Here is a 72089-nt window from a genome sequence, read left to right as displayed (position 1 = left end):
AGCCGTAAGGACCAAATAGTACCTTTTGTGTCATGATCACCATTTAATGGGGACTTCTTAATTCCCAGTGTTCACTGCAATTTTGTGAATTCCAAGATTCATGAAAAGTCTACCCGTCACCTCAAGTTCAGGTGCCTGGTGGCTGTTTCACCTTATGACCAGATGTCCAGTTAATTTTAAATCAGTTTGGAGATTGTTTGCCATTGCTTTCTTTGTCTGTCTCTATTTTTTTTATAGGATGCTACAATGGTCTATTTGGCTCAAATTTAGATTTCATGCTGCCTGTGATTTTCATTCTTGCCTCATGTTTTAAAAAATTGAGTTGCTTCTAATTTTCTCACTGTTTGGGACAGCGGAGCATCCTCTACAGAAGGAAAGGAGAAAGAAAACAAAATAATCTGGTTCAAATCTTCATCAGGGAGATGGTGGCCATTGCCTGAGAGGTGAGTCAGGAAAAGGGAATGGTTTGTACCTTTATCACTAAGTGTCCTGTTGCAGTGAGCAAAGATGTGTCCTCTCAGGTACAGCCCTTGGTGATGCCCCCAGCACTGCCCATCTTCAGTACACCAGTTCCTCCAGAGCCTTCGGCGGTGTTCTGCAGCCCAATGAAGGGATGGCATTTTATGGTAGGTTTTCTTAGAGCACAGTCCACTAACATCAGAGTCACTTGAGGACTAATTAGAAATGCAGATTTTGGGGTGCCCTGATCAACTGTTCCTCAGCTAAGCATGATGCACGTAGATTTTTTTTATGAGCCTTTTTGGTTTGTTTCATTTAGTAGTGTTTTTCTTTGTCCCTTTTCCTTTTTAAAAAGTAACATAAGGATTATTGTAAAGCTGGTTTAAACAATGAAAAGAGAAAATGGTTTCTAGTCCCCAGTCTGTCTCCTCAGGGACTCCTATACTTTTCTGTTTTTATTTTGTGTGTATCTTTCAGAGATATTCCTCACATACATATGTATATAAATTCTTTTAAAATCCACAATGGCAGCTTCCTAAATACACTGTTCTGTGTATTTAGAACAGTGTTTGCTTTTCTTTTTTCACTATGCTTTTCTTTTTTCACTATGCAATATATCTTGGCTATGGTTTCATATCAGCATATTAAGATCTTCCTCATTTTTAAAAACGACTGCACAGTACACTTTGTATGGGATGTAGCATGTTTTATGGGTTTTGAATAAAGCTGGTGTCTGCTCCTAATCAGGTACCTTTCTCTCCTCAGGCTTTAAGAATATGGTCTCATAAATCTGCAACAACCCTTGGGATCCCAAACCCCTCCACAGTGCTATGATCGTTTTTGCATTTCATCTCTACCATTTTGTCACAGAGCAATTTGGCCTCATGAAAGTATAGAATACTTGCTGGGCATAAGGCTTGGCTGGAGCTTAGGCAGAGTACGGGCATCTTGACACAAGGCCTTTACTAGTTTGATAAAAGTGATGAGCAGGTAGAAATAATGATGTAATTCCAAAAGACAAGTTGAGAATTCACTGAAGAGCTAATAGCCCCAGTTTTGAACATTGTTGTTTGTGGATATACAATGTACTCTGATTTTTCCTATTTCCAAATCTCCTTTAAGACCTAGTCTTCCTAGATTTCGTCAGATTAAGTAAAACCACTCTTGCTCTGAAATTCTGCAGCACTTACTACAATGGCTTTCAAATTTTTGCTGTGTTCCAGGGTAAGAAATGAATTTGGTGTATTAGTTCCACACATTTTTATATGTCTACTTTAAAGTTTTACTCTATGTTCTCCTAGAGGTAGACCTTGAGATGAGGGTTCATATGCAATTTGTTTATTTGGGAGATGATGCCAGGAAAGACCAGGGAAGAAGAGAAGTGAACCCAGAAAGGAAAGGGGGGCATTAAAGGGTGCATTATCAACAGTTGCTTAATTTCCCTGGGAAACACTGGGAAATAGTTCTGTGGGAACCAACCTTCAAGTTGGCCCCAGCAATCCTCGCCTACTGTATTCATACCCTTGTTTAATCCCCTCCCACACGAACCATGTATGTGGCCTGTTTGGCCAATAGAACATGCTGTCTGTGGTCAGCAGTCCTTGAGATGGCCCCGTTATCCCTATCTCCTGGTAGTCATACCCTTGTATAATCCCTTCCCCAAGAATATGGGCCACTTATAACCAATTATAAGCGAGTCACTTCTAGCCGATAGAATATGGTCAAGGTAATAAATGTCAATTGTGAGATTAGGTTACAGAAAGACCCTGGCTTTCTTCTTGTTTGTGCTCTCTTGATCTTTTCCTCACTGGATCCGAGGAAAAACCAGCCACCATTTTGTGAACTGCCCTATGGACAGACCCATGTGGTGGAGGAAGTGAGGCTGCCAACAGCCAGGGGAGTGAGCCTAGGAGTAGATCCTCCCTTAGTTGAGCCTTGAGATGCCTGCAGCCTCAGCCAACACCTTGAGAGAGAGCCTGCAGCCTCAAGAGAAATCTTGAATCAGAGGCACCTAGGTAAGCTGTTTCCAGATTTCCTGACCCCTAGAAATTATGAGTTAATCATTTTTTAAAGCTGCTAAGTCTTGGGGTAATTTGTTTTGTAGCAACAGATAATCAATGCAGTATCTGACTTTCGAGGCTAGGTCATAAAAGACGTTGCTCTTCCCACTTTGATCTCTCTTTCTCTTGGATTACCAGCCCTGGGGGAAGCCAGTCACAGATCATAAGGAGACTCAAAATGTCCTATGGAGAGGTCCATGTGGTCATAAGCTGAGGCCTCTTGCCAACAGCCAGCACCAACTTGCCAGATCTGTGAATAAGCCATCTTGGAAGCAGATCATTCAGTGCTGTCAAGTCTTTGGTTGGCTGCAGCCCCAGAAGACATCTTCACTACAATCTCATGAGCAATCTGGAGCCAGAACCACCAACTTAAGTTGCTCCTTAATTTCTGACCCAAGGAAAGTGTAAAATAGTGAAGTTATTGTTATATTAAGCTGCCATGTTTTGGGCGTAAATTGTTTTGCACCAGTAAATAATGAAAGTAGTGTAGAATAAGAGACTCAGAGTTATCCTAAGTAAAGGAGCTGGGGTATTTATACACCAATACCCATCTATCAATGGATGAGAGCTGTTTCTAGGGTCTATTAATTCTCCAGCAGTTCCCTGTGGGCACAGAGGGCTTCAGTGGCCAGAAGAAGCCTGCAGGCAAAGAGATCCAGATGTCGGCAGTTGGAAGTCAGGCCTGGGTGTACTGAAAAGTAAAGGTGAGGGGATATGGGATGGGTTGCTCATGGGACTTGGTAACTTGTAAACTCAATTGAAATTTCATCTACATTGCTTCCCTCCTCCCAGGCAAGCTTGGAGTACCTACTTCTTTAGGGCTTGGTCCCTCCAGGGTGGTTTTCTGGTAGAAGGAAGAGGAAAAGGACAAGCATCTCTTTATATAACTGTGCTCATCTCTGACGTTCCGTTTGTTGGGTGGTGGTGGTTCTTGGGCCAGCACTGACTGGTTGGTGATGCCCTCTGTGGCAGGAGTTCAAAGGCTAGATCTCCTTGCAGTATGCGTGTCTGGATTTTCTGAATGGCCCTGTGTCAATTCCCTGATGGATATTCACCTCTTCAGCTTCCACTCAACTTTCACTGCTTTCACTACTGCCTCCCTTTGATTGGTGGGCAGTCCAGTTGGGTGGAGTAGAGGCAAGATAAGTCAAGTGTAGCCACTTTAGGTGATCTTGCTTGACTTTCAGGGGATTCACATAAGCAGCTTTACCAAAATGCCAAGGTGCAGGTTGTTCTGGGCTTTTCTCTGCCATGTACCCCCTCTTCAGGAGTATGCCCTGCTAGGGTGCTCACAGGACACAGGGCATCCCCATCTTGCAATAATCTCAGATCTTTACCACTGATTCAGAGCCCTTTCGGTTGTCTTCTAAATGGGAACAGCACTCACACCTGTTGGGAGGAATCATTTCTCATCCAGCACTACTTTCCAGTTGGTGACTCAGCTGTGCATCCCAGCTTCTGTTTTTGGAGCAACCGAAAAAGTCTTGCCAAGCACCCTGTAATACAAATAAAATACTTTCACAGTGCTGGGCAGTGGGTACTCCACGAATGTTCATTTCCCCCCTCTTCTCAGTGATGACAATGGAGGATGCATAGGTGTGGTTGGCTTGAAGATATGAGGCTTAATACAATAGGCTCAGACAGAGGGAAAGAAAAGAGCTCATGCATTCTTGGCTCCTAGTGCAGAGCCTAGCATGGAATGGGTGCTGTAGGTATTCACCGAAAGAATGAAAAACATAGCTGTTGTAGCAGTCTTTTCAACAGAAAGCAAATACATAGAGGCACAGAGGTCCATAGCGCCATCCTCTGGGAAGACACAGGGTGGTGGCCTTACCCTGTTCATCAGTGGCCAGCTCCTTCAGGCCAGGGACCTTTCCTTCCCAGCCAGGCTTCTGTTATTGGGCACCAAGCCGTTGGCATCCCACTTGCTTTTTTTTTTTCCCTGTAAAATGTGGCCATAGCCAAGTCCCTCACCAATCACCCTCCCTTCCAGAGGGAGGCTGCTCAGTCTCCCTCCCCCTTCCCTTTCTTCCTTCTTTTCTTGTTCCATCCATATATTTCTGTATCTACTACAAAGGTCAGAAAAACAAATCAACGAAGAGAAGGACCCAATAATCCTAAGACCTGACTCAGGGATGGGAGGTGGCAAGGGAAGCCGCTCAATAAAATGAAAGAGAATTTAAAAATTCCCTGAACAAGGCACAGCATGGGGTCCCGATCAAAGGACCAGGCAGCTTTGGTCCTGTGTGCATGAGCTGGATGCTCTGAGGCTGGGGTAGAGATGGGCTTCCAGGCCTCGGTCTCCCTCCCTGTTTCCTTTCCATCACACACACAAAACACACACACACACATTCATTCTCTCTCTCTCTCTCTCTCTTCTTGGACCAGCATTTGTTAAGGAAACATCTGACTATGGATTTCAGGATTCTAGGAGGCAGAGGGAAGAAGACATTGACAGCTTACTTATTTCCCTGTAGTGGTCCCATTTGCCAACGCTGCGCCCAAGATCCCCATCCACCACGAGAGAGGTACCAGGCAAGGATATTGATAGTGACTGGAGAATGGAATGTTACAAATCCCACCTGGCATTTTCTGAACCTACCTTGGAAGAAGATATGAAAATAAAAGCTAGTGGATCTGTAAAGAGCTAAATCAGCTTCTAAAATCCCTTCCTTGTGAACAGCAGCTCTTCCATGAAGTCCTTCCTGACACCTATCACTCGCTAACCCCCACGGAGCACTCTTTCCTCAGAGCATCCACTATACTCCAGTACTCTTCTACCAGAGCACCGGGGTTGCATCATCATTCTTCATTATTTGTCTGTCCCACTCTATTCTAAGAGGGTCGAGGGTAAAGCAGATCAAGGGCAGGCTGCCTGAGCTCAAATTGAGCCACCATCCCTTACTGGCTGTGTCATCTTGCACAAGTAACTCAACCTTAGTTTCCCCATCTGTAAGCCTTTGTGGCTTTTCTCCTCCAGGTTCTATAGCCTCTGTTCTTCTCACGATTTTTCATGTAACATGGCTTCCAAAAACCCCAAAAAGGTTTTTTTTTGTTTTTTTTTTTGTTGTTGTTGTTTTTTTTTTTTTTAGCAAGAACAGCATCATCAGAATAAGACTAGAAGTTCCTCACTTTGGGAAAGCTCCCTTGGATGTATATGTTCTAGCATGTTCGCTATCAAGGGACATATAACTTTATGCTTATTGTGCAGAGCTATAAAAATATGTGGACTTCCATATATTCCTAGGTAGAGAAGGCAACATATGTGCATATCTATGTTTTTATGTGCGTGTGTGTGTGTGTGTGTGTGTGTGTGTATGTGTTGTGTGTGTGTGTGTATGGGTATATGTGATTCTTTCCCTGCTTGTTTCCAGGGTTTGGAGGTGGCTAGCTGATTGGAACAGAATAAAGATTATGGGAAGGATGCAGAAATAGGTACTCTAAGATTTCTGAGTTGAGCAGATTAAACATGTATGGGACATTACGCTTTTTTTTTTTTTTTTTGAGATGAAGTCTCACTCTGTCGCCCAGGTTGGAGTGCAGTGGCGCGATCTCGGCTCACTGCAAGCTCCGCCTCCCAGGTTCAAGCGACTCTCCTGTCTCAGCCTCTCGAGTAGCTGGGGTTAAAGGCGCCCCGCTAATTTTTGTATTTTTAGTAGACAGGTTTCACCATGATGGCCAAGCTGGTTTCAAACTCCTGACCTCAAGTGATCTGCCCACCTTGGCCTCCCAAAGTGCTAGGATTACAGGCATGAGTCACTGCACCCACCATTTGGCTGTTTTTTTGTTTGTTTGTTTGTTTGTTTTTAAGTTAAAATTCTAAAGGAAATCTTCTTGGTTACCATGTTTTATTGGGAGGAGGAAAAATGGTTTTACCTTCTGTCCCTAACTATTTCTTGCTTCCAATAGATCAGAGAAATGGCAGCTGGATCCAGGAAGATGAGAAATTTGAGCAGGCTTAGAAGTTGGTAGCCTACAACACATTTGTTTATGTCTTTTTTTTTTTTAAGCCTACCTTTTCTTTGTCTTTTTCTGATTTATATAGCTACAAAACCAAAGATAAATCTTGTATTTGTAAGCCACTTTCCACATTGTTCATCTAATAACCTTCTGTGTGGCATATACATTATTTTTTCCATAAACTGAAGCACCATAGAGGGTGAGAATGACTTGTCCATTATTTGGATATACAATTTATCTATCCATTTTTTATTGATAGACATTTCAGCTATTTACAGTTGGGGACTTTTATAAATAAAGTTACTACGAACATTCTTGTACAGGTCTTTTTGTGCATTTGTGTTTTTCATTTTTTGCCAGGTCATATAATAGGTGAATGCTTATTAGAAATTGCTCACCAGTTTTCCATAATGGTTTTTTACCAGTTTACATGCCCACAAGTGGCGTCCAAGGGTTACAGTTCACTACATCCTCATCAATGCTTGGTATTGCATCTTTGGTTTTAGCTATTCTTGTGGGTATGCAGATGTAATTCATTGTGGTTTTAATTTGTATTTCCCTGATGGCTGACAACTTTGAGCATTTTATTACATGTGACCTGGCCATTTGAATATCTTCCTCAGCACCAAAAGGAATGAACTATTGCTACTCGCAATAACATGGATTAATTTCAAGCACACTGTGTTGAGTTAAAGAATCCAGACACAAAAGAGAACCTACTGTATGATTCCATTTTTATGCAATGAAAGAAAAGACAAAGCTGATATATAGCGACAGAGGTCAGAATAGTGGCTGCCAAAGAAGATGGAGGTGTGGAGGTTGTGTTGATGGATGGGTCATTAGAGAAGTCTCTGGGGGTAATGGGAGTGCTGTTGATCTTCATCTGGGTAAAGATTACACAGGATTTGTTTCCTCTGGCTTTATGAGCTCAACCTGGGCCTGCGCCAGAACATCTCTGTGTGTGGTCACCGAAGGCCAGTGGCTGACACGCCCTGCTCCACCAGCCCAGGAGGAGGCCAGAGAAGGGGGCCTGGCAAGCCAGAGAGCCACATTCTGCCTTCTCCCATAGTATTAGCATTTGCTTCATCATATAACTAAGCAAAACTACTTCACCCAGTTGTTCATTTTGTACATTGTACAAAGTTACTTGGCAGAAGAAGTGAGTAGGCACTGGAATCTAGCTGTAGGCCCTGGCAGTTTCAGATCAGAGCAGGTGCCCTTTCCTAATCATCATCTGAGAGGGAAGCCTTTTAAAAATTTTGTAGAAAGTCATGCTTTAAGCCGGCATGGCATCGTGGCTAATGTTAGGTCATAAACAGCTGTTCATAAGCAAAGTTTGCGTTGGTACTTGTTGAAATGGCAGTTTCTAATCACTTTGGTGGGGAGACATCTCTTCCTAAAATAGAGGAACATTTGGGGAGTTTTTTTTTTTTTTTTTTCTTTTTTTCAAAATAGAGGCTCGTTGTGTTGCCCAGGCTGGAGTACAGTGGTGTAATCTCAGCTCACTGCAGCCTCCACTACCTGGGCTCAAGAAATTCTTGTACCTCAGTTGCCCAAGTGGCTGGGATTATAGGCATGAACCACCATGCCTGGCTAATTTTTTTTTTTTTTTTGTAGAGACAGGATTTCTTCCTGTTGACCAGACTGGTCTTGAATTCTAGGCCTTATGCAATCTGCCTGCCTTGGCCTCCCAAAGTGCTGGGATTATAGGCATGAGCCACAGTGCCCAGCCTTTGGGTGTAGCTTTATGCTTGTTCTTTCATTCTTCTCCCATCCATCCATCCATTCATCCATCCATCCAGCCAGCCAGCCAGCAAATGTTTTCTGTGTACCTAGGATGGTGCATGCTATGTACTGAGTGCTGTGCTAGCTGCCAGGGATGCAATGGCATTTTTCTTTTTATGCTCATGTCTCTGACTCCCCAGTACTTTGAAACATCTCTGGCCACGGTATGCAACATATTTTTGATTTCCTGGCTGAAGAGTACAGCTTTGCCCTTGGATGTCACATAAAAGCTGGAGAAATCTTCATGAGGCTGTGTTTTCTCAGCTTCACACCATCAGCTCCTCTTTGTCTGTGGTTAAGAAAAAGTCCTGCCTGGTTGGGCTCATCTGTGGTGCTGCCTGCTCTGGTTTTTGGCCACCAGAAGACTACTTGGAGGGACTCGTGTAAAATGTTACTGCTTCTTCTGATTTAGACTCAACTAGAGAGTATTCCTGCATTCTGAAATAGGGGAAAAATTAGATGGGGTGTCATAATAATCAAAGTGACAATTCCTTACAGTTGTAGAGCATTTTAACCATTCCCAAACCATTCTCACATTAAATATCTTTTTTTCACATTAAATATCTTAACATCCAGTGATAAGGGGGTAGACGTTATTAATGTACACAGAAACTCCATTGGATTAACTGGCTATATACTCTGCCCCACTGCCTGCTAATTAGAACCGGGTCCTAACTTCTGGCCTTTAAGGAACCCCAACAGATAAGAAGTGTCAGTCAGTTACCTTAGAATTAGCCAAGCAGTCCCAACATTCTCTTGGCATGAAGAGATTACTATTAATGCTTAGCATTTTAGTTCAACAGCACTTCTACCTAGCCGGCCTGGGAGTTTGAAGTCTAGAGAGATGGTGGGCAGCTGGTAGTCCACTCCCATTGGGAACAGAACAAGGAGACAAGGAATAAAAGTCTCAGGGAGACAAAGTCTCTCAATAAATACTTCTGGCTGGGTTGATAGCAGAACCAAGAATAGAATTTTAGATGATCAGATGGTACAAATTTCTCTTGTAGCAACTGACCTCATGTTGCATTGTGAGATTTTTGTTTCAAAATAAAGATTTAAGTCATTTCCTATTAACCTTTTTATAATTTCTCATCTAGCAATAGACTTTGCAGAAACAAGGTGATGTCATGTAAGTCAAAGAGGGCCGGGCTTGAAGAGAAATAACCCTGATTTCTGACTGGAGTGTATGTTGTTAATATCAAGTTGGCCTGGAGAAGTTGTTAGCCAAGAAAGCCTATGGTTGTATTTGGAAAGTGGGAACATTGGGAACTTACTGGAGGACTCCTGGTACTCAAACTTGGAGGGGCCTTGGAGACCTAGGTGGGCTAGAGCTGACTGAGACAGTGTAAAACTAGATGGTGCTTGGCTTTATAAGGCATGTTGATGTTTACTATAGCAGGAAAGGACCTTGAATGCGGTTACGATGGAGACTTGGAACTTGGGCATTGGCAAGTAGGTGTCCAAGATAAAGGCAGACATGGAGAAGAAATCTGAAAGGCCCTTAAGCCTTTTGGCAGACGGAATCAGACTCTATGCTGAAAGACCTAACACAGTGCTTGGTGTTTAGTAGGCACTCAACAGATATTGGTTCCCCTAAAGATATTGGGTGGTCAAAGTTGAATAAATCAAAATAACCACAGTGCAATTCTAGGAAAACATTTGTATAAGGAGTAGCGGGATCTTTGCAATAAAAGTCAATGGCTTCTTTGTTATAAAAAATTGTGGATGCTGTGGTTGAGGTTGTATGGGGAGGCCCAGAGATCCTCTGCACTGCTATTTGGTGTTTGCCTTTCCCCTCAGCGAATCTGTGAATCACCTTCTGGGAGTCCTCATTGTTCCGTGGAGCACAAATCTAAAAACCAGTAGATTAAAGGATCTCTAAGGACAGTTCTAACTCTAAGCATCAATAATTTTTATTATTAGCAAATTTGTCCCTAAGTCATCTGTTCTTTTGTCATCCACACAGTGTCCTAGGTTTACTTTGGCATCTGTTCTTTTGTCATCCACACAGTGTCCTAGGTTTACTTTGGCACCCATGACTTGGCTGTGTAGATACTGGGTTTGGATATCAGGGATTGTGGAGGTGGCCCTGTATGGCCTTTTGTAGCAGAAGGCTGTCTTTTTCATCAATTTCACTAAGAAGTTTTCCAAAGAAGTCCTAGACATGGATGTGAATCAATTTTCCCCCAAAAATCCTTTCAACAGAATTATGGTGGATGGCAAACATGGCCATGATCATTTCCTTCCCTGTATTTACATCCCTGTACAATGTGACTTTGCAGATCCTCTCATCAAGCTATGGAGTCTATTTCCTCCCCCTTTTAGTCAGAGACAACCTTGTAGCTCAAGCTGACCATTACAATGTGATAGAAGTGACACTGTGCCTGTTCTGAGCACAGGCCTTGGGACAGCTTGCAGCCTCCGCTCTCACTAATCTGCTCTCAATAATCAAAGTGATAATTCCTTACATTTGTATAGCATTTTAACTATTTCCAAACCATTTTCACATTAAATATCTTAACACCCAGTGATAAGGGGGTAGATGTTATTAATGTACACAGAAACCCCATTGGATTGACTGGCGAGATGCTCTGCACCACACCATTTTGGCACCCTGATCAGTCATCACATGACTGACCAGCCCAGTTTAGCAAGCTGGATGATGGAGATCATGTTGCCTAGAGATGAGCTGTCTTGGCTGAGGCTATGCTGTATCAGCTAGTTTCCAGCTGGCCTAGCAGTTGTTTGCAGAGGCACGAGTGAGTCAAGACCAGAAGAACCACTTGTCTGAGCACAGCTCAAATTGTCAACCCACAGGATTGTGAGCTAAATAAATCATTGTTATTTCAAGCCATTGGGTTTTGGATAATTTTTTATGCAGCAAAAGTTAATAGATGTAAGGAGTCAACTAAGGAAGTGACCAACAGACTCTCTAGAATCTTAGTGCAGTCATCATGAAGGCCTAGGATGATCCTTAGTGGCAGAGATCATGTTATGTGTTTCACGAACCATTTCCTTTTCTTCTTGGGCATACAAGAATACCACATTTCCCAGCCTTCTTGTATCTAGAGAAGGCCATATCACTAATTCTGTCCAGATGTAATGTGAACAGAAATGATGAGTGTCATTTCTGTGCTGGGATGGTAAGTCTTCAGTATGCTTTCTCAAATTCTCTCTTAATTCATCTGCCAGATGGGTGAAATCATGACTTCAAAGACCATGATGGCAGAGCCACCAGATAGAATTGAATTGCTTAGAAGGGAGTGCCTCATCTGTATCCACCTCTGATGTGAGCTATTTATATTATATTAATCTACTGACATTCAGAATTGTTTGTTACAACAGCTAGCATTTATTACTCTAATACCTAGTTAGAGACAAGGTATGGTTAACATCCTAGAGCTCCAAGGGAATTTATTTTCAAGATATTAAATATATTTATTTTTAATTTTATTATTTATTTCGAATACAAAAATAATACATTCACATGCTTCAAAATTCAAAAGATAAAGAAGGATTTAGGACACACGCAATAAAACTCCTTCTTATACCTATCCACTAGTTATCCAGATCTTTCTTTGAAAGTAATGTCAGATATTTCCTGTGTATCCTTCAGAAATATTTTTGCATATGCAAACAAGTGAATGTATGTATATGTGTGTGTGTAGGGTAGCATGATGTTTTACACATTGTTGTGTACCTTAAAATTTTAACACTAAATTTTGGAGATCTTTCCTTATAGTACATAAATAGCTTTCTTATTTTTTTCGGCTGTATACTAGTGCATTGGATGGATATATTATAATTAACTGAACCATTCTCAAGTTGATTACCATTTAGCTTGCTTCTACCCTTTTGCTAAGACAAACAACGGTGCAGTGACTCCATCTTTACACATATGTCATTTTGCACAAGTGTGAGTTGACCTTAAAGAAAAATTACTAGAATTGGAATCAAATGGCAATATACATTTACATTGTTGAGGGAGGTTTCCAAATTTTATTTATAGCGATTTTACAATTTAAACTTCTTACAGTAATATATGAAAGTGCCTGTTTTTCAACAGCCTCCACAACACAGTGTGATAATCACCATTTCAATGCTTGATGAGCTGACAACTTTTCTATTATATGTGCTTTGTGAATCTTTTCATATGGTTAAAAGTCATTGGTTTTTTCATGAACTGTCATTTGCTAATTTTTCTATGATATTGAGTGACTAGTCTTTTTTCATTACCTGGAGCCATAGGAATAGATAATTGTTCATGTTGAGAAGAAGACAGGATCTACCGTCACTACCCACAACTGAGTACAGTTCAGGGAATCCAGATAGTGAAGTAACCACTGCCAACCTATTGGGACATGAGGAGAAGGGAAACTCTAGCTTTGTTCAAGATCATATCCATAAGGCCTCCCAGGATGCCTGGCACACAAGAAGCCCTCAATAAATTTTACTCAAGTTTTAATTAGCAGATGAATGAATATCAAATGATGGAGTTTGGCAATTCTTTTTTTTTTTTGACACTGAATTCCTTCTAGAACTTGGTTTCTGCCCTTACGAATGGATCCTGAGACCAGGAAGTTCTCAGGTGTTGGTAATATAGGAACTAAGGATTCTTCTGCTACATCAGCTAGAAGAGAGTGCCAGAGGCTGCTTAAGGCAGGACATTGTGCTCCAGAGACTCTCCCCACAATCTCAAGGCTCCAGGCAGTGTCGAGTAGCCGAATGATGACATGTGTGTTGGCTGGGATGGGTTCTCCCAGTTGCCACTTGGTCGTTCATGTTACTATAGCAGAACAGAATGAAACGGGAGATATTGGTGAGCTTCATCCCCTGTGAACTCCAGAGCCTTCCTTCTTCTGTGGAGCCCAGTGCCTTCCCTCTCCTCCTCAACATCAAAACCACTTTTAGAAAATGTTTCTTTGTTAGTCACCTTCCTGGTTTGGGTTCCTACAACAATCCACCCTGGGAAAAGAATTTGTGTGCAAGTAGTTTCTTTGGGAAGTGAAGACAATTCCAGTGGACAAGAGATGACCGTCAGGCAAAGAGATGCCAGCACTGGTGGCTGGAAGAGAGACCAGTGGGCACTTCAGTGGTTTGGGTGAGGGAATATGAGTGGGGCACTGATAACTTCTGCTCCAGCCACTTATACTCTAGCCTTGTCTCCAGTCTGGCCCCATCCCTTTCTTCCACCTATTTTTCTCCTAGCACCCAGAGTGATCTAAAATGAAAATCAATCCCTTCACTTTTCTGCACTTAAAGCACAAATTCCTTAGCAAAGCCTCATAGCTTACAACTGCCCCTTGCCCTTCAGGTTTCGAACCAGAGACACCTGTGGTTCCGAAACAGCACTCACCCCAACCCCACCACCGCTGATGCGATCACTTCATTGCCCTGAGACTGACTGACTGCCCTGTCTGTGCTCTCCTGATGCTCCAGCTGATGCAAGCACCTCCAAGGCTAAGACTAGGTCCCTGGGCTTCTGCATCCACAGCCCCGGGCACCTGGCATGCAGCAGGCCCTTAAGGGCTGCCTGTTGAACAGATACGTGAATTTAAATGATGGAAAGAAAGTATCAGAAAGGGCATCAGGAGCAGTTAAGAGAACGGTTTTATGTTTGTTTGTTTTTTTGAGACGGAGTCTCACTCTGTCACCCAGGCTGGAGTGCAGTGGCATGATCTTGGCTCACTGCAACCTCCACCTCCCGGGTTCAAGCGATTCTCCTTCCTCAGCTTCCCGAGTAGCTGGGACTACAGGCTCCTGCCACCATGCCCGGCTAGTTTTTTGTATTTTTAGTAGAGATGGGGTTTCACCATGTTAGCCAGGATGGTCTCTATCTCCTGAGGTCGTGATCCACCTGTCTCGGCCTCCCAAAGCAGGCCTGGGATTATAGGCATATTTTGAGGGAAAGGGAACAAATAGGTATTTTGCTAAGCACTCACTAGGAACAAGGAGCTTTATAGACATTATCTTATTTAATACTCATAATGATCCTGTTACTATTCCCACCTAAAAAAAAACAAGAAAACTTAGGCAAAGAGAGGTTAAATGACTCTCCCCAAGTCACATGGATGGTGGATGGTGAGTGTCATAGCCAGTATGCAAATGCTGCTCTCATAAAGAAATGACCAGAAAGCCCACACACTTTTTAATCACACCACTGCTTGCAATTATACCCTCTGTGTACACTGCAAAGTCAGCTTTATGGATGTGAGTCTTTAAACCTCTCAGTTGAGAATGCCTACCCCTTCTTTCAGGCAGTGAGGCCACACTGGGCTGAGGGCAGTTGGGGCAAGGAGACTGTGCCCCACCCCTCTTTCTCTCATAGCCATCACTGGTAGAGTTGCTTGTGATGCTTGCTCCTCAGAGCCTCTCTTGGTTCTGAATGTCAGCATTTCTGTTATCGCACGTTATCAGTGCCAGGTCTCCCTGGGACAAAGTGCTTATTGGAATCCTCCAGAAGCCTACTTATCACACGTTCCACACCAGAGAGGCCCTGGCTCTCTTGGAAACAAGCCCCTTTCCATCAGTCTGAGATGGAATTAACCTCCCAAAGGACCCTGTGCAGCCTTTATGAACCAATCAAAATTGGTTCCACATTGAGTTTCCATGGGTTTTATTTTATTTTCCCTCCAAATCTCACTGCTGTTGCATTAGGCACCAGCCTCTGCAAGTTGCTTAGAAACTGCTTTGCGTCAGCTGGCTCATCCAGGTCCCCATGTGCAGGCAGAGTGATAAGCATTACTACTTATTTTTTTTTTAAATACAGACATATAATTAAGGAAAACATTCTGATGTCTGCAAAGTCCGGCTGGCAACAAACAGCCAGTGAGAAAGGGCTCAAGGTGGAACAGAGCTGAGGATTTCAATGTGAAAATGAATAAATAAGACCCCCATTCACTCCTCACTTTGTAAACATAGGGTCAGCACCAGTTTTAGGTGACTCACTGTTTTTTTCCAAAATTGGTTCTACTCTGGGTTTGCCCAATCCTTCAGAACAAAAGATGTTTCTCAAGGGGGAGACACTTCTAATTCCATGTGTTACTATTCTGAATGAGAACAAAAAAGAAAAGAGAAGATACTGCCTGGCAGTGGACATGTGTTGTGTTTGTTAGCTCAGCCGCCATGCCACCTCCTTCCGCAAATGGCACTTGGATTTTGCTTTGGGGTGCCACCTCCTCCCTGTTCCAAGTCATGGGATTTGTGGGGGTTACTCAACCCACAAGGCTCCAGGGAGTAGACACATGACACTGGCCTGGCCAGTGGAATTGCTAAGGGTTTGGACATGTGACCCGCACTGGCTCCAGGAGAGTCAGCCCTGGCACTTGGTTGGAACTCTGGGAAAGGTGGTATTTTCTTCCTGTTGTGTTTGCAACCCTGGTAGAGTAAATACCTGATTCTGCTGGTAGTCATCTTCGCTACCATGTAGGAGGGCCTGCTGAGGATGAAGCCAAAACAGAATAAAATTATGAGATAGAGACCATATTGGTGTATCCACTGAAGCCAGACTTTCCAGTTAAGTGAGTGCATAAATTTCCCTTCTATTTTACTTGAGTCTGTTTGACTTGTGCTTTTTGTCATTTGCAGCCAGATAGTCTTGGAAAGCAATTGTGCCAATCTCTCACTTTCACCAAAGATCTGCTTCCTACCTTTTAGATAGGGCCAGGACAGAAGGACTCTGCTTTATGGGTTCTCATGAAGGTCTTGATACTCATTGGTAAAGTACTTCTCCCCTATAGGGAGAGCTGGGGAAAGGGGTGTGGGTATGTGCTCAACAACATGGAGAAGGGGAATGATGTCTTGAAATTCTCTCTTTTTTTCCTTCAATTTTTATTTTAAGTTCCAGGGTAATGTGCAGGATGTGCAGGTTTGTTACATAGACGAATGTGTGCCATGATGGTTTGCTGCACAGATCATCCCATCACTTAGGTATTAAGCCCAGTGTCTATTAGTTATTCTTCCTCCCCCCAACCCCCCCAACCCCCTGGACAGGCCCCAGAGTGTGTTGTCCGCCCCTCATGTGTCCATGTGTTCTCATAGTTCCGCTCCCACTTATGAGAACATGTAGTGTTTTGTTTTCTGTTCCTGCATTAGTTTGCTGAAGATAATGGCTTCCAGCTCTATCCATGTCCCTGCAAAGGACGTGATCTCATTTTTTTTTATGGCTGTGTAACGTTCCATGGTGTATATGTACCACATTGAAATTCTCTTTGAAGTCAGCAGAAATGTGTGCACGGATACAGGGCACAGATGTGGTGGCTGAAAAGAAACATCAGTCACGGGCTCTTAACTCCAGGAACTCAGATGTTGAGAAACAGTGACAGGACACACGTGTAGTAAAGCTAAAGACAAGCCCACAATATAGGCCCTGACAGAAGACCTAGACAGTCAGAGTTGTAGGACTTCATGGAAGGTGGAGAGGAAGGCTTCCTAAAGCTGTTGGGTCAGGGAATTTGAGTGGTAGGTAGAGGGGAAGGTGGAGGGATGATATCGCTGGAACCAGTACAAATTTGCAAGACTAGAGACTGCCCAAGCCTTTAAACCCATGTATCCATCTCTGAGTGAGAGGTCCTCCTCTTGTCCTCTGTTCCCTTCATTCACTCTACATCCTCTTCTCTTCTCCTACCTTCTCTCCATCCCTGAAAGTTTTCATGGAGCTGGGGACTAGTGAGAGGTTGTGGTTGCAGGGATTCATTTCTGTCTGCTCTACCACCCCTGGGAATCCAGCACACGAGCTTTGAATTATATTGGGGCGGAAGTAGGTTAGACCGAAGGAAGAACCAAGCAGGACTCCTAAAAAAGCCCACATCAGTTGCCATGACAATATGCTGACTCTTTCCCCGAAGGAGTTTTAAAATAGGTCACACTTTCCTTTTTATGGGAGGTTGAGAGTCCTGCCAGGAACGATGATGGGGCCGGCAAAGGACTCAGCACTGAAAGGTCAAATTCTGTCAAATCACAGATTTCACTTACAGAAATCTGTGCGAAAAGACAACTCCCTCTTCTCCTTTGGGATGCTCCCATGTGCTACCTGTTTGCGCAGCCTGGGAAGCACATGTGGTGGTTCAAGTGATGGAGAGGCCTGTGTGGTTATGGTTTCTTGACAGACTCCTCTCCGTGGGTTTAAGCATCACCTGGGTGCACCCACCCTTCCTTCACAGCAAGTGCTGGTGCCACTTTGTGGCTTTCCTTTCAGTGCCAGAGTGAGATCCCCTTAAGCATCCCTGTCTTCTGTTACTAGCTCCTTTGGATCCAGATTTGACTCCCTTATTTGCCACTTACTGAACATGCGATGCAATCAGGCTGCTGCAACTTTTGGAGCCTTGGTTCCTAATCTGCAGTATCTGGGGGCATATCACCTACCTGGAAGCACTGGAGAGGAGAAGCCAAGATAGTGCAAAGAAATGGCCCATCCCTGTCTCTGGCACAGAACAGACATATAGTCATTAACTCTATCCCTTTCCTCTCTTTTGGAGGAAATTATTGAATTTAGGCCAGTCATACCTTTTTAGGAGCTGGTCCCAGCTCAGCTCAGGTGTCCCTTAGGCCAAGATGCCTTTCCTGAAGCCCCACCTTATGCAAATCTCACTTCATACTCTCTCCTGGCCTCCTTCATTCTCCTTTCAAATCTGTACTTAAATGTTTATGATCATTTGATTAACATCTGCTTCTGCGGTAAGAACGAGAGTGCAGGCACCGTGTCTGCCATGCTCTCTGCTGTATCCCCAGTGCCTGGAACACAGTAAGGGTTCAGTAAATGTTTGTTGAATGAACAAATGAGTGATCAGAAACCCTGCTTGGTAGTTGCATATGTCTTTGCTTAATAAGACACAGGGGAAATGAAGACATTGCTATCTAATAAATGTAATTTATCAGGGAGGAAAAAATTGTTGCCAACATGAGCCCATGTGATGTTTATAAATAATTAAATGGGCCCTTGATGGTGAAAAAGTGAGTAACTCCTAGAGTTACATTGTCTGGCTGAATTTTGCTTTCGTTTGCGCTAGTTTAATGCAGCAATCTTCAAAATTTGCATCTGTTTCTTCCACCTGCTGAATTCCATAGAATAGATCACATCTGTGTTGCTTTAGGTGCTTACAAGAGGTATTCAAGTCAGAATCTATGCCTAATTGTTCCCTCTCAGATAACTATTGATGTGTTTCTTCCTTCCTACATGGAAGCATGGTCACGAGTATAACTGTGCCTTGCACCTTCCTACTTGTGTTCCCTTGGGCTTGAACACAGTGATAGCTATATCACAGGCACACAGGCACGCATGCCTATGCATGTATGTGCACATGAGTATAAGCACATGTGAAGGCACTGGACAGACAGGGCTGGGAGGATGATTTGCCTTTGTCTTCTGGGACATGAAGAAGCTATTCCTGTGGGAATGAGTGCTGGAATTGGAGTCAAGAGAGTCAAGAAAAGAACACACACTTGGTCATTGACGAGCTGGCCCTCTTGCCATTAAATAGAAGAGAAACTAAACAAAAAGTCTGAGGGGATTTTTCTGTGGTGAGAGAATCAGAGATGGGTGATGGGAAAAAGCAGTGATGCTGATTTTTGTACTGGGCCACATGGAAGCTCAGGGTAAGTAAGATCTCCAGCTAACTCCCTAGACTCTGTGTTCATTATTCCAATTGGAGATGAACTTCCTCATCATCAAAGTCTCCTTCATATCGTCAGGGACTATATCAGGGTTTCTTGGACAGTCTTGCTGGGTGATTGATGTCTGCTAACCCTTCCAGAATTCCTTTAGTAACAGAGAAAGAGATGGTGGCAGAGATGGGTAACTGTCTCTTCTCCCCTTCCATGGTAAATGTTGAGATGGGAAGAGGTTGCCCAATCAGGGACTGAATTTCCCACCACCACTCTGCTACTCTTGCACTGACTTGGTGTGGTCATGTGACTTATTCTTATCAATAGAATATGACAGGAAGTGATATGTGCCACTTTTGTCCCTGAATGACCATGTGGAGGGGAGCCACCTACATACTTAAACACCCTTCTAGGTATGTGGGAAACAGACTTTTATCATGTCAGACCATTACATATTTGGGTCTGTTTGTCACAGCAGCTTGGTCCACACTGAATAATACAGATTATGTATTAGTCTGGTCTGGCAGCTGTAACGAAATATCATAGACCAGATGGCTTAAATAACAAATTTATTTCTCATAGTTCTGGAGGCTTGGAAGTTCAAGATCAAGGTATGGGCAAGGCAGATTTCATTTTGAAGCCTCTTCTTTTGGTTTGCAGGTGGATACTATTTTGCTGTATACTCACATGATCTCTGTATGTGTGTGTGTGAGGAGAGAGAGGGAGAGAGAAAGAGAGAGAGCATACTAAAATGTTCTGCATTTTAGATTCTTTAACAATAAATCTTAGACACCTGTATAAGTTCGTTCTCACTCTGCTAATAAAGACATACCTGAGACTGGGTAATTTATAAAGGAAAGAGGTTTAATGAACTCACAGTTCTATGTGGCTGAGGAGGCCTCACAATCATGGTGGAAGGCAAATGAAAAGCTAAGGCAAAGGAGAAGCAAAGGCATGTCTTACATGGTGGCAGGCAAAGAGAGCATGTGCAGGGGAACTGCCCTTTATAAAACCATCAGATCTCATGAGACTTCTTCATTTTCATGAGAACAGCATGGGAAATACCTGCCCCCACGATTCAATTACCTTCCACAGGGTCCCTCCATGACACATGGGAATTATGGATGCTACAATTCAAGATGAGATTTGGGTGGGGATGCAGTCAAACCATATCAACACCAGTCCATGTCAGTACATGGAGAGCTTCTTCTTTTTCACAGCTATGTAGTGTTTCATTAAATAGCTACCATAATTAATTTAAGCAGTCCCTCCTTGATGAATATTTGAATTGTCTCTACTCTTTTGTTGTCACAGACAGTGTAGTAAAGAATAATCTTTTCGTGAGAGTAGAAATATCAATAGGACACAATTCTAGAAGTGGGATTATTGGGTCAAAGGGCAAATGCATTTACAATTTTCATGAATATTTGCTTCTCCCTTTTGAATCTAGTTTCTGGGAGGGTCCAAGGCTCAGCACTTGGTATTTCATTCCTTTAGAGGCTCCTACTACCAGTGGAAGTACTCAGCAGAGCTCAGAGAGTTTGCACACTCTCTAAGTGTGTGCAGTATCTGAGTGGTGCAGTATCTTGCAACACTCCAGGGTAGATGCTGCGGTCCTTTCGGATTCTTTGAGTCTCTGCCCACCAGAGGTTGTGTGTCTGTGCTCTGTTCTCTTGTAACATGGTGCCCACTAGAGCTGTGAGATCTCAGCTGTAGTTTCCGTCTGTCATATGGGGAATAGAAGCTCTCTGGCTCCCACGGGTTGGTGGCAACACTGAAGTGAAGCAATGCATATGGCAGAGCTGCAGAAGCTGTGTGTGTCAAAGGCGGGGCTCTGCACTCAGAACATTTGGGTTTCATTCCCCACTCCATCTTTTCTTAACTCCGAGCATGGGCAGGTGTTTAATCTCTTGAGAAGATCTTAATTTCTTTAGCTGTAAAATGGGAAAGACAATAACAGAGTTCTTTTGAGAACTGTAGAAAATAATGTAAGTAAAACAGCACAAGGAATGACACAAAGAGCTCAAAATATATGTCAGTATTAAATGCTCTTTGATGAGTCAGCAAGCATGATATGCTTCTCTGATTGGCATTGTATCTGCCCATATAACTCTTTTCATGCTCTTCATGCTTCAAACTGTGGTTGAATGATGTATATAGGACACCAGCAAGTTCCCAGCTTCTGTCATATTTAGTCCACTGATCAACTTTCCTTGATGACAAACTGACCTAGCATAGTAATGGCATATCTCAAGTAGAGGCTTTTGGCCCAAGAGTCATCAGCTCAAACGTTAAATAAAGTCATAGCCTAAAAGGATGATAAACTCATGAAAAAATGCCCCCTACCTCTTTTAAGCTGTTTTTCAATTTGGCCAAACCAAGTGACATTTATACTGTGTCAGTGCAGCATAGAAAGAAATTGAGAGCAAAACAATTTGTAGCAGATCTGGGTGATTTAGACAGATAAGCCTCATAGATTGGTGTCCACAATGGATGATCTGGCTGTAGTTATGGTTCTGAGGGCCATGCCATTTTTGCAGGGCAGATACAACCTTGACTGAGGATCCTCTTTTAGCCTTAGAATTTACTGGTGTTCTTGATGTATATTAGGCGTTCAGAAAACGTTTATGGAATGAATAAATGAATGAGCCAATGAAGAGAGACTCCATTAGTGAATAAGACATAGAAAAAAGGAGTAAATTCATGTTTTGTAGAGGACCAGTTTTTGTTCTGCTGTGGGTTTTACTTCTCTCTGTGGGCCATCATTTCCTCTGACCCAATGTTGGTTTTACCCAATAACCATGATTTATTGGGTGCTTCCTGTGTGAAGGCCTCATGCTAGAAGCCTGGTGGGCATATAAGGGTCACCAATAATCTATGTGGTTTATTCCATTTTAAATTAGTAAATGTATTCTCCTGGCAGGGATTGAGATATCATAATGAGCTGTTTGACCCTGTAACAATTGTGCTCCAGAATGATAACTGACTTTAAAAAATGCAGCTTTGAATGTTCTCTGCCTATGAAGGTGCAGGTATGAAAATCATTACCAAATAGGAATTAGGGCAAAACACAAGGAGACTGACCCATAATCCAGGCCTAAATCTAAGGTCAAACATTCCCCTACTGCCAGACATCCCGCATTGCAAGTGAGGAGGGAGAGAGAAGAAGGCCAATGAACAAGCCATTTGGTGCTTCAAGGATTTCACAAGTTCCAGTGGCCTCTGCCTGTCCCTTAGCCCCAGCCCTACTTCCTGCTATTCTCTTGCCAATAGTTAAATGCAGCCCAGGTCCATCCTTTTAAAGGCAGAGACCCACTCACCTTTTGAGCAAAGACATGAGTGTATTCTCAGCTGCCAACTGACTTCTGACCTTGGCCATTTAGGAGGGCTTGATAAACTGTATCTGAGCACACATCTTATGACATAACCTTCTTATAAATGTGGCCTGATGTGAGCATCCTGCCTTTGTATTTACAACTATTATGTTTTCTGTTTAAATGATACCTGTAAGGATATGTTTCTTTTTATTTTTATTGTTTATTTGTTTATTCTTACTGTCCTATGCCAAAGACCATGCCAAATCAAATTTTCTGATTTGTAAAAACTGTGATTCAGGTTACGGATGACTGCTTAAAGACAACCCCACCCCACTGCCTTCAGCAGTGGGCAAGTTTCCCTAATATAGAACAACTGTAGGGCTGCAGAGAATGTCTCCCACCAACACGTATGTGCGTATGTCCCAGGTGCAAAGGGAAGCATGTAGTTACGTTTCATTGAGAATGGGCTGTGCTAGCCATTGTGCGATGTGCTCAATATGTATTAGCTTAATTCTAACTGAGCTTAGTTCTAACAAAATCTTTCAAAAAGGGGCCATTTTCTCATTTTATAAATAAATAAATCAAAGCTCAGAAACACTGACTCATAATAGACCATGCAGCTGGTAAGCTATGAGGAAGTGTTGATTCCTTCAAGGGGTGTGTATCATCCAAGGCAGAAACTGCAAACTGTGGGCCATATCTGGCTTTACTTGGCATACATAGTGTTTAAAAACCACCAAAGTTAATTTACTACATTTAAGAGCCAGGAAATTTTACATGAAAATCTAGGCTTTGAACTTCTCTTAAAGAATATCTGGCCACAGCAGACCTGCACACATGTAGGGTAAAAATTGGCTGAAAAGTGGCTGCTCTCTCAGGTGGAAGGAGCCCTTCCTAGATCACCGAGGCACCCATTTGGCTGGATTTATTCATTTTTATCCCTTGACTCGTCCCTTGGCCATTGGAACTTGATAGCTCTCATCTAGATTTCTCTATGAATTATGGTAAGGTATGTGGTATGGAGTAGGGGTAGTGCTGTAAAGGATGAAGAAGTAGGTAGGGCTGTAAAGGGTGAAGAGTGATGAAGCAGGAGACATTTTCTAGAATATTCTGGAGCCAAGTCAGCCATTTCAAGCTGGGTTAGCCATTCGGAGTTTGGATTGCTTGGGGTCAAATGAAAGGGCTACACTAGTTAATTTCTGATTTTCCATCTAGTTCTGAGTTTTTCTTTAGATCTTGTCTCTCCTGGAAAACTATATGCATTTCTTTTTTTTTTTTTTCAACTTCAGCATTCAATTTTATTATAGTCCCATTTCCCTCAACAAGATCAGCAGCCAGCGTGGGATGGTGCTCAGTGGGGCTCCACTTCCCACTAGAGTGTAAGCTGCTTCCACGCATGCTATGCTACTGCGTGTTCCGAGCCATCGCAGCCGAGTCTCTTCTCACCTGGCTTTGATGGTGGGGCGACTCCCGTGTCTGCAGCTGTGGTCCAAAGGGTGTCTGTGCTGGATACAGAAGTTGCCGTGACACTGGGCACATGTCATCTGCAGCATCTCTTTCTTCTTGCAGCCCTCTTTTGAGCAACGGTATGTAAAAATCTTCTCTTTCTTCTTCCCAGGGTGAGAGTGACAGTCTCTGTCAATGTGATCGCCAACTACCACGTCTGGTATCTGGCCCTTTTTTACTGGGATGGGGGTATTACAGAGTGGGCATACCGGGACGTAAACATCCTTCTGGAATGCAAACGGACACTTATGTGCAGCGTATGCAAAATGATCTTTACAGAAATCTTGCTTACATGCATCACATTTTACTGGAAGAAAATCTAGCTGCTTGCAAGTTTTTTCCGAACAATGCTTCCCCAAATCAGGAAACTCCATTATGAGAACAGTGCTCAAAACGCAGATGGCAGAGTTAAGTATCACCTGGCTCTCGTCGGGGACCCAGGCAGCTGCAGTGAATAGCAGAAGATGGAAGAGACGTAAACGCAGGTGTCCTCCTCCGTAGTTGGTTCCGGGTAGCTAAGCAGAAAGAACCTCGACACTGGCACCGAGACGCCGTCGGAGATACACCCACACCCACAGCGGAACGCAACATCTCGCCGCCCGCGGCCTACAGCCATTTATCTGCAGTCCCCGGAACTCAACTATATGCATTTCTTACTGTGAGTGGGTTTGTCATAATTGCTATCAGAAAGTGACTTCATTATCCAGGTTACTATTGAACAGCAATTTTGTGTTGGTCAGCACTGCTAAGTTTACAACTCCAGGGTTCCATTTCCACGGTATTCTACACGAAAGGTGCCTCCTGGGGTTTTGCAACATGGCAGCCATGTGGTGGTATGTCCCATGATCTAGATGGATACTGCAGTAAGATAATCTTTCCTTGGGGGCTTCATGTCTAGGACAATGATGTACACTTTTAAAGGACCTATGGACAACTAAAGAAATCTGTCAACCCTGTCCATAGAATGCTAGACTAGAATATATGAAAAAGTATTGAAAGCAGGGACCGGTGTTTCAAATTTGGGCAGGATGAGATTGAAAGCTGTCATGCTGCTCCTCACGCTCAAAAGGTGTCATGAAAAAGGCATATGTTTATGAGCTAACTCATGGTGGGGAAGCTGGCCAGTTGGGCCGGGGTCAGGAATAGGAATGAAGGGAAAGAGGAATAGCAATATTTTTAGGGAAAACAAATTTGCCTAAGAATTTTTCCTTCCATTTAAAAAAAATTCAGATGGAGTATTTCTTTGGGCATGAAGACAATTATTCAACAATAACAAAAAAGGATTGCTGCTTTGTTTTTATTGCCCTCAAATGATTTAAAAAATCTACATACTAGGAAAAATTGCATGTACAATTTATATGTATTTTCTGCTAATCACACATTCCTTTTCCGCTAGCTCAGGTAAAAATCAAGTTTTTTTTTTTTTTAATCCAAGTGTATTTCCAATTTCAAGTGCAAAAGAGAGCCAAGTCAAGGACTTTATGAAGAAACCAGAAGTAAGAATTTGCTCTCAGCTAATCCATTCAGTTTCTCAGAGCCTTGTTGGCTCATTGGATCACATTAGAAAATGGGCAGTCTACTTAGGATTTGCTGTGAAATTTCTAGGTGCTTAGACCCAGGGCCACTTGCACTTCTAGTAAACTGATGGACCTTAGAGTTCTGCCAGACATGTTTTTCCTGCAACACAACAGCAATAACTTTATACAACATACTCTCTAACTTCCTCCTTTCTCACAGACTCCTGATTCTGTCATCTTCTGCATGCTATAAAAGAATCAGCTCATCTTTTGATCAACATACATAAAGGTACAAATGTGGAGAAATATAATGAATCCTGAAGAAAACATGAGTTTTGTAGTTATCAGTTCCCCATCTCATTCCCTCAGAATTTATTAATATTTTTAAAGACAAAGGCTGCTACTGTGACATTTGTGAATCGCCTTGAGAGCTTTTTATCTGTCTCTGAGCACACAGCCTGCATACAAGGCATGCCAGAAAACAGATGTTCTGGAAGCAACTCTCAACCAATCATTGAAAGGAGGGCCTCGGATTTCTCACTCCTTAATAAGTCTGCAGTATGTTGTCCTACACCGGCTCCCAGAATTCCCCACTAATCACGCCCCAGCTGCCCCAGGCAGCACCTTGACGACACTATTGTCTGCCTGTCCTTCCCTGTCTCACTTCCCCACTCTAATGGTATTTCCCAGATTACTTCCCAAATCAACTACTTGCACTCAATCCTTGTCTTAGGATCTGCCTTTAGGAAAGTCCAAACTAAGATGTCTATCGAAAGGAGAAAAAGGAAGCTCCACAAGAAGCAGGAATTGATGATTCTGATAGCTATGGAAATGACGCATTAGACAAAATTAAAAGGGGCAAAGGCTGAATCTGGTGAGTCTGGGACTCTTTGTAAGTCCTTTCCCACGCCCCCCCAACAACCACTTTGCTGATAAAGAGGGCTTCTATGTTTATTAGATATTTATAAAGAAGGTTATAATAATATTTTTGACATGTGGGTATATGACATCTAACAGAGTTCCCAGCACATAGTAGGTACACAGAGTACTTGCTGAATTCAAGAGTATGGACCCCCAAGTCAGATTTGTTTTTTCTATTACACCTCCTCAGTCATTTAAACACATGAATTATTATTACATCCATTCTCCACTTCCACCCTTCATCTTGAACGGTCTGGCTGATTTTTTTTTCCCTCTCCAAATGTGGGTCTTTGTATTCACTTGTATTGACCCTTTTCTTGTTAGATTTACCTTAATTTCTAGTTACTGAGGTTCTTTTGGCTACTGTTACTGTCATCTCATTCTTGCATTCTGCTCACTTCACATTCCCCATATTTTCTCTCAGGACACCATCTCAGTCCTCGCCTAAGGCATTGGTATAGCTCTTAACTAGGCAGGAGCAATGTTAAGAACCAGGACAGAAAATCATGTGAACTGTGACACTACTTCCTTTTATCTTAGGGGTGTTAGATAGCCAAGGAACAGAAAACTGCCTAAACTATCTTAAGCACAGGAGGGCTGATTTTAAGCACTCTGGGAAACTTCTTGCACTTTGATTTTTCTCTGCCATCTGGGTCCTTGCTGTTTCTTTGCTTTGGCAATGGCTGCATTTGCCTCCCCCTGCAGACTTGTAAATCTGCTCATTCACTGAGGCTCACAATCAGCCATTGTGAGTGCCCTCATGGAGTTCCCTCACACTCCAGGACCACCTGGCCTTCCAGCTCAGCCCTCCACACTCACATACTTTTGGGATTGGCCCTGTTTGATATAAGTGTCCACATCTATTCAAACCATCTGTGGCTAAAGGCAATATCATATAGTATATTGAGCTGCCCCTTCAAGAACGTGAGTGGGACGATTTCTCCAGGTTGGCATATAGAAGAGAAGAAAACAATTGCGCATATCTAGAGTCCTCCAAGGCTAAAAGTACCTCTGTGGTTAAGAGAGCATTCGTAGGGTAGATTTTGGAGACAGCATCATTTCAAGGCCTCATGACTTCTGGGTAGGCCTGCTATGTAGTTCCTACAGAAGACACAGCCTTGTCCATCCAAATGTCTGTTGGAAGCTTACTTTCACTGGGAAGGCTTTTATTTATTCATTACTAGGAAAACCCAACAATTTCCTATGGTCCCATTCTGATTTTAATTAGAATATTAATCAGCTGTACTCAGCACAACTTTGGCTAAAAATCCACAATGCAATATACTAAAATTCCTAGGAACAGAGCCAATTTAATTTGTATTAGATATTTTGCCCCAGGATAGCATTGGGGACTTATTATTGCATGTCTTATGTAGCTATTATTATTATAAATGTGCATATTGTGCAAATTAAAATCACATTTCATTCAGGGCAAAACTTCTCTGTTTGAGTCCTAGTGACTGCTTCCCTGTTCTTAAAGGAATTAAGTGCTTGCAACACCTCTCATGGTAGATCTCGCAGGGAACTCCTCGGACACTGTGCCACTTATCACTTCAGGAAGGATGTAGTTTAACCACTGATGCAGTGGCTGTACTCAGGGCATAGAAGAGTAGCAGATAATGACCCTCACTGTATCTTTGTTCAAAAAGCTTTCAGCACCCAGAATAATACATGATAAATATTATGATGGGGAGGTGCAGAATGCTAAGATACATTTGATGGGGTCCCTAGCCTTGCCTAGATGTAGGAAAAAGCCTCCTGAAAGACAGGATATGTGAGCCAAGACCTGACGACTGAGCAGGAGTTAAACAAGGGAAGAGAGTGTTGTGTATGGGAGGAATGAATAAAAGTTCAGTATGGCTGCACTATAGAGGGTGGGGTGGGGATGGGCAAAATCAGGACTGGAGATCTGGGGTAGTGTCTGTAATGGAGAAGTTGAAGGCATGTTAAGGAATTTGAATTCTACCATGAGAAAGGAAACCAGTGAAGCTTTTAGTAGAGGAGTGAGATATGAGATTTGCATTTTAGTAGGATCCTGCTGGCTAAGATGTGGAGCATGAGTTGAAAGGAATTAACAATAGAAGCAGAGATGGTAGTTAGGAAATCATTTTCATGATGCAAGCAGGAGCAGATGATGGCCTGGACTATGAGAGTGGCCATAGAAATGGAGAGAAGTGGATGGATAGAGAGATGTTTAGGAGGTGGAACTAATAGGTGGTGATGATTGGTTAGCTGTGAGGTGGAGAGATAGAAGGGAGAATTCCACGTTTTTTTGAAACATTTTGGTGGATGATGGTGCCTTTTACTGAGATGAGAAATGTTGGAAGAGAGAAGCATTGTGGCGGGAGGAAAGGTGGTAAGTTCAAAATTGGACATGCTGAGTTTGAAGGTCTGGAACACAGGCAGATGATGCTGTCTTGGAGGTGGTTTCATATATGGGTTTGCCCTTCAGAAAGACACCTGGCTGAGAATAAAGAATGAGGAGTCTCAACACAAGGAAGGTCTTTGAAGTCATGAATTTCACTGGAGTATCCCAGAACATGTCATATGAAAAGAGAAGTCCCAAGACAGAGCTCTGAGCAAGAAACATCCTAAGGGTGGAGGAAAAGCAGCATGCGAAGGAGACTGAGAAGGAGTGACAAGAGTGGCCCTGGAGGGAAAGCAGGAAGTACTGGTGCCACCTAAGCTCAGGAAAATGTGTAATGGAACTGCAGGCATAGTCAACAGTCTCAAATGCTACTGAGGACGCAAACAAGATGGTTCCCAGAGGAGCTGAACTCAATTCCCTATGTCTATCTATCACCCCAGTGTCCACAGTAGCCAACAGTTTTAGCCCTGATTTGCTGTTGCATATTTACATTCTGCTTATCTTTTTTTTTTAAGCTTAAGTATATCTTCATAATTTAAAGAATTTTATGCAGCATCAATAGGTGTTCAGTGTAGTGGGTAGGTTTCCTCTTGAACTCTTTCTGTCATTTTGATTAGAAATCTTCATCCAGGCCCGGCACGGTGGCTCAAGCCTGTAATCCCAGCACTTTGGGAGGCCGAGGCGGGCGGATCACGAGGTCAGGAGATCGAGACCACCCTGGCTAACGCGGTGAAACCCCGTCTCTACTGAAAATACAAAAAACTAGCCGGGCGTGTTGGTGGGCGCCTGTAGTCCCAGCTACTCGGGAGGCTGAGGCAGGAGAATGGCGTGAACTCGGGAGGCAGAGCTTGCAGTGAGCCGAGATCGTGCCACTGCACTCCAGCCTGGGGGACAGGACAGAGCAAGACTCAGTCTCAAAAAAAAAAAAAGAAATCTTCATCCAGAAATATATAATCATTGCTTTTCTGAACTCACTGTTATCATCACCACATGAGTGTGTATTTATTTATATCTTCCTTTAAAATCGTGGTTTTAAAATGTGGTTTCTGGACTAAAATCATCAGTGTCATCTGATGTGGTTGGCAGAATTCTAAGATGGCCCCAAGACTCCTGACGCCCTGGTGTACATCCCCTGTTTAATCCCTTCTCTAATCTATTCTCTTTGAATGTGAGTGGGACTTGTGAATATGATGGCATATTACTCCCATGATTGTATTATAAGAAGAAGGAATTTTGCAAATGTACTTGAGGTTCCTAGTCAGTTCACTCTGAGTTGATCAGAAGAGAGATTATCTAGGCTGGGCCCTTCTTGAAAGAATAGATTTAAAGCATACAAGAAATTTCTTCTGCAGGTCTGAAGATAAAGAAAATTGCCTTACTGTGAGAGGCCTTTGGAGGGCTATACAGTAAAGACATGAAGGTGACTTCTAGTCCCTGGCTAACAGACAACAAGAAAACAGGGCCCTAAATCCTAGACCCTCAAGAAATTGAATTGTGTCAACAGCCACCACAAGAGCTTGGAAGAGGACCCTAACTTCCAGAATGGAATGTAGCTCAGAGCCATCTTGACTTCAGCCCAGTGAGAACTTGAACAAAGAACCTAGCTTGGACTAATGACTCATATAACTGTGAGATGACAAAGGTGCTAAATTTGTGGTAATCTGTTACTCAGCAATAGCAAACTAATATACCTGGGAAGTTGTTAGAAATGCAAATTCTGGGCCCCTTCCCAGACCTACTGAACTCTGGGGGAGGGGGAGTGGCTAGAAACTGGGTTTTAACAAGCCTTCCAGATGATTCTGATTCTTATTAAAGCTCAGTAGTCGCAGTTTCACACGGTCTTCTAAGTGCTAGATTTGGTTTTCAGGCTACAAATCTTAACTGGATGTCATGGCAATGATTAATAATATAATACAATAATCATTTGTGGATTACCTTACATATGAAGCACTTTCAAAGACATTATCGTATAGACTCCTGCATCCTTTAACTCTTACAAGATTGTCACAGTTCCATTTTACCAAAAGAAAGCTGAGGCAGAGCTGGCATTGAATTCAAATTTTGGATTTGTTGAAGTGGTGTTAGAATTAAATCTTGCATTGGACAACACAGCCCTTATTAGTCATCTGTTGGATTCTGAAACATTTTATAATGTATCAGTCAAAAAATGAATTTGTGGAGTACAAAAAACTTGTGCTAGATTCATGTGACCCTTGGAGATCACCCAGTATTTTCTTCCTTGGGTTTATCAGACAGCAGAAGTAAGCTTCCCTCCAAGATAAACCAGGAACTGCATTCACTTTCCACTCATGGACACTCATTAATTATTCCCCTCCATTCTTATGATGGGGTGCCTGCCTGGTGGTAAAACCACGGTCATGGCTCCTGGGCCAGAGATGGTGGCTGGGAGCAAGACGGCAGTGATGAAAACCTGAGGAGCTCACTTGCTTAGAGAACGGAGTCCAGGCTGCTTTTGCTTTCAGTAATCCATCTTTAGAATGCATGCAATTTGTGTTCTCACTCATAAGTGGGAGTTGAACAATGAGAACGCATGGACACAGGGAGGGTAACATCACACACCGGGGCCTGTTGTGGGGTGGGGAGCAAAGGGGAGGGAGAGCATTAGGACAAATGCCTAATGCATGTGGGACTTAAAACCTAGATGAGCTTCCTTCCTCCCTCCCTCCCTCCTTCCTCCCTCCCCCCCCCCCCCCCTCCCCTCCCCTCCCCTTCCCTTCTTTTTCCTCCCTCTGTGGCCCAGGCTGGTATCTAGTCGGCTCGCTGCAGACTCCCTGCCTCTGGCTCCCGTGATTCTCCTGCCCCGGCCTGCGAGCTGCCTGGGATTGCCGGCGCGCGCCACCACCGCTGCCTGCTTTTTCTCCTTTGGCTGGAGGCGCGGTTTCGCCACGTTGGCCAGGCTGCTCTCCAGTTCCAGACCCCGAGTGCTCTGCCTGCCTCGGCCTCCCGAGGTGCTGGGACTGCAGACGGAGTCTCGCTCACTCGGTGCTCGATGTTGCCCGGGCTGGAGTGCGGTGGCGTGGTCTTGGCTCGCTGCAGCCTCCGTCTCCCAGCCGCCTGCCTTGGCCTCCCAGGGTGCTGGGATTGCAGCCTCTGCCCGGCCGCCGCCCCATCTGGGAGGTGGGGAGCGCCTCTGCCTGGCCACGCCGTCTGGGATGTGAGGAGCTCCTATGCCCAGCCGCCACCCCGTCTAGGAAGTGAGGAGCGTCTCTGCCTGGCCGCTCATCGTCTGGGATGTGAGGAGCGCCTCTGCCCGGCTGCCCCGTCTGGGATGTGAGGAGCTCCTCTGACCAGCCGCCACCCCGTCTAGGAAGTGAGGAGCGTCTCTGCCTGGCCACCCATCGTCTGGGATGTGAGGAGCGCCTCTGCCCGGCCGCCCCGTCTGGGAGGTCTACCACAGAGGCCAGACGCAATGTGGGGGCTGGACGTGGTGGCTCACGCCTGTAGTCCCAGCACTCTAGGAGGCCGAGGCGGGTTGATCACTTGAGGCTAGGAGTTCGAGACCAGCCTGGCCAACATGGCGAAACATATGAAAAATACAACAGACAAACCAACCAACCCACCCAGCAACAACAAAACAGGTCTACCCTGGAGTCATACTCTAATTTTTTCTGTTTTCCTCCCTTTCTGATCCTTTATCCCACTTTCTTTTTCTTCCTCTTCCTTCTCCTTCTTCTTTGTCAAATAGAGGATTGAGTTATTATCATTGATCCATACAAAGTCCCTCTCTCATTTATTTTCTTTAATTCCTACCCCCCATTTCTATTCCCCGTCTTCCCATGTGCAACCTTCCTAATATGTTTGATATGCATCTTTTTGTTTGTATGTATTTTTAGAAAATGTTTATTGTTTTGTGTGCAAAAAAATTAATAAAAAAAAACCTAGATGACAGGTTGATAGGTGCAGCAAACCACCATGGCACATGTATACCTATGTAACAAACCTGCATGTTCTGCACATGTATACCAGAACTTAAAGTAAAATAAAAATTAAAAAAAAAATGCATGCAGTGTGATATTTTCAGAGGTAGATGCTGTGGTGGAAGTCAGGCTGTTTTTTGATTAACGTAAATAAAAATAATCCCCTCTGTGCACTCTAGTAGTTTCTGGGAGGCTCAGCCTGACTGCACTTGTGAGATAGTAACCCTGACATTCATACTCATGCAGACCCACACCAGCCACCACAAAGGCTGCATGTTTAGCAGTCTGGCCATTGATTAGAAATCACTGGACTGAGAGTTCTGCCTGGTAATTTCATTTGTGGCAAGCCCCTATTATCCCAAACATCAAAACCACTGAATGAAATGATTCTTATGAAGTGCAATTATTTTGGTAAACTAATTAAAAAGCCAAAAGAAAGGAGAGAGAGAAAGGGTGAGAGAAGCTGGGATGGGGGATAGGATACAGAGATAGAAAAAATCAACTGAGCTGAGGGCCACCAAGTGACTGCCTTTGGCAGGGAGATGGTCCCACGGTTTCACAGTATGAGTTAGAACTGATAGTTTTCACAGGAGGGGAGTTTAGCAGAAATACAGAATTTGATTCAAAACGTATCAAAGAGAAGTATGGACTCTTGTCTCAGGCATTAGGACATACCACTGCCCCGAACAACAGTCCTGAGTAAACACCTACCATGTGGGATAAATATTTGAGAATACCTGTTTATGTGCATTGTCAAGCTGGCATGGAAAGTGGGGCTCCTCAAAGGCCAAAGCAGTGTGAAAAAAGGAACTAAAAGGGGCTGAGCAAGCACTAAACCTGGCCTTCACTCAGGCTTTTTCAGAATAAACACACAGACCTTGGCGGTCATAGGAGCACAGGAACTGGCTGACAAAGCCTGGGTCCAAGCCAGGTGGGCTGTCTTGTACAAGGCCTCACCGTAACACTGGGACATCAAAAGTCTACACCTTCAAAGTCAGGGTGCATGAGAAATGAATCTGCCATGTCCAACAACTCTCTAGAGATGTACTGTCCCATATAAGAGCTACTAGCCACGGGTGGCTATTGAATACTTGAAATGTGCCTGTGATTGAGGAACTGAATATTTAATTTTACTTAGTTTAATTTAACTTTGAATAGTCACATGTGGCTACTGGGTATCCTGTTGGACAGTACAGAGCTACAGGGCATACCAAGAGCCCCCAGAGAACTTTAGGAAATTCTTTAGGTCGCATAGGTGGTGTTAGGGTCTTGGTCATGTCTGCTGACATGGTGACATAACATCCCACACTTGTCTGAGAGTGTGGACCAACAGGCAGGGAGTTCACCTGTCACTCCTGCTCCTTGGGCTTCAGGGAAGAGAGTTCCAGAAGGGCATGGCAATCTCTGGCGGGATGGGGGTGGCTGCATGGAGAGACCATCTTAGTAAAGGGCTGTGGGGCCATGTGGGGCCACTCTGGGGGAATGTTTCCTGCTGCTAGCAAGGAACACCAGCAAATCCCACCTTGGGTGGCTCTGCTCCCTACACTCACACTTGTCACCCCCTGGTCATAAACCTACTCCTTCTGGGGCAAGTTCACCATGTGCTCCCTGCTGGGTTCATTTTAAGTGATCAGAGGGGAAGTGCCGTGGCTAGGGTCACAAAGCACTAAGTGGTGAGCACTAAGACAGGACTCACGGCCAGGTCTGTGAGCGCACCCAGACCTAAATGTAAAACACAAAACTATGAAACTCCTAGAAGTTAACATTGGAGAAAATCTACATGACCTTGGGTTTGGTGATGACATTTTAGATACAACACCAAAGTCATGATCCATGAAAGAAGGAACTGATAAGCTGCACATTATTAAAAAAAATTCTTTTCTGCCCAAGACACTGTCATCATAATTAAAAAAAAAGCCACAGGCTGGGAAGAATATATTTGCAAAAGACGTATCTGCTAAAGGACTGTTATCCAAAATATACAAATAACTCTTAAAGCTCAACAATAAGAAAACAACTTGATTAAAAAATAGACTAAAGATCTGAACAGACACTTCACCAAAGAAGATTTACAGATGGCAAATAAACATGTGAAAAGATGACCCACATCATATGTCATCAAGGAAAGGAAAATTAAAACAAAAATGAGATATCACTACAAATGTATTAGAATGGCCAAAATCTAAAACATTGACAACATCCAATACTGGTGAGGATGTGGAGCAACAGACAGGAGCTCCCGCTACTTGCTGGTGGGAATGCAAAATGAGACAGCTTCTTTGGAAAACAGCTTGGCAGTTTCATATAAAAATAAACATGCTTTTACCATAGGATCTAGGAACTGTGCTCCTTGATATTTATCCAAAAGAATTGAAAACTTATGCCCACACAAAAACCTGCACATGGACATTTATTGAAGCGTTATTCACACTTGCCAAAAATTGGAAGCAACCAAGATATTCTTCAGTAGGTGAATGGATAAATTATGATACATCCAGACAGTGGAATATTATTCAACACTAAAAAGAAATGAGCTATCAAGGCATGAAAGGACATGGAGGAAACAAATGCATGTCACTAAGTGAAAGAAACTGGTCTGAAAATGCTCTAAACTGTATGGTTCCAACTATACGACATTTTGGAAAAAGAAAAACTATGGAGATGGTAAAAAGGTCTGTGGTTGCCAGGAGTTAGCAGGGAAAAAGGGATGAATAGGTGGGGTGCAGAGGATTTTTAAAGCAGTGAAATTATTCGATGTGATACTACAATGGTGGATGCATGTCATATGTTTGTTCAAACCCATGTACACCACCAAGAATGACCCCTAATGTAAACTGTGGACTTAAGGTGATACTAATGTGTCAGTGCAAGTTCAACAGTGGTAACTAATGTACTACTCTGCTGAGGGATGTTGATAATAGAGAAGGCTTTGCATTTATAGGGGCAGGGGATATATGGGAAATCTCTGTACTTTTCATTTAATGTTGTTGTGAACCTAAAACTACTCTTTAAAAATGTTCATTAAAAAGTGCTACTTTTGTTTTCAACAGTGTGTTATTAATATTTACAAATCGAAACTTCCATGCTATTCAGGGACAAATCAGAGTGTAAGGAAAGAATGAAAGCATCTCATTCTTTTAAAGACACTGACATATAACCAATACCAGAACTTATATCTGAACTTGTATATGCATGTGTAGGAGCAGAGAGTATATGGAAAATCTCTGTATCTTCCACTGTAAACCTGAAACTTCTCTAAAATAAAATTGATTAAAATTAATTCAAAATGAGTCATAGATTTAAATGCAAGAAATAAAACTATAAAACTTTTAGAAGAGAACATAGGAGAAAATATTTGGCACCTGTAATTTGGTAACTAATTCTTAGACACAATACCTAACATATGATCCATAAAAGAAATAAATAAATTAGATGTCATCAAAATTTTAACTTCTGCTCTCTGAAAGATTCTGTTAGCAGATGAAAAGTCAGCAACATGAAGAAAATGCTTGTAAACCACATATATGACAAAGGACTCCTATAAAATATATTTAAAATCTCTCAAAACTCAACAGTAAAATCACAAACTATCCCATTAAAAAATGGGCAAAAGGCATGAAGAGACATTTCACTGAGAAGAATATACAGATGGCAAATAAGTACATGAAAAGATGTTCAATACAACTATCCATTAGGGAAATGCAAATTAAAATCACGATGAGATATCATTATACAACTATTAGAACAGCTAAAATAAAAAATAGTGACTATCAAGACTGGCAAGGATGCAGAGAAACTCATAAATTGCTAGTGGAAATGTAAAATGGTACAGCCAATCTGGAAAATATTTGGCAGTTTCTTAAGAACTAAACTTACACTTACAGAACAACCCAGCAATCACACTCCTGGGCATTTACCCCAGAAAAATAAGACTTATGTCCATATAAAAACCAGAACATGAACGTTCATTGCAGTTTTATTTGTAACAGCTGAAATCAGGAAACAACCAAAATATCATTCAATGTGTGAAAGGCTAAACAAACTGCAGTACATCCATACAATGAAATACTAACCATCGATAAAAAGAAACAAACTATTGATACACACAACTTGGATGGATCTCAAGGGTATTATGTTGAGTGAAAAAAGCCAATCCCAAAAGATCACATACTGTATGATTCCATTTATATAACATTCTTGAAATGACAAAATTATAGAGAAGGAGAACAAATTAGTGGTTGTCAGGGGTTAGAAATGATGAGTGGGAGGAGGTGGGTATGATTATGAAGGGTTAGCATGAGGGATATCTCTGTGGTAATGGAATAATTCTGTACCTTGATTGTGATGGTGGTTACAAAAATTTATCCATGTAATAAAATGATATAGAACTATATATATATACACTGTACCAATGTCAGTTTCCTGGTTGTGATAATGTACTATAGTTATACAGCAACTAACCATTAGGGGAAATTGAGTGAAGGTTTCATAGAACCTCTCTGTATTACTTTTGCAACTTCCTGTGAATCTATAATTATATCAAAATAGTTTTAAAAATGAAAAAAGTAAAACACTGTATCATATGAGTTTATATTGTTACTGTTAATTCAAATTTAGGATTACAGAGTAAATTTCACTGATCTGACATCTGTGTCTCCTTTCCCCCATACTGAATATCCTGATTCTCAATGACACTGTCATAATTACCCATTTTCTTTCTTTTTTTTCCTGCAATATGTATGTATCCAACAGACTCAGAATAATAATACCAATACCTCCACCAACAGGTGATTATTGAAAACAACTGAAGAATTATCTTGCAGTTATTTCTATCTTTAGGGAGTATCCTACTAGAGATGTACAGGTAATTTAGAATCACTTAGAGTATTTTCTCTTTGGAGGCTATGCTACCAATGGCTATACATCTTTGTTCATCTGTTTAATTTTGCTTTTGATTTTAAGAATTGCTTTTTAAAGATTCAATTTTGTTCTGCAACTGTGTAAATTTTCACATGGTTTCAAGTGAAATCCTCAAGACTGGATATATTCAAAGAGGCCTACATTTTATCTCTTTTGTCCACATCTATCTATAGGCAATCATGTAAAAATTGTATGGTTTTTTTCTTCTATTTTAAAATATTCATCTTCAAGGATGGCTTAACATATGCAAATCAATAAACGTGATTCACCACACAAGCAGAATTAAAAACAAAAACCATGTGATCATCTCAGTAGATGTAGAAAAAGAATCTGACAAAATCCAACATCCCTTCATGATAAAAACCCTCAACAAAATAGGCATTGAAGGAGCATAACTCAAAATAATAAGAGCCATCTATGACAAATCCACAATCAACATCATACTGAATGGGAAAAAGCTGAAAGCATTCCCTCTAAGAACTGGAACAAGACAAGGATGTCCACTCTTACCACTTCTATTCCACATGGTACTGGAAGTCCTAGCCAAAGCAATCAGGCAAGAGAAGTAAATAAAAGCATCCAAATAGGAAAAGAAGTCAAATTATGCCTTTTCACTGATGATATGATTGTATATTTAGAAAACTCTGAAGATTCCACCAAAAGATTCCTAGGCCTGATAAATGACTTCAGCAAAGTCTGAAGATACTAAATCAATGTACAAAAATCAGTTGCATTTCTATACACCAATAATGTTCAAGCTGAGAACCAAATCAAGAATGCAATCCCATTTACAATAGCCACGCACAAAGATACCTTGGAATATATCTAACCAAGGAGGTGAAAGATCTCTGTAAGGAGAATTACAAATCACTGCTGAAAGAAGTCATAGACAAAACAAACAAATGGAAAAGCATTCCATGCTCATGGATAGGAAGAATCAATACTGTTAAAATGTTCATACTGCCCAATGCAATCTACAGATTCAATGCTATTCCTATCAAATTACCAATGTTATTTTTCACAGAATTAGAAAAAATTATTCTAAAATTCACACAGGACCAAAAAGGAGCCCAAATAGACAAGGCAATCCAAAATAAAAAGAATAAAGCCAAAGGCATCACAACTTCATTACATTACACAACTTCAAACTATACTATAAGGCTACAGTAGCCAAAACAGCATGGTACTGATACAAAAATAGACACATAGACCAATAGAACAGAATACAGACCATTGAAAACGAGCTGCACACCTACAACCAACTGATCTTTGACAGTTCAACAAAAATTAATAATGGGGTAAGTATACTCTATTCAATAAATGGTATGGGGGAAACTGGCTAACCATATGCAGAAGAATGAAACTGGACCCCTACCTCTCACCATAAACAAAAATTAACTCAAGACAGATTAAAGACTTAAATGTAAGACCCTGAAACAATAAAAGTCCTAGAAGAAAACCTAGGAAATATCCTTCTAGACATTGACCTAGACAAATAATTTATGACTAAGTCCTCAAAAGCAATTGCAATGAAAACAAAAATTGACAAGTGAGACCTGATTAAACTGAAGAGCTTCTCCCCAGCAAAATAAACTATCAACAGAGTAAATAGACAGCCTACAGAATGAGAAAAATATTTGCAAATTATGCATTCAACAAAAGACTCATATCCAGAATCTATAAAGAACTTAAACAAATCAAGAACAAAAAACAACCCATTAAAAAGTGGTCAAAAGACAAACAGACACTTATCAAAAGAAGACATACAAGCAGACAACAAACATATCAAAAGATGCTCAACATCACTGATCATCAGGGAGATGCAAATCAAAACCATAATGAGATACCAACCATCTCACACCAGTTAGATGGCTATTATTAAAAAGTCAGAAAATAACAGATGTTGGCGAGCTTGAAGAGAAAAGGGAACACATATACAGTGTTGGTGGGAATGCAAATAAGTCTAGATACTATGAAAAGCAGTTTAGAGATTTCCCAAAAAACTAACAGTAGAATTATCATTTGACCCATCAACCTCATTACTGGGTATATATTGAAAGGAAAATAAATCTACCGAAAAGACACCTGCACTCATATGTTCATTGCAGCACCGTTCCTAATGGCAAAGACATAGAGTCAACCTAGGGGCCCATTAATGGTGGATCAGATAAAGAAATGTGATATGTACACAGCATGGAATACTACACAGCCATAAGAAAGAATGGAATCATGTCCTTTGCAGCAATATGGATGCAGCTGAAGGCCATTGTCCTAAGCAAATTAACGCAGGAGGAAAAACCAAATACCACATGTTCTCACTTATAGGTGGAGGCTAAACACACATACATAAAGATGGGGATAATAAACACTGGAGATTCCAAAAGAGGGAAGGGATGGGGCAAGGGTTACAAAACTACCTATTGGATACTATGTTTACTACTTGGGCAACGGGATTATTAGAAGCCCAAACCTCAGCATCACACAATATAACCATGTAACAAACCTGCGCATTTACTCCTTGAATCTAAAATAAAATAAAAATGCATCTTATTTATATGGATATGCATATATGTTTATATCTTTATGTCTACCACTTTTTAGGAATGATACAAACTTCACTACATTGAAATTGTTATTCAAATATTTATCCTGACAATGGCTTCTTTATATCATGCAGAACTATTCCTTGTTGACTGCTGCATAACACTCCATTGTTTGGATGTACCAAATTTACTCAATAAGTTTTGTATTGATAGTTGTTTACACTGTTTCCAGTTATCTGCTGTTGTAAATTACATGGCAGCAAATAGTCATATGCATGTATCTTTTCTTACTTTTGCCAGTGTATCCTTGGCATAGATACCTAGAAGCGGGATTGCTGGACCAAACAGTAATTTTTATAGATATATTGACTACTTTTGATTTGTCAAAAAGAAAGCCCAATGAAACACTAAGGTGGAATGTGGAATTCCACTTTCTGTGGAATTTAATTCTGTGAGAATGACCATGAATTTTTACATCCTTGGTTCTTCTTCAGGGTAGTGGAATGCTCCTATAGTGTGGACCACAGGGTCATCACTGTGAGATTTGGAAGGTGAGGCTTCTGCCTGCCCCACTCCCAGCTCCTGGATGGTTTGTGGACAGTGAGCTGAATCAGGTGAATATCCATGGTGGTGCCAACCAAGATCCCAAGTCATCCCTAGGACCTCCTCTGATCTCTGGCCTCCCAGGGAAGTCTCAGCACCATCTTTGTGCTGCTCTTTAACCATCTTTTGATGTTACAGGACCCCTCTGAGTCCCAGGCATCATACTTATTCAATCTTCCCACACTAGGAAATGAATGCTTATGACAGCCAAAGTAAAAAGCAAAGGCTACTGTTTTAAATTATTACTATCAAAACACAATTTAACATTTGAAGCTATTTACAAGGAATACCTTAATGGCAACACAAGAGCAAACCTGGTTTGTCCACTCTGAAGTCTGTTCTCTGAAGCAATTAAACTGAGACAGCTTGAGGTTGTGGAGGAAACCCCGGTGTCTGGGACAAAACCTGGAGGGCTTTGGGAAAATTGTCCAGCCTATTTGGGCTTCAGATTTCTTATCTGTAAAATGAGGACTTGGGGCCAACTCCAAATTCTGTAATATTAGGATTTAGCAATGTTGGAATATGGACTGTAGAAATGGAGTGGGACAAAGTGGGTGGAAGGGATGTGCATTAAACATTCTGTAAAAAAGTTAGGGCTAAAGAAAGTAAAGATTTGCTGCTGTCAGAGAATCTTCAATTAAGGATTGCTTCCACTTTTGCTTATTTTCTTCTCCAGTGCTTTGTAATCCTCTCCAGCCAATTTACAAAATTCCCCTGTATGCTCTGGGGAGGATTATATTTCAATAGGAGCAACATTTGATTATCTGGAAGAGCTTAGCAGGGACCAGTGGCCACCATTGGTGACAGTGACTAATGAAAGACCCCGGCCGACAGCATGTGATCACAGACGAGTATTGTGTGTCTGTGCGTCCACCCTTAGTTAAATCGAAGGGTCCAATTTGGTCTGCTGAACAAACATATTTGTGGAGGCTTATTGAACACAAAATTAATTTAGGAGACGTTAATCTAAAGAAACTCAACTGACAGCAACAGTAATGGTGCTTAATGGAAGACAAAGTAAAAAAAAAAAAAAAAAAAGAGCCAGGCCTGCCACAGTCTTTCCCTTTGTTGAGAAAATATAAGTATCCCCAGGGCTTTAATAGACTCTAATCCTTTCTCTTGAACAATTTGGCCTCTGAATAGACCAAGTGAGCAAAATAGAATCCTGAAGAATGCACAATCTCAGGGAGAAATGTCCTGAAGTCATGCTGGTTTTGGAATGAGAAGCCATCTGCCCACCAGTGCACCTTCTCTTTCTACTCTTGCTTTCTTGCATATGTTTGAGTTGGGATTTATTTACATCAGTCTATGCCCTGGCTTCTCACAGTGTGGTTCACAGACCAACACTACCAGCATCACTTGGGAGCTTGTTAGAAACGCAGACTCTCAGGCCCTGCCCCAGACCTGCTAAATTAGGATCTACATTTTAGCCTGATTCCCAGGTGATTTCTAAGCACTTTAGAGTTTGAGAAGCCTTGTTTCCTAAAGTTTTCTCCTTGAAGAGAAATTGAAACAATCTAACTTCTGATAATGCAGAAAACCAAGAACTGTCTGATAATTTTCCCATCTACATTTATGACTAACTGAAGACTTGTGCAGAAAACTTGAAAAAAATAGTGGAGAAGCACAAAGGAAAACACAATCACCTGTAATGTTGTGAACCCAACGTAACTATGATTAACATTTTAGGGTGTGTCCTTCCAGTCTTCGTTCTATGTGTGCATATGTATTATTTTTAAATACAAAAGGTAATCCCTCGTTCGTTCATTCATTCATGCAACAAACCCTCACTGAACACTTGGTAGGCACTGGGTGCTGGGGATATCGTAATGAACAAAACTGGTGAAGTTCATGGGGAAACCAATAAGTAACCAGATGAGACATAACCAGTACTGTACCCTGGACAGGCCCCATCCTGCTTCCTTTTCCCAATCTCTGCTTTCTTGACCCCTATATCCTTGTATTTGACCCATGGTTCCAGAGAGGCAGTAATGATTTCCCCTAATTGGCTCTTATTGACCTTCCTCTCATTCACTTTCCTTCTAATTCTTCTTTCTTCATTATTGGGTACTTACAAAGTGCCAGGTGCTGTTCTAAGTGCTTTGCATATATGATCTCCAATCCTTGCAACAATTCTATCAGGTACTGCTATTAACATTCACATTTTACAGTTTAGGAAACTATCCAAGGTCACCCAGATAGTAACTTGCAGCCAATCTCCAGGGCCAGAGCCAGCATTGAGCTGATACACTGATTCATGCTAGAATGTTGACGAATAATAACTAATATATATCTCATCTTGGCATTTAATAGGCAACTGCCAGAGACCAGACAATTTGATCCAAAAGAATAAACCTCTGATTCTGATATTTTAGGAAGAGCGGATGGTCATTGAGGTGAAAAGATGGTAGAAGAGGATCTTCCGTGTATACCCTATTTCATATCATTTAATTTCATGATCTTGTTGCTTTCTTTTGGCTAAATGGGGAACCCCCAAAAAGAAGCTCTTTTGGAAATTTAGCCTCTTGCAACATTGTCTATTTTAAATTCCCAGCCATACAAATGTTTGCCCAGAAGCCTCCTACTCATCCTTCAAGACTCAGCCCCAAAAATTCCTGCTCCTTGAAGTCTTTCCTGCATTACCCAGGCTGAGTAGACCTTTCTCTCTCTGTTGTAACATGCTCTTACCACTTCCTAGTGCTAGGACTCTGAGTATGTCACTTGGTCTTTCCAAGTCTCAGTCCCCTCATCTGTAAGATGGTGATAATCACGGGGTGTACCTGATAGGACCGTGGTGAAGGGCTACAGAAGATATGCACAGTTCCATGACCAACATGCAGAAAACACCCAGTAATGGTATCTCTCTTGTGTCCATCTCATAGTGCAGCTTTTTACCTTATTTGCATGTCTATCTTCCATCTTTGACTGTTTCAGAAACAAGAAATATGTCTTACTCATTTTTATATCTCTAGGAACTAGTATAGACCCAGAATTGGTATTCCATGAATAAAAGCAATAGTTGGGAAAAAAAAGAATCAGGCAAACAATGTTACTAGGCAGGAAGTTATATGTTAATAGGAAAGAAATTAAGACAAGTATTTTATTTATGATGACATCTCATGCTCTAGGGCGTAGAGGTACAAGAGGACACTGTTTATAGAGGGTATGAGTAAATATTTTACATGTTTCTAAAAGTTTGACTTAAAAATCCTGATTAAGTAAATGTCCATTGATCTTGCCTCTCCCTTCATATTTGTGGCCATAGTGAGTGGTTTGGTATATTAGTCAGTGTCAGTCTTTGTAATTAGGTTTAAGGAGGATTTGTCATTAGTTTAGGAGTAATTTAAGCTGATCAGTGAATTTAAAAATACCTAGGAAAGAAAGTTAAAAGGATCCAATGCCAACTGATAGTAGAAGAAAAAAGCTTCAGAGCAAGTTGATATTACTGAGATGATAGAAAAACTGTGTGTGTGTGTGTGTGTGTGTGTGTACACACACAGAGAATAGTTTTATACATCCTAAATTATATTTGCATTGATTTGGGTATAGAGTCACCTCAATTCTTTACCACAGACAAAGTGAGAGTACTCTGGTAGTTTGGGGCTCTAGATTTGCTAAAAGGGCTTTAGAATTGATATAAGGAATTTAAATTTAAATAAAGAAGGATCTTTTGAGACCATCTTGAACTATGTTACCTTATTCCTAGGTTATAGAGAAAGGCCTAGCGGTAGCCTCTACCTGAATCTATTTTTTAAAATATGAGTTTTTTGCTCTAAAAAAAATCCTGGTTAATGAATTTCTTTGGGAATTTTATGCAATTTTATGAACAGAAAACAACTACAAGTGACTTCCACAAATTTTCTAGGTTAGTATTAGCAAAGGAAGACTATTATTAGAAAAACAAAGAATAACAATGGCTTGGAACAATTTTAGACCCCTTAAGATTAAATAATAGCAATACTTACTATAATTATATTAAGATCGAATTTCTCCAAAAGGCTCAATAATAATTATCTCCCAGCTTCTGATTGAGCTCTTTGGCCTCTTCTGACTGACAGCAGAGCTTGAAATGGAGAACTTTCCCTCCAGATGGCCACTCTGACAGAGCATCTGCAGCCTCTGAAAGTTGGGTTCATGCCCATTGCCCCAGATTTTGTTAAAAAGGAAGTGTTCTTGGCTTGCAGCTAAACTGCATGCTTAAGCTTTGTTTCTTTTTAATTTGTTTTTCCTCTTAGTACAACATTATTTCTTCTGTTGGCCATAGTCCTGAATGACCAACGGGACACGAAAGATGTTTTGTAAATGCAACCTAGGCTAGATCAACATGGTTACCTCACTTTCCAGTCAGTGTAACCGAGATCCTCCCAACACTCTCAGCCACTATCTGGTGTTCCTAGATGTCCTGAAGGGGAGAGAGGAGAGAGCCACAGGCCAAGTTAACTGCAGAAAATGCATAGGTTCCAGATCATCGCTCTATCAGAGGACTGTCATTCCAGGTCTCATGTTTGGGCTTTTGATAGAGTAGGAGAACAAAACTCATTGAATCATTAATTCATGCTTTGAAGCAGTGAGCACGGCATTCCTGCTTTGTTCTAGACTTTGATCCAGTTGCTGGAGATATAAATGTACACAAAGACACATCCCCTTCTGAGAATGAGCAAAAGGGCAAATGGTGACAAGCAGACATGTAAAAACGTATCTGTGGCATAGTGTGTTGTAGTAAGAGAGATACATAACAGGGGAGCTCCCAGTCTTGCTTTATGAATGAAAAGATAGCAACGGGGACGTGGCCATTTTCACAGTCAGCCCTCTACTGTCGTCTCCGGGAGTTGGCTCCTGTTCTGTTCTGGTCTAAAGTGTAATTCTTTATCCATTTCTCTATTATTTATTCATCACCCATCCATTCGTTTAATAAACATTAAATACCTACCAAGTGCCAGGCACCTTCACAGGTTTCAGGAATATAAATATGAGTTCCTCTTCTCAGAGATTCCGTAAGTAGATAAGCAGAAAAACCTTTAGAATAGAATGTGACAAGTGCACTGTTAGGGATGTGTGCGTACGAGAGGGCCTGGTGATTGAATCTTTAAAGGCTGCATGGAAAGGGATTGATCTGCCGAGGCTATCAGGTAGGGTTGAGAAGTCTGGACTTGCCCTATTTGCATAATGGCGACTCAATGGGTGAGTGACATAGGCAGAGAAGGCCATTTGAATCACTTTCAGTTGAGTAACATACATAACATTTTCTGGTGCACCATGTATGATCAGAGATAGAATTTCAAAATAGATGTTTTCCAAAAACGGTATGATATGGCGATAAGATGTTCTATAGTTAGCAGAACCCATGTATGTTTCAGGTATTTTCATCTGTAATTACCTTGCAAATCCTGGGGCATTGGTTAAGGAAAGATTTGTTTTTGTCATGGCATGCCAGCATTACAGATGTGACTCACTGAGATAAACTCTCAAAAGGGGTATACCTGGCCTCTACCTTGTGAGGCAACGAGAGATCGGGGTAGGAATGGGCCTCTAAATGAGTGCTGGAGGCTCCTTGACCTGGCTTTCATTCTCAGATCTACCACCTTACTTGGGCAAGTTTCTTACACTTTCTAGTCTTTGGTTTTTATATTTGTAAAATAGAGAACAGAATAACACCCATCTCATAGGTTTGTATTTAAGAATTAAATAAAATAATTCAGGTTACAATGGGTTTTTCAGTCGCAGTTGAAGATTTAAGTGAAAGTAATTAGGAAGAGAACTTAAGAAAAGGTTTTTGGTTTTATGTAAGAAGAAAGGCAATTATATATATATATATTTTCCTAAATGAGTCTCTGATTTGAAAGTCCACACTTCAAATACACAACCTTCTATTTTGTTCCATTGTTCAGTCTATCCATTCATTCATTCTTGATTTAATAAATATAGAGTTATAGCACATTTAATATTTGATAGAGCAAAGCCCTGTCAATAGTCTTCTTTTGTGAATATTCTCACTTCCCTTACACATTTGATTTCCCAGATGAGCTTAGGATCATTTTGTCAGTTTGTGAAAAGTTTATCTAGGAATTTTGGTTGACAGTGGTTCACTTTACAGATTTCGGGAGAAGGGACAGCTTTTACTCTTCTTGTTTGAGAACATGGCATGCACGTCCACATATTTCTATGTTTTTTTATAGTTTTCATCTTATAGGTCTTGTACATATTTGTTGAATTTATTCATATGTATCATATACAAATGTGAGAGATCTCATTTTGTATTGCATTTTCTAAGTGCATTTGATTTTTATTCTTGGTATGTAAGAAACCTACCAACTTTCTGCATTTACTTTGTAATTGATCACTTTATTGAATTTGCTTATTATTTTCAATAGTTTTTCAGTTAATTGTGTTTGGTTTTTGAGGAATGTGATGACAGTATCTGCAAATAATAGCAAACTTGCTTTCTCATTTAGAATATTAATGTGTCTTATTTTACTTTTTGGTTATTTTATTGTTTAACCTATTTATATTGTTTGGGACTCTAATCAATGCTTATGTTTCACCATTAAGCAGGATACAAGCTATTGGATTTGTTTATGTATATAGTATTAATTGCTTTGAATTTTTTTTTTTTTTTTTTTTTGAGATGGAGTCTCGCTCTGTCCCCCATGTTGGACTGCAGTGGCGCGATCTCGGCTCACTGCAAGCTCCGCCTCCTGGGTTCACGCCATTCTCCTGCCTCAGCCTCCTGAGTAGCTGGGACTACAGGCGCCAGCCACCACGCCCGGGTAATTTTTTGGATTTTTAGTAGAGACGGGGTTTCACCGTGTTAGCCAGGATGGTCTCAATCTCCTGACCTCGTGATAGGCCCACCTCGGCCTCCAATTGTTTTGAATTTTTTAAAAATCTGGATGCTATGCTTTTTTGAAATATCTCAAGAAGGTCACATGGTTTCCCTCTTTTATTTATTAATATGAAGAAATATATTGCTAGATTTCCTAATTTTGAATTAACTTAAAATACTCTCAGATTATATTGCTAATATTATATTTGACTTTTCCTGGATATTTACCAATCCTGGAGTGTTTTTAAAAAAATTATCATGGACAAATTCTGATATTGGCACTACATGAGTGTCTTTAAAAGAATAGAGATGCTTTCCTTCTTTCCTTCCTTATTCTCTGATGTGACCTAAGGAGCATATGAGGTTTGATTTAGAAATAACTCACCCCTGAAACAATTTAATTCTGGGATTTTTTGAGTGGTGGTTTCTTTCTGACAATTTCCCCAATTTTGATCTGTGGAGATAGGAGAAAATGAATTATTTTCAGCTTCTCTTATCAAAGGGAGTTGTCAATTATCACTCCAGCCATTAACTGAACCCTAGAATTGGCTTTTCAGGGAAGCTATTTCCTTTTCTTATGAGAAAACATCCAAGGGGCATCTACAGCCATGTCAGGTGCCTCTCAGAGCTGCAGGATGGCAACTTGGAGTACCAAATGCAGGGGCTTGGTTACTTTATTCCCTAGGACAAGACTTCGTTGAGAAGAGAACGCGAAGCAGAGATGAGGGCTGGAGCCTCAAATCTCACCCCCCTTTGCTCTCCCTGCTCCCTGCCTTTAGGAACCCTGTCGCTGGTTAGGTAAAATCTGCATAATTTGCACAAATGTTTCTAAATGCCTCCTAAACATCTCCTAATGGAAACCTGACAGGCAGAACCTTGCCTGCCAAACCTCCTGTATTCTTTGATCAATTAATGACAATTCCACATACTCAATTTCCTACATCAAGAACTTAAGCTTTGTCCAGGACGATTCCTTCATTTTCACCTATCCCATTTGATTTGTTGACAAAGGCTGCAATTCCATCTCCTCAACATCTCTCAGATCTATTTCTTTCTTTCTCTACCAAACACAGATGCTTTAGTTCAGATCCTTCAATCTGGTTGCCTCATTATTGCAATAGCCTTGTCATCAGTGTCTTACTCCAGTCTTACTCTCCGATGTACTCCCACTCCCCAAATCTTCCTCTACCTGTCTACCAGAATGAGCTTTTAAAAAATGATTTTGATATTTATCAAAGTACTATACAGAGTTAAAAATATCAAATACAAGTCTACAGTCACTGGTCTGTATTTTTTCAAAATAAAAAAAGCTTTGAAAACAGATTTTTTGGTACTTCTAGCACCAAAGCTCATTCTGGTGGCAAAACTTGACCTAAATTTAGTTTCATTGCAAAAATATTGCATTGAATACAGCATGCTTCCCCACACCTTGATGGGAGTAAGTATGATAAGTATGTGCATGATATTCCCTCTTAGAAATCAGAAAATGTTAGAATTCTGAACTACATTTGGCTCTATGGATTCAAGATTGTGGATTGTGCATGTGTAGTATGAATCCTCTGCCCTCATTCCACTCCCCAGGGGCAACTCTTTAAATGCTTTTAGCTTTTAAAAATTATATTTCTTTATTTCAAATAACATGCTTAGCTTCATATCTTGATTTATAATTTTGGACATGTTAGTGTGTTGACTTCCTATTATAATTTATGAAGATTTGGTCATCTTACATCTTTTCCAACTGTATTAGTTTGCTAGGGGTGACATAACAAAGTACCATAGACTAGGTGACTTAAACAACAGAAATTTATTTCCTTACAGTTCTGGAGCCTAGAAGTCCAAGATCAATGTCTTAGCAGGGTTGGTTTCATTCCGAGGCCTTTCTCCTTGGCTTGTAGATGGCCATCTTCTTTCGATGTCGTCGTATGGTTTTCTCCTGTATGTGTCTTTGTTCTAATCTCCTCTTTTTGTAAGGACAACAGTCACTGGATGAGGACCTACCATCATGACCTCATTTAACCTTAATTATTAATACCTCTTTCAAAACCCTATCTCCAAATAGTCACATTCTGAGGCTCTTAGGGTTAGGACTTCAAAGTATGAATTTTGGACACGATTCAGCCCATGACACCAACTATGCCTCTCCCTATTTAGTCGTCTATGTGCTTATCAAAATTTTGGTTTACTCAACAGTCAAAGCTTATATTCTTAGGGGAACAAATATTGTTCATTGCAGAATACAGTAGGGCATTATATTTCCTTTCTTATTTTTTTCCTAGAGTTAATAATTGTCTCTTTTTCCATTTGCTAGCCTTTCTCTGTGCATATCTTTAATTTTTTTTCTCAAATGCTTCATCAGATCTGTTAGTGTATTAAGATGATCTTCCCAATAGTTGGAAGTATAAGAAGAACAACCAAAGAACAAGTATTGGTTCTATTTGTATGCTCCTCCTGAAATGGTCATTCTCTAAAATTGCTGCATAACTGTCATTCTTTTTTTGGATCCACTCTTTCTTGGGTTCCATGTTTTCCTTTTTCTTCATTTTTGACCTCATTTTTAAAAAGTACATTTGTGGTAGCTTTCTTAGAAAAGGTACGAGATATAAGTTATTAGGTTTCTTGCATTAATGAAAATTATTTTATACTAACACATGATTACCCAGGCGTAGAATTCCAGATTGAGAATAATTTCTCCTCAAATATTGGCAGCGTAGTCCTCCTACGTCTTCTATGTTTCACTGTGGCGTTTGCAAATACCCGTTTATATTCTCTCTGAATGCTTTGGAATCTTCACTTTATCCTTGAGACTCTGACATTTTACAGTAACACCCTGTGTAATGAATCTTTTTTCATTCATCATGGTAGGCTGTTGGTAGATCTTTCATTTATTTGCTTATTTTTCAGTTCTGGTTATTTCTTTAATTATTTCTTTGACAATTTCTATTTTCTGTTTTCTCCTTCAATAACTCCTTATTCAAATGTTGGACCTTCTAGTATGATTCTTTAATATTCTTTTCTGTTTTCTATCTTTGTTTTCATGTTCTGCCTTCAGAGAGATTTTTAAATGCATATTGCTTAATTCCTCCAAAGTATGTCTGTTTCCTCTAAGCACCTACTTTCTGTTGGTTTTGTTCTTTCTCATGTTGTGGGATTTTGTCAACATTTCTTTATCCTTGGGGGATGAGTATATAACTAAGAGTAAGGACCCAAGGGATGAAGGAACTGATTGAATGTTTAGGTAAACTGTTGGTGCTTGTTGTGAATAATATAAGATAGTGGCTTTGTTGTGAGATAGCGAAGAACCCTGAAATGTCAGTATCTAGTGATCTTTTCCTTTGAGGCATTCAGTTTCTCAAAAATAGTATCCACCTGGGGTTTATAAATGAATAATTAGGGAAGGGTGTGTATGTGCGCTGGGGTGAGGGAGACTGGAAATAGGAAATAGTTTTCAGAATATAGGTTTTTGGTTTTTTTTTTTTTTCAACTTATCCACCTGTTTGTAGCCATGTTTCTCATTTCTGAGCCTCCTCCCTTCTTGAGATCTTGGATTCTGAAACCTTTGACTTTAATTCATTCAAAGACCAAACTCCCTTCTCCTTGAATGGGATAGAGGGCCAGAAGCATAACTATATTGTTTACAGACTTTTTTCCTCTGCAGATACCTTATCTGGTAGCTTCGTTTGAACTCCTATCTCAATGACCAGTCCTGTAATGACTTCATTTCCTTAAATAATTTGTTGATATTCTGCTGATATCTCTCTTTCTTCTATGAGTCTGTATATTTAAAAATCTTTTACTAAGAAGTAACAGAAGGAACGGGAGATGCACACATGTGATAAAGACTTTGGATTAAATTGGAGGTCCCACCAGAAGAGTGATCTTTATGGATGACACCAAATAGATAAGTGGCATAATCAGATTTTCATTTTAGAATGTTAGTTTTTGTAGACCCTTAGGTAGGCAGGCAACTCTCAGTCACCTCTCTGCTAACTGCCTTCTGATTTGCAAAAATTTGTTGAAATTTATGTCTCTTTTAGTGGCTCTGTGCAGCTTTTAAAATAAAGTGCAAGCTTCTTTAATCATCAGCCCCTGCCTGCACCTCTTCCCTTGTAGTAGTCTGTGCCCTTCTTTTGCTTACCATGGTGTTCATTGGATGCCTCTCTTGCTTAACAAAATGTATTATTGGTTCTCCTCTATTGTCTCCTTACTTTTCTGTGAGCTTCATAAGGACTGAAATTAGCTTCTGTTTGACTTTTGATCCCTGGGTTAGTACCTGATATATTAAAGGAGCTCAATAATGTTTGTTGAATAAATGATAACAAAGCTACTATAACCTTCCTTCTTAAGCTGGTCACCCCAGACGTAGGCCTTGAGATGAAGATTGGTATGCAGGTGATTTGTTAAGAAACTGCTTCCAGTAGAACTAGTGTGGGAATGGGAAAGAAAGACAGGGAAGGGAGGGAAGTTAGTAAGGGGTGTAATGTTAGGCAAAGACAGCAGCTACAGCCTAATCCTATAGGGGAACTCTGAAGTGTAAATTATCCCTCAGAGTTTGTCCAAACTTGAGGCAAAGGAGCTAAGTTTACGTAGTCCAGCACTGTCAGTCACTGGCTAAGGTCTGATCTGGGATAGAGTGACCAACCACCTTAGTTGGTCCAGGACTATCTTGGCTTTAGGACTGAAAGTGCCATAGCCCAGGAAACCCCTCAGTCTGGGGCAAGCCTGGACATGTTGCAACTTAAATACTTGCAGCTATCTTTGCTTGTGGGAAAAATGGTATCAGGAGCCCAAGGAAAGTCCTTGGAAGAGAGAAACAGCTGCAGTCATTAGATGCTGTGTTAGGAAGAATAATGGCTCTGAAACCTGTCCACATCTAATCCCAGGAAACTGTGCATTATCTTAATGGATAGCTTGAGTCCAGGAGTTCAAGACCAGCCTGGGCAACATTGTGAAATACCATATCTACAAAAAGTACAAAAAATTAGCTGGGTGTGGTGGTGTACACTTATAGTCCCAGCTACCTCAGAGGCTAAGGTGGGAGGATCACCTGAGCTGGGGAGGTTGAGGCTGCAGTGAGCTGTGATCATGCCACTGCACTACAGCCTGGGTGACAGAGTGGAACCCTGTCTCAAAAAAAATAAAATAAAAAAAGACCTTGCAGATGTGATTAAACTAAGAATCTTGAGATAGAGAGATTTTCCTGGGTTATCCAGGTGGGTTCAATGCAATCACAAAGTCATTATATGAGAAAGAGGGAGGTGGATGATTCAGAGAAGACGATATGATGACAGAAGCAGAGGTCAGAGTGATTTGACTGCTGGCTTTGAAGATGGAAAGGAACTGTAGGCGGCCTCTAGAAACTGGAAAAGACAAGGAAATGGGTTCTCTCCTAGATCCTCTAGAAGGAATGTAGTTCTGCCAACACCTTGATTTTAGCCTCAGGGGACCCATTTGGGACTTCTGATTTCCAGAACTGTTAGATAATAAGTGTATGTTATTTTAAACCACAAAGAAGGTGGTGGCCGGGTGCGGTGGCTCACGCCTGTAATCTCAGCACTTTGAGAGGCCAAGGCGGGTGGATCACCTGAGGTCAGGAGTTCGAGACCAGTCTGGCCAACATGGTGAAACCCTGTTTCTATTGAAAATACAAAAATTAGCCAGGCGTGGTGGTGGGCGCCTGTAGTCCCAGCTACTCAGGAGGCTGAGGCATGAGAAGCGCTTGAACCTGGGAGGCAGAGGTTGCAGTGAGCCGAGATCATGCCACTGCACTCCAGCCTGGGAGACAGAGTGAGACTCTGTCTAAAAAAAAAAAAAAAAAAGGAAAAGAAAAAGAAAAAAGAAGGTGGCAATTTGTTACAGAAGCAATAGGACAAATACAAAGGCAAAGGCTCATTGAAGCTGGGGGAGATGAACAGAGACTCAGTAAAAGGGATCTGAGGGGGTTCTGGGTGGTGCCCCAACAATACTTGTTCCCTCCAAATCAGAAAACTCCATCAGAGAGACAAAGCTTTCAATATTGACTACTGATTTAAAGTTTTGGCTCTCTGATGGAGTTTTCTGATTTGGAAGATCAGAAGTTGACCATCAAACTAGGGAACTATAGCATAGAGATTAAGCCATGGGATCCGGAGTTTGATGCCCATTGAGTAAGTCTTGACTTTCAGCATTTTTAAACTCTGTGAACTTGGCATGTTACCAAAGCCTCTCTGAACCTTAGTGCTTCATTTGTAAAACTGAGATAATAACAAAACTCAAAAGGTATTCTAAGGATTAAATGAATATGCTTGTAAAGTGCCTGGCATACAGTAAAATCTCAATGCAGATATTACTGGTAGCACAGTGGGATCCCGTCTCTATTTAAATGTTACATTCTAAAGACAGTATAAGGTAAAAATCAAGATTGGTGAATATCAGGGATTAAAATCATTTAACTTGATCAGAAGGTACAGTATACAGGGTTTAGTGTTCACAACCTTGTAAATATGTACATATGAGGGTTTACTCCTCACCACCATAGAAACTTTATAATACTGAGTCCAAGTGCAAAACAATGTTACAGTATTTTCAGTTACCTAGAAGAGGGAGGGAGTTGTTGAACTGTGCAATGGTTTACTCTTTGTTTAGCATTTGTTTCAATCCGTGGTTTATTTAAAGGGTGATTTTCACCTTCATTTGAATTTGCTCTTTTTCTGAGATCTTTGTTAAGCCCAGCAAAGTCACCCATTGTACCTGTGCCTGCCTTCTCTTCCCAAGGTTACCTGGGGGTATTTTCCCAGCCTTTTGATATGTTAAGCAGTCATAATTGGAGAGAGTTTAATAAACAACCATTAAGTTGCTCTTAGATGTGTTCAAATTGGTCTAACTAGCAACTATCTAATAATTAATGAAGACCAGCTGTAACTATAAAGCCATTTAGTGACCCAGACCAGTTTCTGCCAGATCCAGAAATAGCCCTACAAACCCCCTTCTGTTGTCAAGGTGGCAGCTATTAAGGTGGGTGATTACCTGGGGTCTTTCATTCATTTCCATTAGAGAGCAGGGGCTGAAACTCAAGTCAGCTGATGTGAAATCTTTTAAACAGCTCTTCAAGGAGGTCAAAGCCATTGATTATATTAGGGGGTAGGACTCATCTAGAGGTCGGGTATCTGTGGTCAGCTCTGTCCTCCCCATCTCCCCGACCCAGGTCACACAACGCAGAGCTGTTGGACATCCTATCAGGGCTTTCCTCTATATTTCAGGTATGCTGCTGGTTTGAGCTGACTCTTTTAAAACTTGGAGCTTTTCCCCCCTGGGTGAAATGGTGAGAGAGAAGGGGAGGAAGCCAGGGTGGGAGGAGAAGGAAGTCCTTGGCTGAGCTGCCTGGTGCTTGGTGAGGAAGGGAGTGGGTGTGGGCGAGCTTGCTTCACTCTGAGGCCCTGCCAGCTCCTGGAAACGCTGCTGCTCTTTCTGAAAACCCTCCCTGAGGACGACCAGTTAAAACAACAAAAAACATCAATCAAACCTTATGGGGTTATTTTAAGGCCAAAGGGAAAGTAGATGAAAAAGGAGGTGGGCAGGAGTGGGAATTCGACCCACCTCCTCCCATCCCCACTCCCAGAGCCTCAGTTCACAGCTCTTTACTCCCTCCCCATGCCTCCCCATTCCCATCTGCATCCACTGCGCTGGAACCTGGCTCGCCCGCCTTGTTCTCCAGATGAACTGCCCTGTCTCTGCCTTGCCTTAGGCGGGGCCTTTGGGGATTGAGCTGTGTTTCTCTTCACTGTGTGTTGAACTTGGCAGGTACAGGCGCGTCTCATTCCAAGTCAAACTACCACCTTTCAGAAAGGAGGGCTGGGCCTGGAATCCATGGCTTGGGAAGGGCCCTGTGTGTACAACCGCTGACTGTTGGAAGCGAATATTGTCTTTCTCCACCACCCGTGCCAGGCCTGCCACTGGTCATGACCGGAAAGGGAAGAAACAGGCATTTGGGGCTGAAGGTCACCCTGCAGCTGACCTATCAGAGGACCCTGGAGGTTCTGTGAGCAGTAAGAATGGGGTCAGCTTCCCGGCGAAGTTCAAGTAGCCCCAGCGAGTCATCCGTTGCTTTAAACAAATAAGTGGTTGTTGGCCATGCTGATGCCACTTGGGCACATACCTGAGTGTGCAGAGCCAGTTTAAGAATGAGGTCTTGTTTCCCAAGAACCAACCCTCCTACCGGAAATGTCTGCAAAGACAATGAGTGCATTCAGGAAGTTTTTTTCCCTTTTCCCATGGTTCCTTGCAGCTGTCATGGGATCTGTTGCTCCCACGGAGAGAAGCTGCTCACCAAGGACTGGAGAGGCCAGCCTGCAGATCAGAGAAGCAGAGAGACCTCCAGACAGTTTCTCATTTGAAAATTGTTTCCAGAGGGTAAGGTCCCTTGTCCACTCCACCAGTGTCAATGACTCTCTGATAGATCAGAGTAGAGGTCTAGATGTCAGCCCCACCACCTGCTGGCTGTGTGACTTGGGGAAAGGACTTGGCCTCTCTGTGCCACAGTTTCCTCACCTATGAAATGGGGATATTGCCTACCACATAAGTGTGAAGGTCAGAGGTGGTAACTGTTGAAAAGTGTTTACTTGGCTGATATTTTAATCATCCCCTGTTCCAATGTCACAGAATTTTCACATTCTCTCTTCAGCTTCATAATAGTCTCATGAGGTAGGAAGGGGAAGGGTGGTGTAAAAGTAATTACATTTTGTTTTAAAGTTTGAAGGGCTTTGCCAATGGAAATGATGATATTGGCAGCTCACATCTGGCACAGAGAAAATGACCCCAGCAGTTTTTGTGCCCATGTTGGGTATGTTTTCTATTTTTCTGGTAATCTTACTATGAAACAAAAAACTCTAGTATAGGTAGATAAGACTGTACATTTTTCAAGACCCTCCAGGGCCATCAACGATGAGTAACCTGGTGTAGGGCAAAGAAGTCCTCTCTACCAGTGCTATCCAGTAAAAAGATGATGTAAGGTACTATAAAAGATAATATGAAAACACTATAAAGACAATAAAGTTAAAATAATGTAATTTTAGTTTTAAATTTTCTTGTAGAAACATCAAAAAAATTCTTAAAGGGCAAAATTAATTTTTATAATATATATTTTAATTCCATTATATTGAAAGTATTACTATTTCAACATGTAACAATATAAAAATTATTAGATACTTTATATTCTTTTTTCTTACCAAGTCTTTGAATTCCTGTGTGTATTTCACACTTACAGCACACCTCAATTCCAATGCTAAAAAATAATCATTGGAATTCTTAATTGTATTTCAGTTTCACAAACTTTATAGTTGCCAGAATAGATTCATACACTCAAGTGGTTCCACATATACTTAAAAGTTTTACAGTAATGGAATCACATATCAGATTTTAAATATATATTTACATTAATTAAAATTAATGGAATTTGAATTTCAGTTCCTCAGTCACTCTAGTGACATTTCAAGTGCTTAATAAGGACAGAACAGGAGAAGTATCAGCTAGGCTGTTCTTTTATTCCTTGTATTTCAACACTTAGAATTATCTTCAATAACTGTTTCTTTGCAGGAATGTTTTAGTATTCATCTAAAACTAGCCAGTATACTCATTCTATCCACTTAACCAGTCACACTGCAAGGCAGTGTGAATAATGGAGTTCTACTGTCAGCCTCTGTGTACTGTGAATGAGTCAAGCCACAGAGCCCAAGTGACATGTGGCTGACATAGTGACTGAGGGAGACCTCCAGTGTCAATTCATATATTAAATAAAGTATTAATTTCTGTCCTTCTTTGATAAACAGAAATGGGTGATCTAACATTCTCTTCCCATACACCTATGGATCACCTTTGTACACCATACTTGAAAGATCATGCTTGGAACCCTACCGCTGTGGTTGCTTCAACCTTTCTCTGAGCTGGGGCTTTAGTCCTAGACTTCAGGGAATAAGTAGTGTCTATTCTGGGCCTTTTTTCTTCTGACCTCCTCTCTTCCTCCCAGAGTTCCTTGGTTGTTTTTTTAAGCACTATGTAATACATTCATTTGTCGGGTTTTGTCTTAGGATTTTTTTTTTTTTAAGAGACAGAGTCTTGCTCTGTATCCCAGGCTGGAGTGCAGTGGTGTGATCATAGCTCACTGCAGCCTTGAATTCCTGGGCTCAAGGGATCCTCCTGCCTCAGCCTCCGAAGTATCTGGGACTACAGGCTAACACCACTAAGCCTGGCTAATTTTAATTTTTTTTTGTAGAGATAGGGTCTAGTTATGCTGCCCAGGCTGGCCTTGAACTCTTGGCCTCAAGCAGTCTTCCCAGCTTGGCTTCCTAAAGTGCTGGGACTACAGGTGTGAGCCATCATGCCTGGCCTGACTTTTTATTAACTGTCATCTACAACAAAAGCAAAGAAAAACAACAAAATATTTCCAACAGAAGTCCCCAAAAGATGGCCAAGTTTTCACTTTAGAATTTGACCTAATTTTGTTCTTTGAGGATAAATTGTATGGTAGTTTTTCCCTGTCACTCATATTTGCCTAAATACTTTGGCACTCGAATAGGACACCATCATGGGAACTTGTGCTTATGTTTTCAGTATTTGTAGTATTCATTGTGAGTTCCTACAACCCCCGTATTTTCGGGAGTGGAAGTTCCCTCCTCTTTATGCATGGACTATTTGTTATTGTATCTGTTCAGAGTTCAGTGCTTTGGCAGGGCTGGCCTCCCTGTGTCTTTGCTTAGCAGCATCATCCTGGTTTGGTTCTGGGTGGTCCATTTCTTCTCCAGATTCTCTAAGGGCCCCTCCCCACTCTCACCACTTTTATTTTTCTTTCTTTAGCTATTTTGCTGCTTAAGTCATCTGAGGTGGAACTTTGGAGTCCTTGGCTTTTTGTGGTATTTTAACACTTATGACCTAAGGCAGGAGAAGCTGCATTTTCGGCTCTTTGCTTCTCTTCCACTTCCCTCTTGAGGAGGACCCATATAAAATTCTCTGAGGGAGAGAAAGGATTCTTGGCAAACTGTCAGAACTTTCTTCTTCTTTTTTGTCTCTAATTGTATAAACAGAATATTCCAGAGCCCTGCAATGTTATTTTCCACAAATGCCTCATGAAGAATACATTTTGCTAGAGGAAATCTAGAACATTCTTATCTAAGCTCACCTGGGCTTCCAGCATATGGGTGACTTTAGCTTGGCTGCGTTGGGTCCTGCTCAGAGGCTGAGGCCTGTCTTGCAAGTTAAATGGCCTAGGTCTTGTTTCCAGATTCCATGATCAGCTTTATTCCACAAACCTCTAACATTGTTTTATAAGCCAAGAGGTAACTTCTTAATGCTTCTGCTTATTTTCTCTTCTTAGTTCCTCAATTTAAAATATAATTATTTCCGTAGCTTCAGTTCCAGCTTTATCTTTCCAGGGAAGAAACTCCCAGCTGGGAATGGTTGAGCCCCACTTGGCTTTTTTAGAAATTCTCTTTTATAAACACTGGTCCAGGGTCAGGATTTGCACAAATCTTTATTCATAAAGACTCCTCTCTGGCTTAGCAGATGACTCCAGGATTCCCATGATCTTTCCCCCACGGCCCACCTCCAGTAGTCCTATTGCCAAGAGGCAGAGGAGGGGCAGGGCAGGAGGGTGGCAGTGGAGCCAGGGCAAGGGACTAGAGCATCTGGATTTCCACCAACCATGCATCAACCTCCCATCTGCTTTGTAAGAGGTTTTATAAGGTTAATTATTAGTATTTTTAAAGTAGCCATCTTTTTATTTATAAATAAAGGCTATTGATGCTTTTCGTGATTTCCATAGTAGCCTGTAGCCTACCCACAACAGAAACTGGAGGTGGATCAAGCAAAAGAATAAGTGAACATTTATCTATTCATTTAGCAAATGTTGATCTAGAGGACATGCATGATCTGTAATACATACATATAGCAAGATATACTGTGCATACTGCCATATGTAATATATATACTGTGCACACCCACCATATATAATTGCATATATATAATTGCATATATTATATATGGTGTGTGTGCACAGTATATCTTACTAATCTGTGAGTATATATTGTATATATAGTGTGTATATATATATAAAAAAGGATTATTACAATGTATTCATACAAGTCAGTGTGGTGTTATATTTAAGAAAAATAGCATTTGGATAGGAATGGGAAAATCACAGAAGAAACATGAACAGCTAATAAAAGTGTAAAATGATTCAGCTCCACCAATGTACTGTGGATTAAGGTGCTGCCTCAGCTCCAAATCCGCCCTGTTCTTCTCCGTTGTGATGCTGGGGCTGTGATTCTGAAAACCGCATTTCTCCTGTGCTAGCTGGCTCTCAGTTAGGTTCAGCCAGAAGGACTGGAAGGTACAGGAAGGGAGAAGGGATCTGCCCTTTCTTCTGCACTTCCTATTTCTCCCGTGTCACCAAGAAAAACAACATTGGCTCCTTTCCCCAGATACTTTCCACATTCCGTCAGCTAAGCTTGTCGCATCCCTTAGCAGTGTCTGCCACGTTAGGCAAGGGCTCCTTTTCTGCATTGGAAGTCCTAGTATTGAAGGTCTCTTCTCCAAGCTTCTGAGCTGTCCAACCATCCAGTCAACGAACCCTGTTCTGTAGTCTAAACCCTGACTCTTAAAGCTTCTAGCTTCCCAGAACCACAAACTTTCCCTTTTGTTTCCCCAGCCTTGAGGGTGAACATGCTTCCTGCAATTGCTACCTTTACCTTACCTCTGACTTTCCTAGGCTTCCAGCATCTACCTACCCAATTACCTACATCAAATTCTTTCTGATAAGATAACTAGTGTGGCTTCTGTTTCCCCCACTAAACAATGGTTAATACAACAACTACTCTAAGAAAAGGCAAAAACAAACAAACAAACAAACAAAAAACCCAAAAAACAAAAAAAACCCCAAACCCTAAAACAACATTGATATCTATATATCCATACTCTCAACACATGCATGGTTGTCAATACCTGAGTTTTGGAAGGCTTATGGCCCCGCCCTGTAGGCTGGGGATCTCTCTTTATTTCAGAGATGCAGCCTTGGAGTCTGCAGGGTTCTGCAGGTGCAGAACATGTGCAGAACACATGGTTCTGCCTCTGCCTCTGCCCCGAGAGTCCTCATCTCTGGTCACTGACCCTATGCCTAGATAGGCCTTTCCCTGCAGTTCTGCCAAACTATTTTCACTCCCCTCACTGGAAAGCAACAGAGATTTCACAAACCTTGTCAGCTCCTATGAAAGCAATTTTCAGTGGGACTGTGGGGATTGTCCCTCTCCTAGATAGGTGGTCCTACAGTTGGAGCTGTTGACCCTGTCATTTAGTGTTCAGGTGGTGACTTGAAGTCTCACTGTCCTGAATAATACTGACATTTCCAGGACTTAGGGTTCTCAGGGAACATCACAGCCATGTGGCAATTGTCGCAGGCCCCCAATATGGTATAGAACTTTGGCAAGGTATGAAGCACTAGTTCATTTTATTCTTTGGGACGGTCCTATTAGGTAGGTACAGTCATGCATCATGTAATAACAAGAATATTTTCTGAGAAATGCATTTTTAAGCCGTTTTTCATTGTTGTGTGAACATCATAAGGGTTTACTTACACAGACCTAAATGGTACAGCCTACTACACACTTAGGCCATATGGTATAGCCTCTTGTTCCCAGGCTACAGATCTTTACAGCATGGTACTGTACCCAATACTGTAGACAATTATAACACAATAGGAAGTATTTGTATATTAAAACATATCTAAACATAGAAATGTTCAGTAAGAATATGGTATTATAATTGATGGAAACACCTTTTATATGCAATCTATCATTGATTGAAACATAGTTATGCAGTATATGACTGTATTATCTCTCTGAAATATGTGAGGTCTGGGACATGGGTTGAGTTGCTTGCCTGAAGCCAGGCTAGATGGTGTGTATCTTCAATAAATAATAATCAACATTACTATTATTTCTATAGCATTTCATCAGAGAAGGCAGGTCCCATCCTACTTCTGTGAAACTGGAAGCCCTGATCCAGTCTAGTAGGCTGGTAGACTACCACCTTCCTACTACAACTGTATAAAGGTAAAAATAGTGAAGGATCGAGGGAATGAGAGCTTGAGCCAGGTCCTGGGGCCGGGCTGTTACTAGATTTTCTAACCTTGACAACTATAATACAGTGCATTTTATATTGTGTTTTATTTTCAAGGGAGTTTTATGAAAAAAATAATATATTTTAAAACAGGTCCTTTTTTTTCAGGTAAAAATGAAGAAAACTGGGATGAGGTGGAATATGTAATGCTTTGGACATGGAACTGTGAGTCCTTAGAAGCCAAGTTATCCGAGGCAAGGCATCCTTTAATGGGATGGCTCTGAGGCTGGTTTTGTGGCTCTCCTGACAAGCTGAGCTTTAACCAGCTAGAAATATTCTCTTTAGGGACATCTCTCAGTCATTGGGACCTTAGATTATCCTGATCCCCATTTAACTTTTGAGATTTTCATAGTTTACTGCCTCTGAGATCATCTTCTGATTTTTGCTTAGAAACTGAAAATCATCAACCTTGACTATCTTCCTACGATCTTCAACCATTCAAGGAATTCCTAAATTAATTTCCAACGTCCTTTTCTTAACATAGAAATTCACCTTAAAGAAGATGCTCTATTTCTTTTTTTTTTTTCCAAGCCAAACTGTATCCAGCTTTATTAAAGATACTTTCCATAAACAATCATAGTATTTCAGGCTGGACATGGACAGACAATCATTAACAGTATACGACAAATTTTAAACTCCCTTCTTCAATTGACTACCAAAAATCCGAAAGCCACTATAAAACCCAATGAAGTCTTCATCTGATGCTCTGAACAGGGAAAGTTTAGAGTGAGGGTTGACATTTCACATTTAGCATGTTGTTCAACAACTTTTCACAAGCCGACCCTGAGTTTCAGGAAGTGAAATGAAAATGGCAGAATTTATCTGACGATCCACAATCTAGAAATGGAACCACTGCTGTTTTGACAGATGCCATCTCAGTGGCATCACTGGCAAGTCCAGATTGCCTGACACACTGGTAACCAATGACTGGGGGTCAGGTCCCAACAGATGTCTGGGCTTAAGGGAGTTAAGTCTATGCTGAAGGATGGAAAGGGAGAAGAGGACATAAAAACAAATTTGTTTTTCCATACTACAAGGCTTTTGTGGCAAGGTAACCATCTGTGTCAAAGTCAGGGAATCCCTCCTCCTGGGAGCCAAGAGGAAGTCTCTCAAAATTAGAAGGGAAAGGTGTTTTCCCCACATCAATCCAGCTTTGGGGACATTCTATTAGTGACATATGCCCCCTCTCCCTAAAACAACAATGAAGTGTTCTGTGTGCTAATAGCATAGGTTTAAAAAAAAAAGTAAAACAAAATTCTGCATTTTTATAAAACTTGATAAAAACAGTATTTCAAGCTGTATAGTCACCAGAAGTACACAGTCATCAAAAATGCACATGCTTCACTTGGCATCTCCAGCGCCTTCAGCTTTCTGTGCCTGGTCTGTTTTGGCACCTCCATTTTCTGCAGGGTTATTCCCCTCCTTGCCAGCGTCAGCTTTTCCCTTTTTCCCTTTGGGTACCTTCTCTCCCTTCTTTGCAGGGGCCTTTTTAGGCTTGGGCTCTGGCTTTGGAGGAGCAGGTTTAGCGGACAACCTCATGGATCTTCTCTGTGGTTCATCCTTCACCTTGGCTTTATCTCCTTTAGCATCCCTTTCAGCCTTTCTCTTGGGCATGGTGGTGGTGGCGACGGTGGTGGGACATAGGCGCTGGGCGCGGGATGCAGCAGCACACTTGCTTTCGTTGTCCAGGGATCATTCTCACCTCTTCTTCTCCCGAAGATGCTCTCTTTCTTTGGTGAGATTCTTCCTTTCAGCCCTTCTCTTCTCTCAAGACCTTCTCTCTTCTGCTCTCTGCCTCATATGGCATTGCTATTCCATGGCTAAAGTCTCAGGGTATAACATCCACCCTCATCACTTGGTAGGATGACCAACTCATCCCAGTTTATCCAGGACTTTCCTGGTTTTAACAATAAAAAAGCTTGTCTCCCAGGGAACCCCTCAGTCCCAGACAAGCCAAGATGGTACTATGATTTGAATATTTATCTTCTCCAAAGTTTACATTGAAATTTAACGTAGCAGTACTTGACAAGTAAGGCCTTTAAGGGGTGATTGCACCTAAAGGTCTCTTCCCTCATGAATGGATTAACCCATTCACGGATTACTGAATTAATAAGTTATCATTGGAGTGGGGCTGGTGGCTCTATAAGATGAGGAAGAAAGAACTAATCTAGTACATTCATCCCCCTCACCATGACATGCCCTGCACAGCCCCAGAACTCTTCAGAGTCCCCACCAGCAAGGTTTTCACCACTTGTTGTCCCTTGACCTTGAACTGTCCAGGCTCCAGGGCTGGAAGAAATATTTTTTCTTACAAATTACCTAGTTTCTGGTATTATGCTATAAGCAACAGACAATGTAGTAAGACAGAAAATTGATACCAAGAAGTGGGATTGTTGCTGATAACAAATATCTGGAAATGTGGAAGTGGCTTTGGAACTGAGTAATTGGCAGAGGCTGGAAGAATTTGCAGGAGCAGGCTAGAAAAAGCCTAGATTCTTGTGAGGGCTTAGAAGACAAGAAGACTAGGGAAAGTTTGGACCTCCTTAGGGATTGGTTAAGTGGTCCTGACCAGAATGCTGATAGAAATATGGACAGTAAAGGTCATTCTTATGAGGTTTCAGAAGAACTGAGGAAACAAGGTATTAGAAACTGGCGTAAAGGCCATCTTTATTATAAACTGGCAAAGAACTTGTGTGCATTGTGTTCATGCCCTAGGGCTTTATGGAATGCAGAACTTAAGAGCAATTCATTAGAATATCTGGTGGAAGAAACATCTAAGCAGCAAAGCATTCAGGCTGCTGCAAGGCTGCTTTTAACCCCTCACATTAAACTGTGAGAAGGAAAAAAATGACTTAAAGATAGAATTTATAATCGAAAAGGAAGCAAAATGGAAAGATGTGGAAAACTCTCAGCCTGGCCATGTGAAGAGTAAAAAAGTGTTTGGGAGAGAAAACCAAGGGTGTGGCCCAGCAACTTTTTGCTAAGGAGATTAGTACAGAGAGAAGAGATCATCAAAAGAATGGAAGAAAGACTTCAACGGCATTTCAGAGATTTTCAAGGCTGCAGCTTTCATCACAGGCCCAGCAGCCTAGGAGGACAGAATGGTCTGGGGGTCAGACCCAAGGGTGCCCTCCACAGACTTGCCTCCCAGGATCCCCTTGGGTCTCTGTTCCCTACACTCCGGCACAGTGCTCCTCAGCTACCCCAGTGGTGGCTCAAGTGGCCCCACTATTCTGGAAGGTACAAGTTATAAACCTTGGCAGCATCCACATGGTGTTGATTCTGCAGGTCCATAGAATGCAAAAACTATACAGATATGGCAGCTTTCACCTAGATTTCAAAGAATGTTGCTGAAAGCCTGGGGGGTCAGGCAGAGACTTGTCACAGGGACATAGCTACTGCAGAGATCCCCCATTAGAGCAATGCCTAGTGGAGATGTGGGGTGGGAGCTGTCACAGAGAGTCACCACTAAGGCACTGCTTAGTGGAGCTGTGGGGGCCGGGCCATCACTGATACCTCAGAACTGTGGAGTCATCAGTAGCATACAACACCTGCCTGGGAAAGCTTCAGGCACAAAACTCCAACCCATATGAGCAGCCACATGGGCTACACCCAGCAAAGCCATGGGGATGTGGCTGCCAAGGCCTATGGGGGACCACATCAGGGCCCTCTGGACTTCCACACTCATAGATAAGAGACTAGAACAGGGAGACTATTCAGGGTGATGACCTCATTTAACTGGACTGCTTGGTGAGCTTGGCTTTGGAGTTCTCTCTTTATACATGTATGCCTGAGGAGGGAAAGATGGGTAGGGGGAGAGGCCAAAACTGGGCATTTCTCCACCTAAATGCTTATGGATTCAATGACCTTGAGAGGCAGACCAGGCCTCTGCTGCATATGTAACCACAGAAAATGGGCATCTAGGACCCAATGAGCTCCTGAACAAGGAAGGAAATCCAAGAGATATTCAGGTAATGTTTACAACCCACAGAGAGTGTCCAATTTCTGGTTTCTAGGCCATATGGAACTTCCCAGGAGGGGCCAGTGTAAAGTAGCCAGCAAGCCCTGAACATGTCACAACTGACTTGGAAACAATCCTGATTGGTCTACCCCGATTTCTTGACCAAAACCTTCCTAGGACATTTTCCAGTTGCCTCTGATCTTCCTTGGGTTTATTAGTAAGCCATTTCCTGAGTGATTTACATGCCACTTTCAGTCTTCTTCTCAGTCAGTGCCCAGACTCTTCTCTGGGTAGATTTTAAAAATAATAATAAACTTTTGAAGAGCAGTTTTAAGTTCCCAGCAAAATTGAACAGAATGTACAGAGCGTTCCCATATATTTCTGTCCCCACACATGCACAGCCTCCCCCGCTATCAACATCCTGCACCACAGTGGTATATTTGTTACAATTGATGAATCTACCTTTATACCTCATTATCTCCCAAAGTCCATAGTTTTCATTAGGATTCACTGTTGGTGTTGTACATTCTATAGGTTTGGACAAATATACAATGACATGGATCCATCATTGTAGTATCACACAGAATAGTTTCACTGCCCTAAAAATCCTCTACATTCTGCCTGTTAATCCCTTCCTCCCCTCTAACACCTGGCAACCACTAATCTCTTTGCTGTCTCCATAGTTGCCTTTTCCAGAATGTCATATATTTGGAGTCATACAGTATGTAGACTTTTCAGGTTGGCTTCTTTTGCTTAGTGATAATGCATTTAAGTTTCCTCCATGTCTTTTCATGGCTTGATAGCTCATTTCTTTTTAACACCTAACAATATTCCGTTGTTCAGATGTACCACAGTTTATCAATCCAGTCACCTACTGAAGGACATCTTGGTTGCTTCTAAGTTTTGGTAATTATTAATAAAGCTACTGTAAATATCTATTTGTAAGTTTTTTTGTGGACATAAGTTTTCAACTCTTTTGGGTATATACCAAGGAGCATGATTAATAGATTCTATGATAAGAGCATGTTTAGTTTTGTAAGAATCTGTCAAACTGTCTTCCAAAGTGGCTGTCCCATTCTGCATTCCCACCAGCAGTGAATGAGAGTTCCTGTTGCTCCCCGTCTTCACCAGCATCCAGTTCTGGATTTTGTTTTGGATTTTGGCCATTCTAATAGGTGCATAGTGACATTTCACTGTTGTTTTAATTTGCAATTCCCTAGTGACATGATATTGAACATATTTTCATATGCTTACTTGCCATCTGTATATCTTCTTTGGTTAGATGTCTATTCAGGTCTTTGGTCCATATTTTAATTGGGTTGTTCACTTTATTTATGTTTTAAGAGTTCTTTGTTTTATAGAACAGTCCTTTATCAGATGTGCCTTTTGCAAATGTTTTCTCTCAGTCTATAACTCATCTTTTGATCCTCTTGATATTGTATTATACAAAGCAGAAGTTTTTAATTTTAATGAAGTTCAGGTTTTTAATTCTTTCTTTCACACATCATTCCTTTGTTGCTGTATCTAAAAAGTCATTACCAAACCAATGATCTCCTATGTTTTCTTCTAGGGGTTTTGTAGTTTTTATTTTTACATTTAGGTCTATGATCCATTTTGAGTTAATACCTGCGAATAGTGTAAGGTCCATTTTTAGATTCTTTTCTTTTCTTTTTTTTTTGCATGTAAATGTCCAGTTATTCCAATACCATTTGCTGAAAAAACTATCTTTTCTTCATTGTATTGCCTTTGCCCCTTTGTCAAACATTAGTTGACTATATTTATCTAGGTATATTTATGGGCTATCTATTTTGTTCCATTGATCTATTTATTCTTTCATCAGTACCACACTGTCTTTATTACTGTACCTTTATTATTATTATTATTTTTACTTATACATATGCATAGTGTCAGTACTCCAATTTTGTTGTTCTTCAGGATTACATTAGATATTCTGGGTCTTTTGATTTTCCTCATAAGCTTTAGAATTACTTTGTCAATATTCACATAATAACTTGCTGGGATTTTAATTGGAATGGCATTGAATCTATAGATCAAGTTGGGAAGGACTGACAATAACAATCAAGAGTCCTCCTATTCATGAACATAGACTATCTCTCTACTTATTTTGTTCTTTGATTTATTTCAATAACATTTTAAAGTTTTTCTTATATAGATTTTGTACATGTTTTGTTAGGTTTATACCTAAGAATTTCATTTTGGGGAGTGTTAATATAAATGGTAATGTGTTTTTATTTGAAATTCCATTTCTTCATTGATAGTATATAGAAAAGTAATTGACTTTTGTTTATTAATCATGTATCCTGCAACTTTATTATAGTGGCTTATTAGGTCCAGGAGTTTATTTGTTGACTCTTTTGGATTTTCTACATAGATGATTATGTCATCTGTGAACAAAGACAGTTTTATTTTTTTTCTCCCAATCTGTATACCTTTTGTTTTCTTTTCTTGTCTAATTGCTTTAGTTGGGGCTTCCAGTACAATGTCAGAAAGCAGTGGAGAGAGGGGATATCCTTGCCTTGCTTCTCATCTTAGCAGGAAAGCTTTGAGTTTGTCACCATTAAGCATGCTATCTAGCTGTAAGTTTTTTGAACAGATATTCCCTATTAAGTTGAGAAAGTTCCCCTTTTATTCTTAGTTTCCTGAGAGTTTTTATAATAATATTTTATTTTGTCAAATTTTTTTTCTGCATCTATCAATATAATCAAGTGATTTTTTTCTTTTAGCCTGTTGATATAATGGATTACATTAATTGATTTTCAAATGTTGAATCAGCCTTACATACCTGGAATAAATCCCACTTGTTTGTGTTGTCTTATTCTTCTTTTTATATACTGTTAGATTTGATTTGCTAATTTTTTTTGAGAATGTTTGCATCTATGTTTCGGAGAGATATTGTTCTATACTTTTCTTGTAATAGCTTTGTCTGGTTTTGGTATTAGGGTAATGCTGGCCTCACAAAATGAGTTAGGAAGTATTCCGTCTGCTTCTATCTTTTGGAAGAGATTGTTGTGATAGCTAATACTGAGTGTCAACTTGATTGGATTGAAGGATGAAAGTATTGATCCTGGGTGTGTCTGTGAGGGTGTTGCCAAAGCATATTAACATTTGAGTCAGTGGGTGGAGAAGGCAGACCCACTCTTAATCTGGTGGGCACAATCTAATCAGCTGCCAGTGAATATAAAGCAGGTAGAAAAACATGAAAAGGCAAGACTGGCCTAGCCTTCCAGCCTACATCTTTCTCCTGTGGTGGATGATTCCTTTCCTTAAACATCAGACCCCAAGTTATTCAGTTTTGAGACTCAGACTGGCTCCCCTTTCTCCTCAAGCTTGCAGCCTATTGTGGGACCTTGTGATCATGTAAGTTATCAGTTAATAAACCCCCTTTTGGAATACTACTCGGCCATAAAAAGGAATGAAATAATGGCATTCTCAGCAACTTGGAATAATGGAATTAGAGACCATTATTCTAAGTGAAGTAGCTCAGGAATGGAAAACCAGACATCATATGATCTCCCTCACAGGTGTGAGCTAATCTATAAGGATGCAGAGGCATAAGAATAATACAATGGACTTTGGGGACTTGGGCGAAAGGGTGAGAGGGGGTAAGGGAGAAAAGACTACACATTGAGTACAGTGTACACAGCTTGGGTGATGGGTGCACCAAAATCTCAGAAATTATCACTGAAGAACTTATTAATTGTAACCAAACACCACCTGTTTCTCAAAAACCTATGGAAAAAAAATAATAAAAACATGTTAAAAGATAAATAGCAAACTGGAAAAAAAGGTAAACATATTTATAAGTCTAAATGAACACTGACTATAAAAACTATTGTAAAATATTTTAAAAAGTCCTTTGAGCATGGCTTCTGCTGCAATCCACAAATTTTGATGTTTATATTTTCATTTAGTTTAAAATATTTAAACATTTTTGATATCTGTTTTTTGGCCTGCATATTATTTAAAAGTATGTTGTTTAATCTCCAAGTATTTTGGGATTTTCTAGCTATCTTTCTATTATTGATTTCTAGTTTAATTCCACTGTGGTCTGAGAACAGACATTGTATAAATGCTATTCTTTTAACCTTGTTAAGGTGTGTTTTATGGTCCAGAGTGTGGTCTATCTTGGTGAACTTTCCATGTAAACTTGAGAAGAATGTGTACTCCGCTGTTGTTGGAGGGAGTAGTCTATAAATGTCAATTATATCCAGTTGGTTGATAGTGCTGTTGAGTATAACTATGTCTTTACTGATTTTCACTAATTTTCTACCTGCTGAATCTGTTTTTTTTTTTTTTTTTTTTTTTTTTGAGTTGGAGTTTCACTCTGTTGCCAGACTGGAGTGCAGTGGTACAATCTCAGCTCACTGCAACCTCTGACTCCCTGCTTTGAGCAATTCTCCTGCCTCAGCTTCCCAAGTAGCTAGGATTACAGGCATGCACCACCACACCAAGCTGATTTTTGTATTTTTAGTAGAGACATGATTTCACCATGTTGGCCAGGATGGTCTCGATTTCCTGACCTTGTGATCCACCTGCCTCAGCCTCCCAAAGTGCTGGGATTACAGGAGTGAGCCACTGCCCCCAGCCAGATCTGTTCATTTCTAATAAAGGAGTGCTAAAATCTCCAACTTTAATAGTGGATTCATCTACTTCTCCTTGCAGTTCTATCAGTTCTTGCCTTATGTATTTTAACACTATGTTGTTAGGCTCATGCACATTAAAGATTATGCCTTCTTGGCATATTGACTCCATTTATCATTATGTCCCTCTTTATTCCTCATAAGTTTTCTTACTCTAAAAGTCTACTCTGTCTGAAATTAATATAGCCACTCCTGCTTTCTTTTGACTAGTGTTAGCATGGTATATCTTTCTCCATCTTTTGTATGTGCCTTTATAGTTAAAGTGGGTTTCTTGTAGACAACACAGAGTTGGGTCTTGTTTTTGATCCACTCTGGCAATTTCTCTCTTTAAATTGGTATTTTTAGACCATTGACATTTAGAGTGATTATTGATATAGTTGGGTTAAATGCCTACAATATTTGTTACTGTTTTCTATTTGTTATCTTTGTTTTATTTCTATTTTTATCCTCCATATTTTTTCTACCTTTTGTGGTTTTAACTGAGCATTTTGTATTATTTCATTTCCCTCACTTTCCTAGCATATCAATTATTTCTTTTATTTTTTTTTAGTTACTGCCTTAGAGTTTGCAATATACATTCACAAGAAACCCAAGTCCATTCTCAAATAACACTATACCACTTCACAGATTGTGCAAATAACTTATAATAACAAAATACCTCTACTTCCTCTCTCCTACCCCTTGTATATTGCTATTATTATTATTTTTACTTATACATATGCATAAATCTGTAAGAATAATTAATACATCATTGCTATTATTTTGAACAAACATCTGTTAGATAAATTGTGAATACGAAAAATAAAAATTTTTATTTTACTTTATTCTCTGATGTCATCTATTTATTTATATAGATCTGAGTTTCTGACCTATATCATTTTCCTTCTTTCCGAAGGACTTCGTTTAACATTTCTTGAAAGGTTTATTGGCAACACATTCAACTTTTGTTTGCCTAAGAAAATATTTATTTCTCTGTCACTTTTGAAGAATCATTTCACAGGGTATAGAATTTTAGTTTTTTTTTCTTTTGTCCCCCTCTCTCAACATTTTAAGTATTTCACTCAACTGTCTTCTAGCCTGCATGTTTACTAAAAAGAAATCAGATGTAATTCTTTTATTTGCTGTTTTATAGGTCAGTTTTTTTTCCTTTATGGTTTCTTCAAGATTTTTTTCTTTATCTTTGATTTTCTGAAGTTTAAATATGATGTACCTAGGTGTAGTTTTCTTGGCATTTATTCTGCTAGGAGGTGTTCTCTGAGCTTCCTGGATCTGCAGTTTGGTGTCTGACATTAATGTGGGGGAAATTCACAGCCATTATTTCCTAAAATATTGCTTCTGTTCCTTTCTTCTGTTATTTTTCCTTGTATGTATGTTACATCTTTTGTAGTTGTCCCACAGTTCCTGAATATTCTATGCTGGTTTTTTCCCCTACTTTTTTTTTTCTCTTTGCTCTTCAGTTTTGGAAGTTTCTGTTATCATATCCTCAGACTGAAAGATTGTTTTCCTCAGCCATGTCCAGTCCACTAATGAGCCCATCAAATGGATTTTTCATATTTGTTAGTGTTTTTGATCTCTAGAATTTCTTTTGATTCTTAGAATTTCCATCTCTTTGCCTATATTACCAATCTGTTATGGCATGTTGTCTACATTTGTATTATAGCCCTTAGCTATTAATCATAGTTTAAAAAAAATTCCCGGTCTGATAAAGATAGCAACAATTGGCACTGGGTACTACTAGAGGGGAAAGGGAGGGAGGCAAGGGGTCAAAGGTTGAAAGACTAACTATTGGGTGCTATGCTTTGATATAATTCATACCCCAAACCCTGGCATCATACAATATACCCAGGTAACAAAAACTGGCATAGTACACCCAATTCTAAAATAAAAGTTGAAAATAAATCCTTGATCTGATCCTTCCAATATTCCTGCTATATCTGACTCTGATGCTTGTTCAGTCTCTGCAAACTATGTTTTTTACCTGTTAGTGTATCTTGTAATTTTTTTGT

The 72089-nt window shown here is 40.9% G+C and overlaps 2 protein-coding genes across 3 annotated transcripts; both read right to left on the bottom strand.

Moving 5' to 3' along the window:
- Nucleotides 1-19759: 19759 nt before the first annotated feature.
- LOC116473624 (AN1-type zinc finger protein 2A-like) lies at nucleotides 19760-44880 on the bottom strand. 2 transcript variants are annotated; one of them, XR_009214628.1, is made up of 2 exons: nucleotides 44465-44880; nucleotides 19760-20800 (listed from the first exon to the last, which is right to left on the bottom strand). XR_009214628.1 is itself a non-coding variant. In XM_032161979.2 (2 exons), exons 1-2 carry the CDS (start codon nucleotides 24061-24063, stop codon nucleotides 20797-20799), a joined length of 438 nt encoding a protein of 145 aa, XP_032017870.1. In that variant the 5' UTR covers nucleotides 24064-24323; the 3' UTR covers nucleotides 19760-20796. The 2 variants fall into 2 exon arrangements, 1 of the variants encoding a protein (XP_032017870.1); XM_032161979.2 differs by lacking the exon at nucleotides 44465-44880 and adding an exon at nucleotides 23630-24323.
- A 17922-nt stretch (nucleotides 44881-62802) lies between these two features.
- LOC116472345 (non-histone chromosomal protein HMG-17-like) lies at nucleotides 62803-63089 on the bottom strand. The gene has a single exon (XM_032758042.2). The coding sequence runs from the start codon at nucleotides 63073-63075 to the stop codon at nucleotides 62803-62805; it is 273 nt and encodes a 90-aa protein (XP_032613933.1). The 5' UTR covers nucleotides 63076-63089.
- Between the last annotated feature and the right edge of the window lie 9000 nt (nucleotides 63090-72089).

This window comes from Hylobates moloch, unplaced genomic scaffold (assembly GCF_009828535.3).
Source record: "Hylobates moloch isolate HMO894 unplaced genomic scaffold, HMol_V3 SCAFFOLD_8, whole genome shotgun sequence".
Lineage (NCBI taxonomy): Eukaryota > Metazoa > Chordata > Mammalia > Primates > Hylobatidae > Hylobates > Hylobates moloch.
Note: the sequence above shows the minus strand (reverse complement) of the source record. Positions and strands in the feature narration are given on the sequence as shown.

Bases quoted from the DNA above. Each gene is read 5' to 3' on its own strand.
- LOC116473624 (XM_032161979.2), bottom strand. From the start codon at position 24,063: ATGGAGTTTCCTGATTTGGGGAAGCATTGTTCGGAAAAAACTTGCAAG.
- LOC116472345 (XM_032758042.2), bottom strand. From the start codon at position 63,075: ATGCCCAAGAGAAAGGCTGAAAGGGATGCTAAAGGAGATAAAGCCAAG.